At 48.1% G+C, this 66,404-nt stretch overlaps 1 protein-coding gene and 1 long non-coding RNA gene across 3 annotated transcripts; one reads left to right on the top strand and one right to left on the bottom strand.

Moving 5' to 3' along the window:
* Positions 1–6,369: 6,369 nt before the first annotated feature.
* LOC119273497 lies at positions 6,370–47,303 on the bottom strand. Its single transcript, XR_005134876.1, has 2 exons — positions 47,158–47,303; positions 6,370–6,743 (listed from the first exon to the last, which is right to left on the bottom strand). It is a non-coding gene; the product is annotated as an uncharacterized LOC119273497 (long non-coding RNA).
* LOC119273496 lies at positions 41,627–44,679 on the top strand. 2 transcript variants are annotated; one of them, XM_037554641.1, is made up of 4 exons: positions 41,627–41,819; positions 41,895–42,055; positions 43,168–43,265; positions 44,077–44,679. In XM_037554641.1, the coding sequence occupies exons 1-4, from the start codon at positions 41,794–41,796 to the stop codon at positions 44,107–44,109; spliced, it is 318 nt and encodes a 105-aa protein (XP_037410538.1). In that variant the 5' UTR covers positions 41,627–41,793; the 3' UTR covers positions 44,110–44,679. The 2 variants fall into 2 exon arrangements, with proteins under 2 accessions (XP_037410538.1, XP_037410539.1); XM_037554642.1 differs by having other exon boundaries at positions 44,059–44,679.
* Positions 47,304–66,404: the final 19,101 nt, after the last annotated feature.

Here is a 66,404-nt window from a genome sequence, read left to right as displayed (position 1 = left end):
CACAAGCCTAAGTTTGAAAAAATCCTACCGAGTGGAGAGCGATCCTCCCACTCGGGGGCTTAGCTGCAGTCCAGCACTCGCCTAAGTTGTCTCACTTAGAGACTTAGCTGCGGTCCGGCACTCGCCTAAGTTTGAAAAAATCCTACCGAGTGAAGAGCAAACCTCCCACTCGGGGGCTTAGCTGCAGCCCAGTGCTCGCCTAAGTGTTTAAAAATCCTACCGAGTGGAGAGCAAACCTCCCACTCGGGGGCTTAGCTGCAGTCCAGCACTCGCCTAAGTGTTCAAAAATCCTACCAAGTGGAGAGCAAACCTCCCACTCGGGGGCTTAGCTGCAGCCCAGTGCTCGCCTAAGGTCATTCCGAGTGAAGATCAAGTTTCACTCGACGAATCAAATCATGAAGATGCCCAACGAGAAATCGATTTCGGATAAAGCCTAAAAGGTCCCAGACCTCAAAGTACTCGAGCCCGTGGCTCAGCAAAGTTCAACTGTTACAAGTCCACTCGGCATCCCGAGGCAAATTTAAGGCAGAGTTTAACGGATTACAAAATACACTCGGCATTCCGAGGCAAGTTTTTTCATTCCTCAGGAGGAGGAGGACTGGCAGGGGCGACAAACTCATCCAAGTCGATCCCGTCTGCGATACGGGTAGCAGCAGCAATAAATGTCTCCATGAAATCCTGGAAGTTGTGCTTCCTTGTGTTGGCGACTTGGACGGCGGCCAGCTTCTCATCCCGCACCTCCTTGCAATGGACGCGGACCAGAGACAGAGCCACGTCAGCGCCACACCGAGCTGAAGACTTCTTCCACTCCTGCACTCGGTCAGGGATTCCGTTGAGTCGAGTCATCAGAGACTCGAGGTCATTCTGGAGCGTAGACTCTGGCCAAAGCGTCGGGTTGATCCGCGTCATGGCAACCTTCAGTCGAGCCAAGTAATCCACGACACCGTCAACACGAGATTCCAGTCGGAGCAGGTTCATGGCAGCTTCATCTTTCACCGAAGAGTTGATTGGATCCAAACCTGTTTCGATCCGCCCAGTCTCCTCTTCAAAGTTCTGGCAAAGTTCTACACGACCCAAGGATAAGTCAAATTTCGTAAAACTGAGTCGACACAAAAAAAAAACAGTCGGAACTGAATGTGCACCTTCGAGCTTGATGTACAACTTCTTGGGAAAACTCCTCAAGTAGCCCTCCAGGTCGTCCCTCCTACGAGCGATGCCTTCCATCTTCTCGCCCAAGAGGAGGTTCTCCTTCTTCCAATTTGCAGTCAACCTGTTGGCTTCATTCAGAGCGGTCTGCAACCTGGTATTCTCTTTTTCCAATTGGTCGACCGAAGCCAGCTTCTGTGTGGCCAGAGCAGTCTTGTCATCAGCCTCCTTACGGGCGGCAGCCAAGTCCTGATCCTTCTTCGCCAGAGCTTCTTTCAGTTTTTCTGCAAAAAAAAAATGATGATTGAGTCGGAGAAAGCGAAAAGATACTCAAGCCTAAAAACTAACCAGTCGACAAAGGTGTCTTACCTGCGGCGCCGTCTCTGACCTTCTGCAGCTCTGTCCTGGCCAGCTCCAGATCAAGGTTCATTTGATTTTGCTGCTTCTCCAAGTCAGCCAAGCGGGTTCCAAGATCACAAGATCTCTGAAGTCAAAGGGGAGGAGTTACAATTTCAGTAAAAAAAAGCAACAAAGGCAATAAATACTAAGACTACGGTCGACTTCCAGCAGTCCACCATAGTCTCGGGGACTACACCCAGTGGGTGCACTTAGCGTGCCCCCACCGGTTCCTATCCCACCCGACCGACCCCTGAAGTCGAGTCCAAGACAAGTTGCTTCCGAGCAGCTAAGAGACAATAATGGAGTTTCTAAGACTACAGTCGAAGCAAAACATTCGACAGTAGCCTCGGGGACTACACCCAGTGGGTGCACTCAGCGTGCCCCCACAGTAAAAAAAAAGAGAAAGACGTCGACTGCCCGCAGTCGACAGGATACCATTCCATTCGGCATGACCCGATCAGACAGAGCGAAGAAACTCAACTACAATGACTCAATTCAAAGACTACAGTCGACTGCCAGCAGTCCACCGTAGTCTCGGGGACTACACTCAGTGGGTGCACTTAGCGTGCCCCCACTCGTCCAAGAATTGGCAAACACACCCAGTGGGTGTACAAACTTAAAGATCTTCGGAAAAGAGATTCTTCAAAGGACATATCGAAACAGACCAAGTGTTGAAGTCGACTGACCTGGACATTGCTCTGAAGAGCCGAGCTTGCGTCATAAGCCGCCTGGCAAGCCTCCTGAGCCACTTTCACCTGTTCCATCATGATTCCAGCCTGGCGTACAACCTCCTTCGTAGCAGCCGCTTGGTCCTCAGGGACGGGGTACGCAGCAAAAAGCGAAGACGGATCCGCAGTCGACGCTGAAGGCCGCACACTCGTCAGAGGAACAGCGAAAGTCACGGAAGCCCGAGTGGGTTCGCCATCGTCCTGAACTACGGCCTCAGGCGCCGGAGTGGATTGCGGAGTCTTGCCAGCCAACGCCTTCTTCTTCCTCTTCACCCTCAGTGGTTCGTTGTCATCATCGTCCGGGAGGTCAATAACATGAGGAGGAGCTGCAAGGAAAACATTCAATCGACCAGAGTTGCAATAAAGTTTCAGTCAACTCGAAAGCAGGACGTCAGTGATCGTACCAGGGTTGGAGGTGACAGCGTCCTCCATCTCTTGGTCGTCGTTCCTGGCGGAGACCTCAGAAGTTGCACCACTGCAAATCTCGAAATTTAGTCAGTTGGCCCAGTGAATCGACCAAGGATCCGTCCACAGTTGACAAAGGAAAGCAAGTGTTATTGTTACCCGGAAATGGTGGGAACAGCTATCTTCATCTTGGTCAAGGCCTTGGGCGGCTTGGATGGCGTCGCTCGTGGGTGCTTGGGAGCCTTCCCGGTCGGCGGAGGAGAAGAAGTCCGAGGGCGTTTCGACGACTGCCCAACAGGAGCAGTCGCCTTGCCACGTTCCTGCGCTGGATCGTGGGTGAGCTTGGATCGCCCCTCCGGGCGGGAGGGTTCAGCCTCCTCCTCCTCTTCGCTGGAGAAGATGTCGTCGCCTTCCTCTCCCTCACCGTCGGTCTCCCACTCGCCCTGGTCGTCCCCGCTCTCGCCTCCGCTCCCCTCACCTTCCTCAGTCGACCCTTGTGCCCCGTTGGGCGTCGAGTACATCTCAGTGGTCGCCTGGAAGGCAACAGACAGGACGAAAGTCAATCGACTTACCCAAAGAAGACCAATACAGAAGGCCGGATATCCGACACAAAGACATACCTGATCCACTTCATATGAGTTGTCGAGTGGAATTACCCTTCTGGCTCCTCGGGGGTTGTCTTTGTTCCCCGTGATGCTTAACAGCCACCCCTCCAGCATCTCGTCGGTGACCTCCTCCGGGTGGATCCGGGTGGTGTCGTCAAGGCCAGAATACAGCCACATCGGGTGGTCTCGCGCCTGGAGCGGTTGGATGCGCCTCTGGAGAAAGACCTCTAACAGGTCCATCCCAGTCACCCCCTCACGGACAAGCTCAACCACTCGACCCGCCAATACCTTGACTTGGGCCCTTTCCTCCGGCATGACTTTCAGAGAGACAGGCTTCTCGGCTCGGTCGAGGGAAAAAGGAGGAAGACCAGTCGACTGTCCGGGGGTCGCCTGGTCCTGGCAGTAGAACCAGGTCGACTGCCAGCTGCGGACCGACTCCGGGAAGGTGATAGAGGGGAAACAGCTCTCCCCCCTCGTCTGGATCGCCAGGCCCCCGCACAGCTGGATCACTTGCGTCTTCTCATCACTCGACTTGGCCTTTTTTACCGACTGAGAGCGGCAAGTAAAAATATGCTTGAAAAGCCCCCAATGTGGACGGCAACCCAGGAAGGCCTCACACATGGAAACGAACGCGGAAAGATAGACTATGGAGTTGGGGGTAAAGTGATGGAGCTGCGCTCCGAAGAAATTCAAGAAGCTCCGGAAGAATGGATGGGGAGGCAGAGAAAACCCTCGGTCGATGTGGGTGGCGAGGAGCACGCACTCACCGTCACGTGGTTGAGGTTCGATCTCCCCCCCGGGAGATGCGCAGCCTCGTGGGGAATGGCTCCTCCCTCAACCATGTCGTCGAGATCTTCCTGCCGGAGCACCGATGGCATCCAGTCGCCCTGAATCCAACCCTTGGGCAGGGCGGTCCGGGAGGAAGATCCGCCTCGTGTAGACCTCTATCCTTTCCCCGCCGCCGCCACCTTCTTCGCGCGCTCCAAAGCAGTGGTCTTGCCCTTCACCATCGTCGCCGGCGAGGTCTCACACGGGCTAACGGCGCTAGGGTACGACCGAAGGTCACAGGAGGGCTGGCGAAGGGAGAGAGGAAGAAGGAAGAAGAAGAGAAGCGCACGGCTTGGAAACCCCGAGCCGGCAACTTATAAGGGGCCGCTCCCGAGTGGCTGACTGGTAGGCCCAGGCAGTCCAGTCAAATCCCGCAGCAGACGCGCGCGCAACACATGGCGAAAAAGGTGACGCGAGGATCGAGGAGTTTCCGCTTTATCACTTTCAATTACTGCGGCTGCTCCCGTCTCGCGCGCTTCCCAAAATCCGAGTCCCGTGAGATCCGCGGGCCGCAGAACCACTTGCCAAAAACAGTGTATCCCGCTCGCACCAACACTCGGCATGTCGCAAGCAAAGATATTCACTCGACGAAAGGCCTGGAATGGATCAAGGCGACTAAAAGAGGTTGATGACGTCATCTGTGACAACTGACCCTAAACGAGGCACTCATATAGCCCCAAAGAACCAGTCGGAAAAGATCCCCAACTCTTTCCCCACTCTAACCTCGATCCATTCGGGGGCTAATGATGAAGCTACGTACCTAGGGTAGGGGCACGGACCCATCCAAAGAGCCCTACCCAAGGACATCCCTAGAAGAAATCACCTATCAATCGAATTGAAGGTACCCCACTCGACAGGTTCAAGACACTCGACCAAGAAGCTACCACTCGACCATGAAGCTAATCACTCGACTGCCAGGAGACCTACGGTCACTCCGTAGGCAAACGGTCAGCTGTTAAGTAGTCTTCATGGTCATTATAGCACTTTATTAGAGGCGTTACCAGTAACGCCCAATCTTAAATGTACCTTAAACCCTGCATTACTGAGGGCAGGAGGGGGCCGGCGAACTCTATATAAGCCACCCCCCTCCTCAGTATGAAGGGTTCGCACCCCTGTAATCCATACACGCATAATCCAGTCGACCGCCTCCGGGCTCCAAGACGTAGGGCTATTACTTCCTCCGAGAAGGGCCTGAACTCGTAAATCTCGCGTGTAACAACTTCCCAATAGCTAGGATCTAGCCTCTCCATACTCACCCCCCTACATCACTGTCAGAGTCGGAACCACGACAGCTTCCACTGATCCCTCACCACTCTCCTCAGCTATAGGTTGGGCACTCCTGCGTCCACGGCCTCGGGGTTTAGCACCATCAGCTTTTTTTCCCTGAGTGGGTGGAACTTGCTTTCTACCTGCTTTACCCCTAGGCATCTAAGGAACACAAGAATATTACCCAGACAACCAAAGAAATAAAAAGGTAGAATATGGACGGGTAAAAATTCAAGCTCATACTAGACACTGGATCCATTGAAATATAAACCCAGGAGACCCAGAAGCGAGTACTACTCGAACACCAGACTGCTTAATATGCATTAGAAACACAACAAGCAATCTATGCACATAGAACAAGGCTTGCAAGTATGTAACTAAAAAGATCGTTCCTATTGTGCACCAGTGTGTCATGTTTTTTAACCATCTAATCAAGGTTTTTATTTAAAAAGAACCTAACAAAATACTAGTAAGAGAATTGGGGTATTTCACCCAATCTCAACAGAATTGACGCCCTCGTCAACTTTGTTATACACTAACAAGCAAACAATTATATCTAGCAAGCAAGCATTTGAAAGGTCATAGGATCTTTCTTTGGTATACATGCTTACACATGTATAGCAAAGATAGAGCTTAACTGAAACCAACTATAAGACCCCTCCTTGTAGGAAGGAATGCTACCACCAAGAACGTAAACAAACCAAACATGCTCGTGAGAAAATCCGGCAACACCTCCTTTGTACCGTCGGACATCCACGACGGGAAAATGAATAAACAGAGCATATATTCATAATATCACAAGAAGAAGCATCCAACAAGCTCCTACAACCCATGTAGAGCAAAGTGGTGAAGCCACCAACCGTTATGAACTATAACACCCCTCCTTGTAGGAAGGAATGTAACCACCAAAAACGTAAACAAACCAAACATGCTCATGAGAAAATCCGGCAGCACCACCTTTGTACCGTCGGACATCCACGACAGGCAAATGAATAAACAAAGCATATATTCATAATATCACAAGCAGAAGCATCCAACAACCTCCTACAACCCATGTAGAGCAAAGTGGTGAAGCCACCAACCGTTATGCTACACATAGCAAAGAAAACATACGTTCCAACACACCATGGTGCAAGGTGGGGACTAGTCAACTCCAACCCACCTTGACAGGTAAACATAGTGATCATGGAAACAAACCAAGGCAAAGTTTATACAACACAAGTAGATCCTAGCTACCAAGAATCATGAACTAAGTATGAGAGTTACCATGATCAGCTAGGTGGATGGAAGGGGTGTGAAATGTGTGAGTGAACACCCATGGGAGCTACGCCCTTCCTAATACTTGCAAAGCCTCACGGTGATGTACCTGAAACAAAGTCCACGAGAGGCACTACTGGAATAACTTTATATGCCTACGGCCATATCTATGCCGACGGCTGCCGTAGGCATAGATGGCGCTATGCCGATGGCCTGGCGAATACCGTCGGCATAGAAAAGTTGTCGGCATAGCTTTATCTATGCCTACGGCAGCCGTAGGCATAGTAAGGCCGTAGGCATAGTAAGGCCGTCGGCATACATCGATCTATGCCGACGGTAGCCGTAGGCATAGTTAGGTCATCGGCATAGAGGTGGCTGTCGGTGTCAAAACCGGCGGATCTCGGGTAGGGGGCCCCGAACTGTGCGTCTAGGCGGATGGTAACAGGAGACGAGTGTAACACCCTCGATGCGACTATAGCTCCCACGTGTCGAGGCACGACTTAGAGACATAATCGCATTGAAGGCATATGTCGCAAGTAAGGTAATCTTTACACATCCCATGTAATATAATAATAAAGGGGAGATAACATAGTTGGCTTACACTCGCCACGTCAAACAAGGTACATAAATAACATTACATCATCCAATCACTCATGTCCCGACTACGGCGCCAAAATAAAAGATAACCCAACATGCGACACGGTCCCGATCACCCCCAACTGGGCACCACTACTGATCATCAGGAAAAGAAACATAGTAACATTGAGAGTCCTCGTCGAACTCCCACTTGAGCTCGAGCGCGTCACCTGGAGCGGAATCATCAGGCCCTGCATCTGGTGTAATAGTAATCTGTGAGCCACAAGGACTCAGCAATCTCGCACCCTCGCGATCAAGACTATTTAAGCTTATAGGTAAGGCAAGGTAAATATAAGTGGAGCAGCCGCAAGCGACTAGCAAATATGGTGGCTATCCTGTTCGCAAAAGAGAGCGAGAAGAGGAGGCAAAGCGCGAGCGAGAAACTAGAGAGCAACCTGCGCAAGCATTACTCCAACACCGTGTCCACTTCCCGGACTCCGCCGAGAAGAGGCCATCACGGTAACACACTCAGTTGATTCATTTTAATTAAATTAAGGTTCAAGTTATCTACAACCGGACATTAACAAATTCCCATCTGCCCATAACCACGGGCACGGCTTTCGAAAGTTCAAATCCCTGCAGGGGAGTCCCAACTTAGCCCATGACAAGCTCTCACGGTCAACGAAGGAATAGTCCTCCTCCCAAGATGTTCCGATCAGACTCGGTATCTTGGTTCTTCAAGACAACTCCGACAATGGTAAAACAAGTCCAGCAACACCACCCGCTGTGCCGACAAATCCCGATAGGAGCTGCACATATCTCGTTCTCAGGGCACACCGGATAAGCTAAGCGTACGGGAGCCAACATAACCCAAGTTGCCAAGGGACGGCCGCGCACGGTGCTCTAGGTTGGACCAACACTCAGAGGAGCACTGGCCCCGGGGGGGGGGGGTTAAAATAAGATGACCCTTGAGTCCGCGAAACCCAAGGGAAAAGGCTAGGTGGCAAATGGTAAGACCAAGGTTGGGCATTGCTGGAGGAGTTTTATTCAAGGCGGACTGTCAAGGGGTTCCCATTATAACCCAACCCCGTAAGGAACGCAAAAATCCGGGAACATAACACCAATATGACGGAAACTAGGGCGGCAAGAGTGGAACAAAACACTAGGCGAGAGGCCGAGCCTTCCACCCTTTACCAAGTATATAGATGCATTAAGATAACAAGATAATATAATGATATCCCAACAAGTAAATAAATGTCCCAACAAGGAACGGCCTCCAATCTTCACCTGCAACTAGCAACGCTATAAGAGGGGCTGAGCAAAGCGGTAACATAACCAATCAACGGTTTGCTAGGACAAGGTGGGTTAGAGGTTTGACATGGCAATTTGGGAGGCTTGAAAGCAAGGGGTAGGCATCGTAGCATTGGCATAGCAAAAGAGCGAGCAATCTAGCATAACAAAGAGAGTAGTGATTTCGAGGGTATGATCATCTTGCCTGCACAGTTGTCAGAGTTAACTGGATCCTCGAAAGCAAACTCAACGGGGTCCTCGTTAGCGAACTCGTCTCCCGGATCTACCCAAACAAGACAAACAAGCAACAAGGACACAATCAACCACGTGCAAGGATTAAACAATATGATGCAAGGATGGTATGCTATGTGGGATGCGATGCGGGATGCATATGCAAAATGTGACAAGGAATACATGAACCTAGCCTCAACTTGGAAATCCAAGTGTGCCACTGGAATGATGAGATGAAATCGCTTGAAAACGATATAAAGATCACCGGAATCGGAGTTACGGTTTGGAAATGGCAAGCAAAACAAATATGACACCGGTCTGCGATTTACAGCAAGTAGCCATCTAAATGCAATGAGATGAACATGCTACAGCACCCAAACATGACAACAAAATAAATGGCAGGGATGCATTCAAGATGCTTAACAAAAGTCTAGCACTGAGCTACGGCCAATTCATCCATTAACAGGTTCAAACAAGCATGGCAAAAATGCATATGGCAAACAGATCTCAGACTTAGTGAAATTAACACTTGTGTGGAATTTCAGATCAGGTAGCACTCTCTTCGGAGTAACAAAACTACATGCTACAGGGCCTGAACATGGCAAAGTAAAGCATGGCATGGAGCTACTCAAAGAGCTTAACAAAAGTCCCTTAGTGACCTTGAGCCAAAAGGGATCAGAAAATACAATTGCAAGCATGTGAACATGGCAAAAACATAATCAGTTTTCAGACTTAGTGAAAACTGGCACATGCTGAAAACAGATATCAAGTAGGCATGTTTACGAGCTCGATGCACTCACTAAGGAGCAAGTCATGACAATCTAAGCATTCACCCATCAAGAACACACAAAATGCAAGCTAGACATGGCAAGATCAATAGCATAGCATGCACGGATCAACTACAACATTGTCGGCAAAATTGCAAACTAGTTGACAATCTGCCCAGATTCACAAAGTAGCAAAAGTAGAGCTCGATTGACTCAAGCTAGGGTGCTCCATAATTGCAAACAAAGACATGGATGGATCGAGCACTACAATATTAACAAAACATCCTTACTAATCATCCTCAAAAGAGGCACGGATCACTAGGAAACAACATGAACATATGACAACATGAGATAAACAGCTCAAGGACTTAGTGGAAATGCTAAGTCCCTGAAATCAGAATTACCAAGTGCACCACTTCGCAAGCTTGTGCTAGACACCACACACATTACAAAAATACATGGGTTGCACCTCTGGAAAGATGGCAAAACCCTTAACAAAACATATGTAGAGCATCAGGGCATATCATGCACACAATAATCATGGCAAAAATGACAAAAAGCTAAATGGAGCAGCAGATCTGACAAATAACTTAAGTAGCCCTCTTCTAACAGCATTTCGGGAATCAAGATGAACTCAACTGAAAATGATGCAATGGAATGAAATGATGTACTCTCTGAGATGAACATTTTTATATGCTATATGCATGAATCGGAGCTACGGATGCAAAGTTACGAGGCTATGAACATGAGCATATGGACTAGAAAATTCCGGGGACTTAGAGAGAAAAAAAGGAACCACCAGATCTAGGATTTCGGTGGCACGCAATGTGAGGTCGACCGGATCCCTCGCCGGAGTCGTTGGCCGAGGCGGCGGCCGGAGCGGGAGGAAGAGGCCGGGGCGGCGGAGAGGAGGCGAGGCCGAGGCGAGGGGCGGCGGAGCCGCGGCGGCCGGCGACGAGGCGAGGTGGCGGCGCACGGTGGCGGCGGCTCGCGGCGGAGGCGGCGGGGCCGGCAAACGGGGCGAGGAGGCAGGCGGCGCGGGGGAGATGGGCCGCGGGGGCCGGCTCCAGGCTCCCTGGGCTGCGCGGCGGCGGGCGGCGGTACAGGGACACGTGGCGCGACGGGAGAGGCTGGGAGCGGCGGCGGGATTTGTCCGGCGTCGCCCGGACGTGTCCGGCGGCGCGGAGGGAAAAATTAGGGTTTTTGGGGAGAGGAAGATCCAGATTCGAAGGGGTTCTTTAAATAGGCATATAGGGAGCTAGGAGAGTCCAAATGAGGTGCGGTTTTCGGCCATGCGATCGTGATCGAACGCTCTAGATGATGGAGCAGGTTTAGGTGGGTTTTGGGCCAAATTGGAGGGGTGTTTGGCTGCAACACACACGAGGCCTTTTTGGTCCCTCGGTTAACCGTTGGAGTATCAAACGAAGTCCAAATGATACGAAACTTGACAGGCGGTCTACCGGTAGTAAACCAAGGCCGCTTGGCAAGTCTCAGTCCAATCCGGAAATGTTTAATCCCCACACATGAAAGAAAGGTAGAAATGACCACCGGAGGAGAACGAAGCGCCGGAATGCAAAACGGACAACGGGGAAAATGCTCGAATGCATGAGATGAACACGTATGCAAATGCAATGCACATGATGACATGATATGAGATGCATGACAACGATAACAACACACGGAGACAAAAACCCGAACCCGAGAAAATAAAATAACTTAACGCCGGAAACGGCAAGAGTTGGAGTACAAATTGGGAAAGTTACATCCGGGGTGTTACAACACTCCACCACTACGAAAGGATCTCATCCCGAGATCTAGGACTGAAAGAACACCGGGTATTCAGAACGGAGGTGATCCTCGCGTTCCCAGGTAGCTTCATGGTCGGAATGGTGTGACCACTTGACTTTGAGGAATTTGATTGACTGATTGCGAGTCTTGCGTTCAGTCTCTTCAAGAATAGCAACTGGGTGCTCACCATAGGAAAGATCTTCTTGGAGCTCAATGTCCTCGAAGTTGACGGTGCGCTCAGGAGTCTTGAAGCACTTTCGGAGCTGAGAGACATGGAACACATCATGAACATTTGCAAAGTTTGAAGGAAGCTTGATTTGATAGGCGAGGTCGCCTCTCTTGCTGACAATTTTGAAAGGTCCCACATATCTAGAGGCAAGCTTCCCTTTGATACCGAAGCGACGAGTACCTTTCATAGGAGAGACGCGGAGGTAAACATGATCTCCGATCTCGAAAGCCAAATCACGGTGCTTACTATCATAGTAGCTCTTCTGGCGGGATTGGGCTGCTTTGAGGTTATCTCGAATGACTTTGCACATTTCCTCTGCCTTTGTGATTAAGTCATTACCCAAAAGCTGACGTTCACCGGTTTCAGACCAGTTGAGAGGGGTACGGCACTTCCTGCCATACAGAATTTCAAATGGAGCCTTGCCCGAACTTGCTTGAAAACTGTTGTTGTAGGAGAATTCAGCATAAGGAAGACAATCCTCCCACTTCATGCCGAAGGAGATCACACAAGCCCTGAGCATATCTTCAAGAATCTGGTTGACACGCTCGACTTAACCACTAGTTTGAGGATGGAAAGCTGTGGTGAAGCGGATGTTGGTGCCCATGGCCTTCTGAAAAGAATCCCAAAACTTGGAGGTAAAGATGCTGCCACGGTCTGAAGAGATCACTTTAGGAATACCGTGCAGAGAGACAATTCGAGAGGTATAGAGTTCCGCCAATTGAGCTGCAGTGATTGACTCTTTGATAGGCAGAAAGTGAGCCACTTTGGTGAGTTTGTCGATGACAACGAATATAGCATCATTGCCACTCTTGGACTTTGGAAACCCAGTCACGAAGTCCATTTCAATGTGGTCAAACTTCCATTCTGGAATGGCAAGAAGTTGGAGGAGACCAGCTGGCCTTTGGTGTTCTGCCTTCACTCTTCTGCAGACATCACATTCATTCACGAATTGAGAAATCTCGCGCTTCATTCGAGTCCACCAATAAGCCTGCTTGAGGTCCTGATACATCTTCGTACTCCCAGGGTGGATGGAGAGGAGAGAATTGTGAGCCTCGTTCATGATCACTTTACGAAGGTCACCTTTGGGCACAACAATACGATCCTCGAAGAAGAGAGTGTCCTTGTCATCAAAGCGGTAGCACTTGTACTTGGGTTAACTCTTGGCAATTCCAATCTTCACCTTTTTCACCATAGCATCAAGAAGCTGGGCTTGGCGAATCTGGTCTTCTAAGGTAGGAGAGACTTGAAGGTTGGCAAGGAAACCTTGAGGAACAACTTGCAGATTAAGTTTGCGGAAAGCTTCACAAAGCTCGGGTTGACAAGGCTTGAGAATAAGACTGTTGCAGTAAGCCTTTCTGCTCAATGCGTCAGCAATCACATTGGCCTTGCCTGGAGTATACTCGATACTCGGATTATACTCTTGAATCATTTCGACCCATCGAGTTTGCCTGAGGTTGAGATTAGGCTGAGTGAAGATGTACTTGAGACTCTTGTGATCAGTGAAAATGTCCACTTTTCTTCCCAATAAGAGATGTCTCCAAGTCAAAAGAGCATGCACAACTGCCGCCAACTCGAGATCATGAGTGGGGTAGTTTTTCTCATTGGGCTTCAACTGGCGAGAGGTATAAGCAACAACTTTCTTCTCTTGCATCAAAACTGCGCCAAGACCTTGGAGAGAGGCATCACAAAAGACCTCGTACGGCTTGGATTCATCAGGCGGAGTTAGAACTGGAGAAATGATCAATTTCTCTTTCAAAGTGTTGAAAGCAATGTCACACTCCGGAGACCAAACGTACTTGACGTGCTTCTGGAGAAGATTAGAGAGAGGCTTTGCGATCTTAGAAAAGTTTTCAACGAATCTTCGTCAATAGCTTGCGAGACCGAGGAAGCTACGGAGTTGCTTCATGTTCTGAGGAGGTTCCCAATTCATAATTGTAGACACCTTCTCAGGATTCACGGCAATGCCCTTGGCAGAGATGATATGACCAAGATAAAGAACCTCATCGAGCCAAAATTCACACTTGGAGAACTTAGCATAGAACTGATGTTCCCTGAGCTTATCAAGCACCAAATGCAAGTGATTGGCATGATCTTCCTTGTTCTTCGAGAAAACTAGAATGTCGTCGAGATAGACCAAAACAAAGTCATTGGTGTAGGCGTTGAAGATGAAGTTCATCATGCGAGAGAAAGTTGGAGGAGCGTTGACGAGGCTAAAAGACATGACAGTGTATTCATATGAACCATAGCTTGTCCTGAAAGCCGTCTTGGGAATATCTTGCTCACGGATTCGAATCTGATGATAACCCATACGGAGATCAAGCTTGGAGAATACTTGGGCACCTTTGAGTTTTTCGAATAGCTCATTGATGTTGGGAAGTGGGTATTTGTTCTTGATGGTCTTCTTGTTCAAGGGACGGTAATCAACACAAAGTCGGTCCGTTCCATCCTTCTTCTTCACAAAAAGAACACCACAACCCCACGGAGAAGAACTAGGCCAGATGAGACCCATTTTCTCTTGAATATCGAGTTGCTTCTTCAGCTCCTTCAACTCTTCAGGTCCGAGCTTGTAAGGACGCTTGCACACAGGTTCCGTACCAGGCTCAAGATCAATAACGAATTCAACTGGCCGGTGCGGAGGCATTCCTGGAAGCTCTTCTAGAAAGACGTCTTGACATTCGCAAATGACTGGAATCTGCGAGATAGCATCCAGTTCACCCTTCTCATTGAGAGAAAACAGACGGATGGTATCATCATTCGCGGCAAAGACAATTACATCCTCAGACGAATGAGTCAATTGAATCTGCCTGGCTGCACAATCGAGATGAGCCTTGTGCTTAGAAAGCCAATCCATCCTAAGAATAAGATCAATATCCGAGTTACCAAGAACCATTGGAGAAGCCAGAAACTTGAAGTCACCCAACATGATAGAAACATCCGGGACTATTGAAGTAGCCCTCATAGACTTAGCCGAAGAAACCACTCCCATAGGTTTACCCAACATTTGTGAAACGAAGTCATTCTTGGAAACAAATGATCTTGACATGAAACAATGTGATGCACCCGTGTCAAAAAGAACTTTTGCGGGAATAGAGTTAACTGGAAAGTTACCCATGATCACATCTGACGAGTCCTCTGCCTGAGCTGCATTCAGCAAGTTGACCTTAGCATGCTTGGGGTTATGCTTGACCACAGCTGTACTTGCCGATCTTACAGGAGGAGGAGGAAGACGCCTCTGGTTGAAACACTTGTTGGCATAGTGACCCTTCTGTTGGCACTTGTTGCACGTGACCTCTGAAAGCGGACGGTGATACGGAGCACTCGATCTTGGAGCTTGAGACGAAGTCTTGTTCTAAAAGCCAGGGTTGGGTGGGTGGGAAGAACCACTGCCACCTTTGCTCTTCTGCTGATACGGCTAACGGAACGGAGGAGGAGGAAGCCAATACTTGTGCTGCTTGGCCACTTGAGTAGAGGAAGAAGGAGTAACATCTCTGACTCGCTTCTTGGAAGCATCACACCTCAACTGAGCGGCCTCTAGCTTCAGTGCCATGTTGTAGAACTCATCGTACCTCAAGGGCTCAAAGAGGACAAGAGCGAGCTGGATTTCTTCTCTGAGACCACCTCTGAACTGGTATATCATGCTCTTCTCATCAGGGACGTCCTGCTTAGCAAAGCGGCGAGCTTCTGGAACAACTTGTTGCAGTCATAGACAGACAAAGAGCCTTGCTTCAGGTTGCGGAATTCCTCACGCTTGCTTTCAACCACGCTCTGAGGGATATGGTGAGCTATGAAATCTTAACGGAATTCATCCCAAGTGATAACACGTCCACCTCTGGAATCCTTGTACTGCTGGAACCATTCTGCAGCTTGATCTTTGAGTTGGAAGGAAGCGAACTTGACAAAGTCCTCAGGCCTGACGTTACTGCATTCGAAATGCTTGCACAGATCCACAAGCCAATCGTCAGCATCGGTTGCCTCAACACAATTGCTGAAAGTCTTTGGCCCGTTAGAAAGGAACTGGTTGAGTGTAGCAGAGTGATTCTGATTGTTGCCTTGGTTCCCTTGGTTGCACTCTTGAAGAATTTGCATGATCAACTGTGTGTTTGCATTGGTTGCGGCCATCACAGCTTGCCATGCCTCCGGAGGAGGGGGAGGTGGTGGAGGATCAGGATTCGGATTCGTGCGCGTTGGAGGAGCCATCCTGAAGAGGTTGACATCCATTAGCACATCGATAGACAAATATTGAAGCTGAATCCAACGGAATGAAAATTGCAACATATAGTCTTCGCATCCGAACAAAATGAACGAATGCATTCCTCTTGAAATGGTCACATATCCATAAATTGAGAAGCCACTTAGAATTTAGGTAGAGAAATAAATCAACAAGGTACGGATCAAGAATGAATAATCGGTAAGAAATCCCAATCTCAAACCAATATTCATGGAAGAAGAACTAGAGCTACGAGAATTCCCACCTATGAAACTCTCGAACCTTTCCGGTTATGCAATCAGGTGTTGCGGATACAGGGGAAGCATAATATCTCACCCAATTCTAGCAAATCCTACATCCAGCTGTATCCATCCTTCAACACATAACCGAGAAAAACTTCGGAAACCATCTACCTCAACCTTCGAAAAGCATCCGTTATACAAGTTATGGCGATACTCCCGAACTCCCGCCCCAGTACTGGGTGGCGTCAAGGTTATCTCACCAACGAACTGCATAAAAGAGATTTTCGATGTCGGCGTACTAAACTCAGGTATTCTAGAACTTTAAACGATAAAATTATGACGACAACACTTCAGAGCTCAACTCCCCGGGACACTTCCACAAAACCCCTGACAGGAGGCACCAAGACAATGTTCTCATCATAAAACCATCGGAACGATTCCAAGATACCCGCGTGATCCTAAAAAAAATTTAGTGAAATTTGAGAAGAGAAGAGTCAAAACTCTACGTCAAGATGCCTTACCAGAGCGATGAGGAGACTGGGAAGTAAAAAGAATTCCTAAACTCTCCGATATATAATTCCTAAATGACTCATAAAATTTTTCTAGACACAACTCGGTTGCTAAAACGATCAATCAGTGGGGGCTCCTAAGGTCGGGGAAGGCTCTGATACCAACTTGTAACACCCTCGATGCGACTATAGCTCCCACGTGTCGAGGCACGACTTAGAGACATAATCGCATTGAAGGCATATGTCGCAAGTAAGGTAATGTTTACACATCCCATGTAATATAATAATAAAGGGGAGATAACATAGTTGGCTTACACTTGCCACGTCAAACAAGGTACATAAATAACATTACATCATCCAATCACTCATGGCCTGACTACGACGCCACAATAAAAGATAACCCAACATGCGACATGGTCCCGATCACCCCCAACTGGGCACCACTACTGATCATCAGGAAAAGAAACATAGTAACGTTGAGAGTCCTCGTCGAACTCCCACTTGAGCTCGAGCGCGTCACCTGGAGCGGAATCATCAGGCCCTGCATCTGGTGTAATAGTAATCTGTGAGCCACAGGGACTCAGCAATCTCGCACCCTCACGATCAAGACTATTTAAGCTTATAGGTAAGGCAAGGTAAATATAAGTGGAGCAGCCGCAAGCGACTAGCAAATATGGTGGCTATCCTGTTCGCAAAAGAGAGCGAGAAGAGGAGGCAAAGCGCGAGCGAGAAACTAGAGAGCAACCTGCGCAAGCATTACTCCAACACCGTGTCCACTTCCCAGACCCCGCCGAGAAGAGGCCATCACGGTAACACACTCAGTTGATTCATTTTAATTAAATTAAGGTTCAAGTTATCTACAACCGGACATTAACAAATTCCCATCTGCCCATAACCGCGGGCACGGCTTTCGAAAGTTCAAATCCCTGCAGGGGAGTCCCAACTTATCCCATGACAAGCTCTCACGGTCAATGAAGGAATAGACCTCCTCCCAAGACGTTCCGATCAGACTCGGTATCTCGGTTCTTCAAGACAACTCCGACAATGGTAAAACAAGTCCAGCAACACCACCCGCTGTGCCGACAAATCCCGATAGGAGCTGCACATATCTCGTTCTCAGGGCACACCGGATAAGCTAAGCGTGCGGGAGCCAACGTAACCCAAGTTGCCAAGGGACGGCCCCGCATGGTGCTCTAGGTTGGACCAACACTCAGAGGAGCACTGGCCCGGGGGTTTTTAAAATAAGATGACCCTTGAGTCCGCGAAACCCAAGGGAAAAGTCTAGGTGGCAAATGGTAAGACCAAGGTTGGGCATTGCTAGAGGAGTTTTATTCAAGGCGGACTGTCAAGGGGTTCCCATTATAACCCAACCGCGTAAGGAACGCAAAAATCCGGGAACATAACACCAATATGACGGGAACTAGGGCGGCAAGAGTGGAACAAAACACTAGGCGAGAGGCCGAGCCTTCCACCCTTTACCAAGTATATAGATGCATTAAGATAACAAGATAATATAATGATATCCCAACAAGTAAATAAATGTCCCAACAAGGAACGGCCTCCAATCTTCACCTGCAACTAGCAACGCTATAAGAGGGGCTGAGCAAAGCGGTAACATAACCAATCAACGGTTTGCTAGGACAAGGTGGGTTAGAGGTTTGACATGGCAATTTGGGAGGCTTGAAAGCAAGGGGTAGGCATCGTAGCATTGGCATAGCAAAAGAGCGAGCAATCTAGCATAGCAAAGATAGTAGTGATTTCGAGGGTATGATCATCTTGCCTGCACAGTTGTCAGAGTTGACTGGATCCTCGAAAGCAAACTCAACGGGGTCCTCATTAGCGAACTCATCTCCCGGCTCTACCCAAACAAGACAAACAAGCAACAAGGACACAATCAACCACGTGCAAGGATTAAACAATATGATGCAAGGATGGTATGCTATGCGGGAAGCGATGCGGGATGCATATGCAAAATGTGACAAGGAATACATGAACCTAGCCTCAACTTGGAAATCCAAGTGTGCCACTGGAAAGATGAGATGAAATCGCTTGAAAACGATATAAAGATCACCGGAATCGGAGTTACGGTTTGGAAATGGCAAGCAAAACAAATATGACACCGGTCTGCGATTTATAGCAAGTAGCCATCTAAATGCAATGAGATGAACATGCTACAGCATCCAAACATGACAACAAAATATATGGCAGGGATGCATTCAAGATGCTTAACAAAAGTCTAGCACTGAGCTACGGCCAATTCATCCATTAACAGGTTCAAACAAGCATGGCAAAAATGCATATGTCAAACAGATCTCAGACTTAGTGAAATTAACACTTGTCTGGAATTTCAGATCAGGTAGCACTCTCTTCGGAGCAACAAAACTACATGCTACAGGGCCTGAACGTGGCAAAGTAAATCATGGCATGGAGCTACTCAAAGAGCTTAACAAAAGTCCCTTAGTGACCTTGAGCCAAAAGGGATCAGAAAATACAATTGCAAGCATGTGAACATGGCAAAAACATAATCAGTTTTCAGACTTAGTGAAAACTGGCAGATGCAGAAAACAGATATCAAGTAGGCATGTTTACGAGCTCGATGCACTCACTACGGAGCAAGTCATGACAATCTAAGAATACACCCATCAAGAACACACAAAATGCAAGCTAGACATGGCAAGATCAATTGCATAGCATGCATGGATCAACTACAACATCGTCGGCAAAATTGCAAACAAGTTGACAATCTGCCCAGATTCACAAAGTAGCAAAAGTAGAGCTCGATTGACTCAAGCTAGGGTGCTCCATAATTGCAAACAAAGACATGGATGGATCGAGCACTACAATATTAACAAAACATCCTTACTGATCATCCTCAAAAGAGGCACGGATCACTAGGAAACAACATGAACATATGACAACATGAGATAAACAGCTCAAGGACTTAGTGGAAATGCTAAGTCCCTGAAATCAGAATTACTAAGTGCACCACTTCGCAAGCTTGTGCTATACACCACACACATTACAAAATACATGGGTTGCACCTCTGGAAAGATTGTAAAACCCTTAACAAAACATATGTAGAGCATCAGGGCATATCATGCACACAATAATCATGGCAAAAATGACAAAAAGCTAAATGGAGCAGCAGATCTGATAAATAACTTAAGTAGCCCTCTTCTAACAGCATTTCGGGCATCAAGATGAACTCAACTGAAAATGATGCAATGGAATGAAATGATTTACTCTCTGAGATGAACATTTTGATATGCTATATGCATGAATCCGAGCTACGGATGCAAAGTTACGAGGCTATGAACATGAGCATATGGACTAGAAAATTCCGGGGACTTGGAGAAAAAAAGGAACCACCAGATCTAGGGTTTCGATGGCACGCAATCCGAGGTCGACCGGATCCCTGGCCGGAGTCGTTGGCCGGGGCGGCGGCCGGAGCGGGAGGAAGAGGCCGGGGCGGCGGAGAGGAGGCGGGGCCGAGGCGAGGGGCGGCGGAGCCGCGGCGGCCGGCGACGAGGCGAGGTGGCGGCGGAGCGGCGCCGGGCGGCGGCGGCTCGCGGCGGAGGCGGCGGGGCCGGCGAACGGGGCGAGGAGGCAGGCGGCTTCGGGCAGCGGCGCGGGGGAGATGGGCCGCGGGGGCCGGCTCCGGATTCAAAGGGGTTCTTTAAATAGGCATATAGGGAGCTAGGAGAGTCCAAATGAGGTGCGGTTTTCGGCCACGCGATCGTGATCGAACGCTCTAGATGATGGAGCAGGTTTAGGTGGGTTTTGGGCCAAATTGGAGGGGTGTTGGGCTGCAACACACACGAGGCCTTTTCGGTCCCTCGGTTAACCGTTGGAGTATCAAACGAAGTCCAGACGATACGAAACTTGACAGACGGTCTACCGGTAGTAAACCAAGGCCGCTTGGCAAGTCTTGGTCCAATCCGGAAATGTTTAATCCCCACACATGAAAGAAAGGTAGAAATGACTACCGGAGGAGAACGAAGCACCGGAATGCAAAACGGACAACGGGGAAAATGCTCAAATGCATGAGATGAACAAGTATGCAAATGCAATGCACATGATGACATGATATGAGATGCATGACAACGATAACAACACATGGAGACAAAAACCCGAACCCGAGAAAATAAAATAACTTAACGCCGGAAACGACAAGAGTTGGAGTACAAATTGGGAAAGTTACATCCGGGGTGTTACAACGAGGGACACGATGTTTTTACCTAGGTTCGGGCCCTCTTGATGGAGGTAAAACCCTACGTCCTGCTCGATTAATATTGATGATATGGGTAGTACAAGAGTAGATCTACCACGAGATCAGAGAGGTTAAACCCTAGAAGCTAGCCTATGGTATGATTGTTGTTCGTCCTACGGACTAAAACCCTCCGGTTTATATAGACACCGGAGAGGGCTAGGGTTACACAGAGTCGGTTACAAGGGTAGGAGATCTACATATCCTTTTCACCAAGCTTGCCTTCCACGCCAAGGAAAGTCCCTTCCAGACACGGGACGAAGTCTTCAATCTTGTATCTTCATAGTGCAGGAGTCTGGCCGAAGGTATAGTCCGGCTATCCGGGCACCCCCTAATCCAGGACTCCCTCAGTAGCCCCTGAACCAGGCTTCAATGACAACGAGTCCGGCGCGCGGATTGTCTTCGGCGTTGCAAGGCGGGTTCCTCCTGCAAGTACTTCATAGAAGATTTTGAACACAAAGGTAGTGTCCGGCTCTGCAAAATAAGTTTCCACATATTGCCATAGAGAGAATAATATTTACACAAATCTAATCCGCTGACGTATTCCATAGCATGACATCACACCACGGCCAAGCCTTTATTCGAATCGTTTTACTGTCCCACCTCAGCGCGTTTAGCGAGGCAGTTTCCTTGGCACGTCTTGTCAAAGCAGAGATCGTGTCCCCTTATTCCGGGATTCTCATCAATACAGGCGTGGGTAATGCAACCGCGCCATTGATTATGGCGCTTGGGAGATAAGCGAGTTTTACCAGGCTGGTGGGGACGCATAGTCGCATCCGCCCATATAAGGGGATAAGGATCCACCTTTTCATCCACGCCTTCTTCCTCCTTTGCCTATCCATTTCCGCGCAGTCGAGCTCCAGCGCCCAAGTCCACACACCCCACCTCAACCTCCTTCATCCATGTCCGGAGCGGGAGGCAAGTGGATGGTCTCCTCCATCACGGAAGGACTCATCAAAAAACTGAGGAAGGCCAGATACTTGTCTAGCGACATTGCGCACCGGCTTCCCGAAGAGGGGTAGCTCATCCCCACCCCTGGGCCCCATGAAAGGGTGGTGTTCCTTCCCCATTTCCTCCGCAGACTGGGCTTCCCTCTCCACCCGTTTGTACGGGGGATCATGTTCTACTATGGCCTGGATTTCCACGATCTGGCCCCGAACTTTGTCCTCAACATCTCGGCGTTTATCATCGTATGCGAGGCTTTCCTCCACATCTGCCCCCATTTTGGCCTATGGCTCAAGACTTTCAATGTCAAGCCGAAGGTGGTGCGCGGCACCCAGGCGGAGTGCGGAGGCGCCATGGTGGGAAAGATGCCCAACGTCTTATGGCTCGAGGGCTCCTTCGTGGAGACCCTAAAGGGGTGGCAATCGGGGTGGTTTTACATCATCGAGCCACGCGGCCCTGAATGGGTCGTAGCCCCCGAGTTCCGATCCAGACCCCCTACGCGGCTCACCTCCTGGAAAGAGACGGACTTATCATGGGGTAAAAAAGGAGAGCTGACCGGACTCCAAACATGCGTCCAAACCCTGGTGGACAAGAAGCTCAAACTTGTCAATATAGTCCAGGTTATGCTCATCCGTCGGATCCTCCCGTGTCAACAACGGGCTTTCAACCTGTGGCAGTTTGACCCGGCGCAGCACCGAACTCTAAGCAGGCTCTTCGACATGATGTACAAAGATGCCTGGAAGGTGCTTTTCAAGGGCGCCGAGGCCCTCGCATCCGCTACCGAGGATCGCGGATTCATCACGCAGCGTCACGCTCATGCAGTAAGCTGTTTTTACCTTTTACAGGGCATTAGTTTTTCATAGTTTGAGTCCATGCGGGATCTAAGCTCCCTTACCTTTGACAGGATTGGCAGGAGACGTCCGAACAGATCATCTGTCCAGCTCCTTTGCCCGAAGGCCCAGCGGACGCTCGCTTGGCGAAGCTGCTGGTTCTGGCACCTTATGTGGTGCCGGAGAAGAAGGCCAAGAAAAAGGCCACAGGGACTCGAAAGAGTGCCCGATGCCAGGAGGCGTCGGATTCATCATCCGACGACCCCAAGACGCACTCCTCCCATGAGGACGAGGATGAGGAAGAAGAGACCTCTCCCCCTCCAGTGGGGGAGGAAAGAAAAGGAAGGCCGCCCCAACTGGGGAGGCCGAAGGGTCCAAGAAGGGGAAGACCCTTTCTCTGGACTACTCTGCCAACGCCGACGACGGCGAAGAGGAGTGGCCGCACAGGGCCAAGCCCCTGGCGAGATCATAAGTATTCGGACACCAGAGCAATTCATAGTGTTCCTTTCTTGCACAGCTCCTCCTTACGCCGAATATGACTATGCAGTTCGCCCAAGGCCGGGCTCGACGAGTCGTCGAGCGGCTCCCTGGATTCGTCGGACATGAATTCACTTCCGCCCGCTACCTCCCCCACCCTACGGACGACGCCGAGGTGCTGTCCCAACAGGTTCCAAGCCAGGAGGAGGTGGTTCTGGAGGCGCCGCAAGGCGACCTCCCGGACTCCAGGCGTAAAGGGGATAGAACCCCCAAGGGCTCCAAGTCCGGCCTTGAGCCGGACACTGCGCCAGAACCTTCAACGGTTCCGAACTCCGGCAGGCGGCCTCCTTCCAAGAGGGGCAAACCTACCGAGCCGGTGACCTCCGTCCAACCGGAGGCACCGGACAATTTGCTGGAGGTGCTTGACGGCGCCTCCATCGACGAGGAGCATCACACTATTATGAGTGCGGTGATCCAGAAGGTTCAGTCCGCCAAGAGCGGACTGACTGAAGCCTGTGCCAACCTTCTAACAAGCTTTGAGGTAAGTAAAAGATATGTAAAAATATTACCGCATAGACAGTAGCCCCTGATGCTCTGTTTGGCATTCGGAAAGAAAAGCCGAATAGAGGATCTAATACCGTTCGCAGGAGTCTAACAAAAGTAAGTCAATATGCGTATGCAGGCTTCGCTGCTAGCATCCGCCGCACTGACTGCGGAGGTGGGCACGCTGAAGCAGAACCACGAGCGGTCCGAGCAAGAGCTTGGCCTAGCCAAGCGGCAGCTCGAGGAGAAGGAAGGTAAGAAATACCTTATTTAAATATGTGAAAGGTGCAATTGCAAAAAGTGACAGGATTAACGTGGCTATTGTAGGGGCCACAACTGAGGTGGCGACCCTTAAGCAAGCGCTGGCCGAGGCCGAGAAGAGGGCGGCCACGGAGCGCACCGAGCGGGAGAAGCATGAGATGCAGGTTGGCGAGGTGCGGCAAGAGCTCCAGGCTCTCATGAAAAAACATGAGAGTTTGGAGCTTGACTCGAAGACACGAGAATCTGAGCTCGCGGCGGCCATTGAAGATGCCAAGTCTGCCAAGGCCGAAGCCTAGAAGGCCCTCCAGGAGGTTGAGGCAATAAAAAAGATAGCGGCGGGTAAGGCATTCTTTATGCAAAGCAAGCACGTAAAAGTGAATTACTTGTTATTTACCCGAATCCGGAGCTCTCCAGGAGCATTCACAGACTTGCCCCATAGCGTGTCGGATGCTGCCGCCTTCTACCGAGTGTTGGGGAACGTAGCAGAAATTCAAAATTTTCCTACGTGTCACCAAGATCTATCTATGGAGAGACCAGCAACGAGGGGAAGGAGAGTGCATCTACATACCCTTGTAGATCGCTAAGCGGAAGCGTTCAAGAGAACGGGGTTGATGGAGTCATACTCGTCGTGATCCAAATCACCGGAGATCCTAGTGTCGAACGGACGGCACCTCCGCGTTCAACACACGTACAGCCCGACGATGTCTCCCATGCCTTGATCCAGCAAGGAGAGAGGGAGAGGTTGAGGAAGACTCCGTCCAGCAGCAGCACAACAGCGTGGTGGTGATGGAGGAGCGTGGCAATCCTGCAGGGCTTCGCCAAGCACCACGGGAGAGGAGATATAGAGGGAGGGTTGCACCAATGAGAGAGATCAAATCGCGTGTTATGAGCAGCCCCTATGCCTCACTATATATAGGGGAGAGGGAGGAGGGTGCGCCCCCTCTAGGGTTCCCACCCCTAGGGGGGCGGCAGCCCTAGATGGGAAAGGGGAGGCGGCCAAGAGGAGGTTTCCCTCCCCCCAAGGCACCTAGGAGGTGCCTTCCCCTTGTGGGACTCATCCCTCCTTAAAACCCTAGGCACATGGGCCTCTTGGGGCTGGTGCCCTTGGCCCATGTAGGCCAAGGCGCACCTCCCACAGCCCATGTGCCCCCTCGGGGCAGGTGGCCCCACCCGGTGGACCCCAGGGACCCTTCCGGTGGTCCCGGTACAATGCCGATGACCCCGAAACTTGTCCCGATGGCCGAAATGGGATTTCCTATATATAAATCTTTACCTCCGGACCATTCCGGAACTCCTCGTGACGTCCGGGATCTCATCCGGGACTCCGAACAACATTCGGTAACCACATACAAACTTCCTTTATAACCCTAGCGTCATCGAACCTTAAGTGTGTAGACCCTGCGGGTTCGGGAGACATGCAGACATGACCGAGACGTTCTCCGGTCAATAACCAACAGCGGGATCTGGACACCCATGTTGGCTCCCACATGTTCCACGATGATCTCATCGGATGAACCACGATGTCAAGGACTTAAACAATCCCGTATGCAATTCCCTTTGTCTAGCGGTATTGTACTTGCCCGAGATTCGATCGTCGGTATCCCGATACCTTGTTCAATCTCGTTACCGGCAAGTCTCTTTTACTCGTTCCGTAACGCATCATCCCGTGATCAACTCCTTGATCACATTGTGCACATTATGATGATGTCCTACCGAGTGGGCCCGGAGATACCTCTCTGCTTACACGGAGTGACAAATCCCAGTCTCGATTCGTGCCAACCCAACAGACACTTTCGGAGATACCCGTAGTGTACCTTTATAGCCACCCAGTTACGTTGTGACATTTGGCACACCCAAAGTATTCCTACGGTATCCGGGAGTTGCACAATCTCATGGTCTAAGGAAATGATACTTGACATTAGAAAAGCTTTAGCATACGAACTACACGATCTTTGTGCTAGGCTTAGGATTGGGTCTTGTCCATCACATCATTCTCCTAATGATGTGATCCCGTTATCAATGACATCCAATGTCCATGGTCAGGAAACCGTAACCATCTACTGATCAACGAGCTAGTCAACTAGAGGCTTACTAGGGACAGGGTGTTGTCTATGTATCCACACATGTATCTGAGTTTCCTATCAATACAATTATAGCATGGATAATAAACGATTATCATGAACAAGGAAATATAATAATAACTAATTTATTATTGCCTCTAGGGCATATTTCCAACAGTCTCCCACTTGCACTAGAGTCAATAATCTAGTTCACATCGCCATGTGATTAACACTCACAGGTCACATCGCCATGTGACCAACATCCAAAGAGTTTACTAGAGTCAATAATCTAGTTCACATCACTATGTGATTAACACTCAATGAGTTCTGGGTTTGATCATGTTGCTTGTGAGAGAGGTTTTAGTCAACGGGTTTGAACCTTTCAGATCCGTGTGTGCTTTACAAATCTCTATGTCATCTCCTAGATGCAGCTACCACGCTCTATTTGGAGCTATTCCAAATAACTGTTCTACTATATGAATCCAGTTTACTACTCAGAATAATCTGGATTAGTGTCAAAGTTCGCATCGGCGTAACCCTTTACGACGAACTCTTTTACCACCTCCATAATCGAGAAAATTCCTTAGTCCACTAGTTACTAAGGATAACTTTGACCGCTGCCCTGCGATCCATTCTTGGATCACTCTTGTACCCCTTGACTAACTCATGGCAAGGCACATTTCAATTGCGGTACATAGCATAGCATACTGTAGAGCCTATGTCTTAAGCATAGGGGACGACCTTCGTCCTTTCTCTCTATTCTGCCGTGGTCGAGCTTTAAGTCTTAACTTCATACCTTACAACTCAGGCAAGAACTCCTTCTTTGACCGATCCATCTTGAACACCTTCAAGATCATGTCAAGGTATGTGCTCATTTGAAACTACCATTAAGCGTTTTGATCTATCCTTATAGATCTTGATGCTCAATGTTCAAGTAGCTTAATTCAGGCTTTCCATTGAAAAACACTTTCCAAATAACCCTATATGCTTTCCAGAAATTCTACATCATTTCTGATCCATAACATATACTCATCAGAAAATCTATAGTGCTCCCACTCACTTCTTTGGAAATACAAGTTTCTCATAAACTTTGTATAAACCCAAAATCTTTGATCATCTCATCAAAGCATACATTCCAACTCCGAGATGCTTACTCCAGTCCTTAGAAGGATTGCTGGAGCTTTGCATACTTATTAGCATCTTTCAGGATTGACAAAACCTTCCGGTTGTATCACATACAACCTTTCCTCAAGAAAAGCGTCGAGGAAACAATGTTTTGACATCCTATCTGCAAGATTTCATAAATAATGCAGTAATCACTAATATAATTCCAACAGACTCTTAACATCGCTATGGGTGAGAAAGTCTCATCATAGTCAACTCCTTGAACTTGTCAGAAAACATCTTAACGACAAGTCGAGCTTTCTTAATGATGTAACCTACCATCATTGTCCGTCTTCCTTTTAAAATCCATATGTACCTAACAGCCTTACGACCATCAAGTAGTTCTCCCAAACTCTACACTTTGTTTTCATACATGGATCCTCTCTCGGATTTTATGGCCTCGAGCCATTTATCGGAATCCGGGCCCACCATCGTTTCTCCATAACTCGTAGGTTCATTGTTGTCTAGCAACATGACTTCCAAGACAGGATCACGTACCACTCTGAAGTAGTACGCATCCTTGTCATCCCACGAGGTTTGGTAGTGACTTGATCTGAAGTTTCATGATCACTATCATAAGCTTCCACTTCAATTGGTGTAGGTGCCACAGGAACAACTTCTTGTGCCCTGCTACACACCAGTTGTAGTGACGGTTCAATAACCTCATCAAGTCTCCACTATCCTCCCACTCAATTCTTTCGAGAGAAACTTTTCCTCGAGAAAGGACCTGATTCTAGAAACAATCCCTATTGCTTTCGGATCAAAGATAGGAGGTATACCCAATTGTTTTGGGTGTCCTATGAAGATGCATTTATCCGCTTTGGGTTTGAGCTTATCAGCCTGAAACTTTTCCACATAAGCATCATAGCCCCAAACTTTTAAGAAATGACAGCTTATGTTTCTCTAAACCATAGTTCATACGGTGTCATCTCATCGGAATTACGTGGTGCCCTATTTAAAGTGAATGTGGTTGTCTCTAATGCCTAACCCATAAACTATCGTGGTAATTCGATAAGAGACATCATGGTATGCATCATATCCAATAGGGTGCAGTTATGATGTTCGGACACACCATCACACTATGGTGTTCCAGGCTGTATCAGTTGTGAAACAATTTCCACAATGTCTTAATTCTGTGCCAAACTCGTAATTCAGATATTCTTCTCTATGATCATATCATAGATACTTTATCCTCTTGTCACGACGATCTTTCAACTTCACCCCGAAATTACTTGAACCTTTCAATCATTCAGACTCGTGATTCATCAAGTAAATATACTCAACATCTACTCAAATCATTTGTGAAGTAAGAACATAACAATATCCACTACATGCCTCAGCACTCATTGGACTGCAATATCAAAATGTATTACTTCCAACAAGTTGCTTTCTAGTTCCATTTTACTGAAAAACGAGGCTTTCAGTCATCGTGCCCATGTGGTAAGATTTGCATATCTCAAGTGATTCAAAATCAAGTGAGTCCAAATGATCCATTTGCATGGAGTTTCTTCATGCATATACACCAATAGACATGGTCCGCATGTCTCAAACTTTTCAAAAATGAGTGAGTCCAAAGATCCATCAACATGGAGCTTCTTCATGCGTTTTATACCAATATGACTTACGTGGCAGTGCCACAAGTAGGTGGTACTATTATTATCTTATATCTTTTGGCATGAACATATGTATCACTACGATCGAGATTCAATAAACTATTCATTTTAGGTGCAAGACCATTGAAGGTATTATTCAAATAAACAGAGTAACCATTATTCTCTTTAAATGAATAACCGTATTGCGATAGACATAATCCAATCACGTCTATGCTCAACGCAAACACCAAATAACAATTATTTAGGTTTAACACCAATCTCGATGGTAGAGGGAGTGTGCGATGCTTGATCATATCAACATTGGAAACACTTCCAACACATATCGTTAGCTCACCTTTAGCTAGTCTCCGTTTATTCCGTAGCTTTTATTTCGAGTCACTAACACTTAGCAACCGAACCAGTATCTAATACCCTGGTGCTACTAGGAGTACTAGTAAAGTACACATCAGCACAACGTATATCCAATATACTTCTATCGACCTTGCCAGCCTTCTCATCTACCAAGTATCTAGGGTAATTCTGCTCCAGTGGCTGTTCCCCTTATTACAAAAGCACTTAGTCTCGGGTTTGGGTTCAACCTTGGGTTTCTTCACTAGAGCAGCAGCTGAATTGCCGTTTCATGAAGTATCCCTTCGTGCCCTTGCCCTTCTTGAAACTAGTGGTTTCACCAACCATCAACAATTGATGCTCCTTCTTGATTTCTACTTTTGTGGTGTCAAACATCGCGAATAACTCAAGGATCATCATATATGTCCCTGATATATTATAGTTCATCACGAAGCTCTAGCAGCTTGGTGGTAATGACTTCGGAGAACTATCACTATTTCATCTGGAAGATCAACTCTCACTTGATTCAAGCGATTGTTGTACTCAGACAATCTGAGCACAAGCTCAACAATTGAGCTTTTCTCCCTTAGTCTGCAGGCTAAGAAAATCGTCGGAGGTCTTATACCTCTTGACGTGGGCACGAGCCTGAAATTCCAATTTCAGCCCTCGAAACATCTCATATGTTTCGTGACGTTTCAAAACCGTCTTTGGTGCCTCAACTATAAACCGTTTAACCGAACTATCATGTAGTTATCAAAATGTGTATGTCAGATGTTCGCAACATCCACAGACGACGTTCGAGGTTCAGCACACTGAGCGGTGCATTAAGGACATAAGCCTTCTATTGAGTAATGAGGACAATCCTCAGTTTACGGACCTAGTCCGCATAATTGCTACTATCAACTTTCAACTAAATTTTCTCTAGGAACATATCTAAATAGTAGAACTGAAGCGCGAGCTACGACATAATTTGCGAAGACCTTTTGACTATGTTCAGGATAATTAAGTTCATCTTATGAACTCCCACTCAGATAGACATCCCTCTAGTCATCTAAGTGATTACATGATCCGAGTCAACTAGGCCGTGTCCGATCATCACGTGAGACGGACTAGTCATCATCGGTGAACATCTTCATGTTGATCGTATCTACCATATGACTCATGCTCGACCTTTCGGTCTCTTGTGTTCCGAGGCCATGTCTGTACATACTAGGCTCGTCAAGTTAACCCTAAGTGTTTTGCATGTGTAAAACTGTCTTACACCCGTTGTATGTGAACGTAAGGATCTATCACACCCGATCATCACGTGGTGCTTCGAAACGACGAACTTTAGCAACGGTGCACAGTTAGGGGAGAACACTTTCTTGAAATTTTAATGAGGGATCATCTTATTTACTACTGTCGTTCTAAGCAAATAAGATGTATAAACATGATAAACATCACATGCAATCAAATAATAGTGACATGATATGGCCAATATCATATAGCTCCTTTGATCTCCATCTTGGGGCTCCATGATCATCTTGTCACCGGCACGACACCATGATCTCCATCATCATGATCTCCATCATCGTGTCTTCTTGAAGTTGTCTCGTCATCTATTACTTCTACTACTATGGCTAACGCTTTAGCAATAAAGTAAAGTAATCACATGACGTTTATGTTGACACGCAGGTCATAAATAAATAAAGACAACTCCTATGGCTCCTGCCGGTTGTCATACTCATCGACATGCAAGTCGTGATTCCTATTACAAGAACATGATCATCTCATACATCACATATATTATTCATCACATCCTTTGGCCATATCACATCACATAGCATACCCTGCAAAAACAAGTTAGACGTCCTCTAATTGTTGTTTGCATGTTTTACGTGGCTGCTATAGGTTTCTAGCAAGAACGTTTCTTACCTACGCAAAGACCACAACGTGATATGCCAATTGCTATTTACCCTTCATAAGGACCCAGTTCATCGAATCCGATCCGACTAAAGTGGGAGAGACAGACACCCGCCAGCCACCTTATGCAACTAGTGCATGTTTGTCGGTGGAACCGGTCTCATGTAAGAGTACGTGTAAGGTTGGTCCGGGCCGCTTCATCCCACGATGCCGCCGAATCAAGATAAGACTAGTAACGGCAAGTAAATTGACAAAATCAACGCCCACAACTACTTTGTGTTCTACTCGTGCATAGAATCTATGCAATAGACCTAGCTCATGATGCCACTGTTGGGGAACGTAGCAGAAATTCAAAATTTTCCTACGTGTCACCAAGATCTATCTATGGAGAGACCAGCAACGAGGGGAAGGAGAGTGCATCTACATACCCTTGTAGATTGCTAAGCGGAAGCGTTCAAGAGAACGGGGTTGATGGAGTCGTACTCGTCGTGATCCAAATCACCGGAGATCCTAGTGTCGAACGGACGGCACCTCCGCGTTCAACACACGTACAGCCCGACGATGTCTCCCATGCCTTGATCCAGCAAGGAGAGAGGGAGAGGTTGAGGAAGACTCCATCCAGCAGCAGCACAACGGCGTGGTGGTGATGGAGGAGCGTGGCAATCCTGGAGGGCTTCGCCAAGCACCACGGGAGAGGAGATAGAGAGGGAGGGCTGCACTAATGAGAGAGATCAAATCGCGTGTTATGAGCAGCCCCTATGCCTCACTATATATAGGGGAGAGGGAGGAGGGTGCGCCCCCTCTAGGGTTCCCACCCCTAGGGGGGCGGCAGCCCTAGATGGGAAAGGGGAGGCGGCCAAGAGGAGGTTTCCCTCCCCCCCAAGGCACCTAGGAGGTGCCTTCCCCTTGTGGGACTCTTCCCTCCTTAAAACCCTAGGCGCATGGGCCTCTTGGGGCTGGTGCCCTTGGCCCATGTAGGCCAAGGCGCACCTCCCACAGCCCATGTGGCCCCTCGGGGCAGGTGGCCCCACCCGGTGGACCCCCGGGACCCTTCCGGTGGTCCCGGTACAATACCGATGACCCCGAAACTTGTCCCGATGGCCGAAACAGGATTTCCTATATATAAATCTTTACCTCCGGACCATTCGGGAACTCCTCGTGACGTCCGGGATCTCATCAGGGACTCCGAACAACATTCGGTAACCACATACAAACTTCCTTTATAACCCTAGCGTCATCGAACCTTAAGTGTGTAGACCCTACGGGTTCGGGAGACATGCAGACATGACCGAGACGTTCTCCGGTCAATAACCAACAGCGGGATCTGGATACCCATGTTGGCTCCCACATGTTCCACGATGATCTCATCGGATGAACCACGATGTCAAGGACTTAATCAATCCCGTATGCAATTCCCTTTGTCTAGCGGTATTGTACTTGCCCGAGATTCGATCGTCGGTATCCCGATACCTTGTTCAATCTCGTTACCGGCAAGTCTCTTTTACTCGTTCCGTAACACATCATCCCGTGATCAACTCCTTGATCACATTGTGCACATTATGATGATGTCCTACCGAGTGGGCCCAGAGATACCTCTCCGCTTACACGGAGTGACAAATCCCAGTCTCGATTCGTGCCAACCCAACAAACACTTTCGGAGATACCCGTAGTGTACCTTTATAGCCACCCAGTTACGTTGTGACGTTTGGCACACCCAAAGTATTCCTACGGTATCCGGGAGTTGCACAATCTCATGGTCTAAGGAAATGATACTTGACATTAGAAAAGCTTTAGCATACGAACTACACGATCTTTGTGCTAGGCTTAGGATTGGGTCTTGTCCATCACATCATTCTCCTAATGATGTGATCCCGTTATCAATGACATCCAATGTCCATGGTCAGGAAACCGTAACCATCTATTGATCAACGAGCTAGTCAACTAGAGGCTTACTAGGGACATGGTGTTGTCTATGTATCCACACATGTATCTGAGTTTCCTATCAATACAATTATAGCATGGATAATAAACAATTATCATGAACAAGGAAATATAATAATAACTAATTTATTATTGCCTCTAGGGCATATTTCCAACACCGAGCCAGGGAGGGAAGTTCGACGGAGAAGGTGTTCTGGTCTCAGTATGCTGAGGCCGAACACTCGGTGCCCTTAAGCGACTAGCTGAAGTAGCTGGTCGAGCTCCATAAGGTGGCCGAACAGGCCATGAAGGGGCTCATAGTCTGGCTGTGGCCTGGAGAGGCCATGCCTGGGAGCTACTTCGGGCTGGTGAGGCGGCTGGTGGAGGCCTGTCCAAGGCTCGAAGTCATCAAGCGCTTCGTATGCATCGAGGGTGCCCGTAGGGCGCTTGCCCGTGCGAAGGTGCACTGGGGCAAGCTGGATGCTGAGAAGCTTGTGAAGGACGGGCCATCGCCGGGCAAGGAGCATCGCAAGCCCGAGATGTATTATGAGGGTGTTCTGAAGGGTGCCCGCCTTATGGCAGATGAATGTTCCAGGGATGTAATTTTTGAGTAAACTCGCTCGTTTTGTCCTGTGCGTTGAAAACTTGTTCATGTGCGCTAAGCAATGCTTTTTGAATTTAAAATATTACCTTCTGTGCGACCGTTTATCAAATTTGAGAGATGGCGAGTCGTCGGCTTCTGCCCCCATGCCACGAGTGCTGGGGTGTTTGGGATAAACATGAGCGCTCTTTTTCCCATTTTTGGGTCCTTCGAGGGAGGCACTCAACACAATGAACAAGGCAATCGGACTATAATGCTTGAACACTCTCACTTAGCCATAGATTTCTATAATTTTAAATTTTGGCGAAGCCCCTAGTGTTCGGAAGACCGAGTTCGGGGCGCTATCCACGCCTAGGCCGGACAAAGCCGACTCCTCGCTCTAAGCGGCATAAGTCTTTAGGGACTCGAAAACCTCTCGAACAGCGACCAGCTCTCTCCTCATCATGACGGTCAGTTTTACCTTTTTCTACTGAGGTGCTTAGCCCAGCTCAACTGGGGCACAATCGCAGTAGTTCTCCTAGTGCTACCTTAGCCGATATAACGGAACGTAAGGTACCAAAACATAGGAGCCGGGCAAACCCAACTATTGACCCAAGACATGATTCGGAGCCGATGCATATAATGCTATAAGTTCGGGGTGCCGCACTTGTGAAAGGGTTCGGACTTCTCACACCGTATTGTGGGGTACTTAAGCCCCTGGCGTATTGGCCGTACCAAAGTGTACGGGTGCAACATGACATTAATGAACATATATTCGTAAAAAAGAGTAATGCAATAATAGACGGAAGCTATGCATTGTTTATTTAAAAAGGCTGCAATCGAAGCAGAACGATACAAATAGTGCAATAAGCAAAATATGGGACTATTTAACATGTCCTTTCCAGGGCGAGCTGCGGAATGGTATGTGAAACAAGTATACTGCTCGTTATAGAGACCACCTTAGAGTTCTGTAGTGCGGTGTAGCTTTCTGCTTCCCTGGTTGTATCGTTTGTGCGGTAATTGTACTGCCGGACAAGCCTTCCGAAGAATGGAGTCCTGAAAATGAGAGAAATTTAAGAAATCGGAAGCCCCTAGTGCGGTTTAAGCCGCGTTTTGGGCATGCCGTGATGGTGCCCCTCCCCCTGTGCCCATGGTATTTCCAGAGCGTAGTTATGTACGCGCAACACTGGTTTCGCAAGTTCGCGAGGGCTGGGTTGGGGCCGCATTGCTACGCTTGCTCGGAACGTGCCAGGCGGTCTTGTTGTAGGTTACTCCGGGCGCGCTTGACGGTGTCCAGACGTTTAATGGCCGGACTGGAGAATTGCCTTGAGAGGCTGCTTTGTACTTCTGCTACGATAGCCGCCGTATGCTCCTCCGTTCGAAGAGAGCGTTCGGTGTTTCCATTTGACTGTGATGACTCCTCGAGGGCCTGGCATCTTGAGCTTGAGGTATGCGTAGTGCGGCACCACATTGAACTTGGCAAATGCGGTTCGCCCGAGCAGTGCGTGATAGCCACTGCAGAACGGGACTATGTCGAAGATTAACTCCTCGCTTCGGAAATTATCCGGAGATCTGAAGACCACTTCAAGTGTAACTGAGCCTGTACAGTTGGCCTCTACACCTGGTATGACGCCTTTAAAGGTCATTTTTAGTGGGTTTAATCCTCGAGGGATCGATGCCCATTTTCCGCATTGTATCCTGGTAAAGCAGGTTCAGGCTGCTGCCGCCGTCCATAAGGACTCTAGTGAGGTGAAATCCGTCAATAATTGGGTCTAGAACCAATGCGGCGAACCCGCCATGACGGGTGCTAGTGGGGTGGTCCCTTCGATCAAAAGTGATCGGGCGGGAAGACCATGGGTTGAACTTTGGGGCGACTGGCTCCATTGCGTATACGTCCCTTAGCGCACGCTTCCGCTCCCTCTTGGGGACGTGGATTGCGTATATCATGTTCACCATCCGCACTTGTGGGGGAAAACCTTTCTGTCCATTGTTGTTCGGCGGCCGGGGCTCCTCCTCGTCATCGCTATGCAGCCCCTTGTCTCTGCTTTCGGCATTTAACTTGCCTGCCTGCTTGAACACCCAACAATCCCTGTTGGTGTGATTGGCTAGTTTTTCGGGGGTGCCATGTATCTGGCATGAGCGGTCTAGTATTAGGTCCAAACTGGACGGGCCCGGAGTATTTCTTTTGAATGGCTTTTTCCGCTGACCGGGTTTAGAGCCTTTCAATTCGGCATTAACTGTCGTATCCTCAGCATTGTCGTTGTTAATGCGGCGCTTTTGCTTGTTGCGACACGACCTGCCACTGCTGTCCTTGGTATCCGAATTACCAGGGCTTTTGGTCATGTTATTGCTGTGAGCTAGCCAGCTGTCTTCTCCTGCGCAAAAGCGGGTCATAAGTGTCGTGAGGGCTGCCATGGATTTCGGCTTTTCCTGTCCTAGGTGCCGTGCAAGCCACTCGTCGCGGATGTTATGCTTGAAGGCTGCTAGGGCCTCTGCGTCCGGACAGCCAACAATTTGATTTTTCTTGTTAGGAACCGTGTCCAGAATTGTCTGGCCGATTCCTCTGGCTGCTGAATTATGTGGCTTAGGACATCGGCGTCTGGTGGTCGCACATAAGTGCCCTGGAAATTGTCGAGGAATGCGGCTTCCAGGTCCTCCCAACAACCAATTGATTCTGCTGGCAAGCTGTTAAGTCAATGCCGAGCTGGTCCTTTAAGCTTGAGTGGGAGGTATTTGATGGCGTGTAGGTCATCACCTCGGGCCATGTGGATATGAAGGAGATAGTCCTCGATCCATACCACAGGATCTGTTGTGCCATCGGATGATTCGATGTTCATGGGTTTGAAACCCTCCGGGATTTGATGATCCATTACTTCATCTGTGAAGCATAGTGGGTGTGTGGCGCCTCTGTATTGGGCTACATCACGACGCAGCTCAAGCGAGCTTTGTCTACTGTGTTCGGCCCGGCCGGATTTACTATATCCAAAGGGACGGTTACCGTCTCGTGCCGTGGGGCGCCCATGCGATCCGTAGATCGATCTTGTTTGCCTTGCCTTGTCCTCCAATATATCTCGTAGGTCTGGCGTGTTTTCCCGTGCCTTGGTATTTTTTGAGCGGCGCCAGGGTGCGGCTTGAGTGGAGGGCCGAGAGGCCTCTCTGTCGTAGCCACAGGGTGGCCGGTCGGCCGCATCATGCGCTGGTGATGTAGGTTTAGGTGCTTCCTCCTCTAATTGGGGTAGCAACCCGCGCTTTGGGTAGCTTTTGGAGGGGCGTTCGAGTTCATACTCTTCGGCCGCGAGGACTTCAGTCCATCTGTCGGCTAGCAAATCTTGATCAGCTCTAAGCTGTTGCTGTTTTTTCTTGAGGCTGTTCGCCGTGGCCATAAGCCTGCGTTTGAAACGCTCTTGTTCGACGGGATCCTCCAGCATGACAAATTCGTCGTCGTCGAGGCTTGCCTCGTCTTCGGAGGGAGGCATATAATTATCGTCCTCGACCTCTCTGTCTGCCGCTCTCTCATGAGGGCTGGCTTCTCCATCCTCCTGTGCTGAATCTTGCTGGAGGTGGTTGTCTTTGGCACTGTCCGGGGTGTTATTATCTCCCGTGCCGGAATCACCGTTTTTGCTTTGGCGGGATTTAGAGCGGCGCCGCTGACGCCGGCGCTTAGGCTGCTTCTTGGAGGGGTCATCCTCCGCTGTTCCATCGCCATTGCCTTCTTTTGGGGTGTCCACCATGTATATATCATACGACGAGGTGGCTTTCCAGTGCCCTATAGGCGCTGGTTCTTGATCGTCTCCTGCATCGGCGTCCATGTCGTCGATGTCTTCGGAGTCGAAGTCGAGCATGTCCGTTAAATCATCGACAGTGGCCACGAAGTGGGTGGTGGGTGGGCTTTGAATTTCTTCATCATCCGCATCCCAACCTTGCTGACCATAGTCCGGCCAGGGCTCTCCTGATAAAGAGAGAGACTTTAGTGAATTCAGAATATCGCCGAAGGGCGAGTGCTGAAAGATGTCCGTGGCAGTGAACTCCATGATCGGCGCCCAATCGGGTTCGATCGGTAGGGGCGCGGAGGGCTCGGAGTCTGGAGAGGAGTCCGGTTCCTTGGAGTCACGGGCTTCGCAGAGAATAGGGCTGGTGTTCGGTTTGATCGCCGTAGAGATTGCAGCCCCCGAGGCGGTGTCCAACCACCCATCCTTGGTTGGCGCAGTTGGCTCCGAATTAAGGGTCGGAGCTGATGCGGGTGCGGCCTCTAGTGCACTGTTCGGCAGCAGAGCTAGATCGTGCCCATCGTGACAGTGCGGCGCACTCGGCTGTGGCTCGAATCCGTCGAAGATCAAGTCTCCACGGATGTCGGCCGTGTAGTTCAAACTTCCAAATCTGACCTGATGGCTAGGGGCGTAGTTTTCGATCTGCTCCAGATGACCAAGCGAATTGGCTCGCAGTGCAAAGCTGCCGAATACGAAGATCTGTCCGGGGAGAAAGGTCTCACCCTGGATCACATCGCTGTTGATGATTGGAGAAGCCATCGGGCCTAAAAGTGACGACACAGAGGAACTCTCAATGAAAGCACCAATGTCGGTGTCAAAACCGGCGGATCTCAAGTAGGGGGTCCCGAACTGTGCGTCTAGGCGGATGGTAACAGGAGACGAGGGACACGATGTTTTTACCCAGGTTCGGGCCCTCTTGATGGAGGTAAAACCCTACATCCTGCTCGATTAATATTGATGATATGGGTAGTACAAGAGTAGATCTACCACGAGATCAGAGAGGCTAAACCATAGAAGCTAGCCTATGGTATGATTGTTGTTCATCCTACGGACTAAAACCCTCCGGTTTATATAGACACCGGAGAGGGCTAGGGTTACACAGAGTCGGTTACAAGGGTAGGAGATCTACATATCCGTATCGCCAAGCTTGCCTTCCACGCCAAGGAAAGTCCCTTCCGGACACGGGACGAAGTCTTCAATCTTGTATCTTCATAGTCCAGGAGTCTGGCCGAAGGTATAGTCCGGCTATCCGGACACCCCCTAATCCAGGACTCCCTCAGTGGCCCTGGTGGCTCGGGGACAGGCGGCGGGCTGACGCCGTAAAATCTATGCCGACGGCCCTGATGGCGGCCGTCGGCATAAATATCATCGGGTTTTTTACTAGGAGCTGCCACGTGGCAGAGCTATGCCGACGGCAAAGCCGTAGGCATAGTTATCCATCAATGCCTACGGCAAGGCCGTAGGCATAGCCCCACCACGTGGCGCCTCCTGGTAGCCCCGAGAACTATGCCTACGGCATGGCCGTAGGCATAGATATCATCTGTTTTTTATTTTAAATTATTTTTATTTTTTAAAAGTTAAAATTTGAATAATTTAAATCTAACTTATCTAAACTTAAACATACACAAATTATACATCGACTTGGGGTAGAATTTTCCATAGATTATGAATATCCAGTTTGTTTTTATTTTTGAGTATGTTAGAAATGTGACCTTGTGTACTTTTGCATATATGTCCTTATACTTTGTTAAAAGCATAAGTAATTGATACTTGGATCAATTTTGACAAATTTTATATGTTTTTTTATCAGAATCTTGAAAGGATTATGTTGCTATACTATGTTTCAAATTTGAACTAACTTAAATCATGTTTGCTTCAAATTTACAGAAAACACCATTTTGTTTTGATTTTTTTGTATATTTTGAGAAAAAACCCTTCCGGGGGTAGCAATGCCACCAGAGCATCACGTCGGGTCCTCATACATGTCTTAAGGTGTGGTGGCACGTATAAAGAGGCAATACGCGGCTCCGGTGTGAGGTCCTCCCCCCTCACCGACGGCAATGAAATCGAAGTAATCTCTCTGCCGTTCTGGCGTTGCATGAAATAGTTATGAAGACTCGGAGTGTGACCAATTCATGAGATTTTTACACAGTGCAGACACATGTGATATAATAGGTGTGGCAATTTCTTATATTTTTTAAAGATGCAAGAGTATGTGAAAACCCCCCTACTACGGATTGTTCTTCACGTGTCTACGAGTGTGGCCAGGGGACTTCGGGGGCTAGCCATGCCACCAAATCTTCCGTTGGCTCCTCTTACATGTCTGGAAGTGTGCTGTCAGGTGCAAACACCCGTCATGCGGCTCCGGAGTGTGACCCCCTTCACGGAAGGCGCTGCCGCCAGCACTTGGACGGGGGAAACAGCCGCGCCGGGTCGACACGAGGGGGATCCGATGGTGGGTTGGGCCCAGACCTTGTTCTGAAATGTTCCTATGGGCTGACCTATCACAATCAGGTGGAAAAGTCCGTTGGTCAAAGGCCGTCCGGTGTAAGTCAAAGGCCTAGATCTCCGGGTCAAGGTGCTAGGGTAAGGCCGGTCGGGGGCCTTCGGGGGTAGCAATGCCACCGAAATTTGCATTGTGTCTTAACATATATATACAAGTGTGATGGAGGGTTGAAATAGCCAACAGAGCAACAGGCAACACACTTCCTTCACAAAACCGAACACGTTCTTTCTCGATAACCAGATACTACCTTGGAGATGGTGTAGTTTACAAGCGGCCTCCTGTCAGGCTTCTATGAAATATGCTCAAACTTTTACAAGGGCCATATGACTACACCGTGCCAGGTCACGACGATTTCCGGCATCGCATGATTTCCCGTGGATTTTAACGGCTAGATCCGGCATGCTGCCGAGGTACATTCACCCTATGGTGGTGGGCATGCCCCTCTTTTGGTTGCACTAGGCCTACACATACCGCAAAGATATCATATGTGATTTAACAAAACACTTCTGGACATCATTTCAGGTGATCGCCGTGTAGATCTGTAATTTCCCGTGTTGAAACCCTATGGATGCAGTAAATGTCTCAAATATTGCAGGCGGGCCCAAAAATGCCATGTACTTGCACATGTCATGCAATGGCCCCCTTTAAGAGCACGAGAAGTTTCGAGGTCAACGGAGCAACATGCAACGCACTTCCTTCACAAAACCGGACACGTTCTCTCTCGATAGCCAGATACTATCTCGGAGATAGTGCAGTTTACATGCAACCTCCAGTCAAGCTTCTACGAAACACGCTAAAACTTTCACCGCACCCTACAAGGGACATATGATGACACCATGCCAGGTCCTGAGGATTTCTGGCACCGTATGATTTTTGGTCGATTTTAACGGCTGGATCCGGCATGCCGCTGAGGTACATTCGCCTCTCGGTGGTGGGGCATGCCCCCTCTTGGGTTGCACTAGGCCTACACATACCGCAAAGACACCATATATGATTTGAAAAACCACTTCTGGACATCATTTCAGGTGGCCGCCGTGCAGATCTGCCATTCCCGAATTGAAACCCTACGGATGCATTAAATGTCTCAAATATTGCAGGCGGGCCCGAAAAATGCCATGTACTGACACGTGTCATGCAGTTGCCCCCTTTGAGAGCACGAGAAGTTTTGAGGTCACCGGAGCAACGGGCAACACACTTCCTTCACAAACTGGACACGTTCTCTCTCGATAGCCAGATAGTACCTCGGAGATGGTGCAGTTTACAAGCGACTTCCGGTCAGGCTTCTACAAAACACGCTAAAACTTTCAGCACACCCTACAAGGGCCATATGACGACACCGTGCCAGGTCCCGAGGATTTCCGACATCGTATGATTTTTGGTCGATTTTAACCGCTGGATCCGGCATGCCGTCGAGGTACATTCGCCCCCGATGGTGGCGCCTACCCCTCCTTTGGTGCCGTCGCTCGATGCTGAGGGACGTCGCACGTGTCTTCGTCGACGGTGACGGGGAAAGCCGAAGAGATGTTCCGTGCGACTGTCCGTAGGTCCCTATCCGGACTCATTGTCGTCATACCGGATGCACCATTCCCCGATCCATTCCCTCCCCACCTCACCTCACCATCTCCTCCTCGCCGCCCTCCTCTCCCGTCACGGATCGTCGACGGTCGTTCCAAGAGGTTAGAAAAAAATAGAAGAAAAACAAAAGGGAGAACACAATTGTATGAGCTTGGTTTCTATTGGTGGAAACGTTTGTGCCACGGATCGATGACGTGGCGCATATCCATCCATCTGTCCATCTAGCTGTCCACCCCACAACCATCCATCCATCCATCTAGAGAAAAGGAGAAAAAAAAGAAAAAGAAAAAAGAGCCCACCCAACCCCTACCTCGCTCTCTCCGCACAAACCTCTCTGTCTCTCGCGACTCCTCTCTCCCCCACGAACCCCTCTCCTTCGCCGCCGCCACCACCCACGCGGGTTCCGGCGAGCTCCGGCGGCACGCAGCACGCCCCCGAGCTCCCCTAGGTCCGCTCCACCTTCCCCTCCGTCCAGAATCGGCGCTCCCGTCCTCCACCGACCCCGTGGCTAGCTAGGGTTTCGACCGCCACCCCTAACATCGCCGGGATCAGCCAAATCCGGCGACGGCGAGGCCAGAGTTCGATGGATCCGTTACGGGCGTGGCGCAGGTACGTCCTTCCCCTCTTTCCTCGCCCGGATCCACCCTCCCCACCTCACCTTCTCCTTTCATTCCCTTGCTGCAGGTCACCTTGGTGCGGTCTGGACGGCGACTACGGCACGAGGGATCGTCCTTCCTACTCAAGGAGGCGGAGGACGAGGGGCGCACCTAGCTGGTGGCCCTGTCCTGCTCGAGGAGGCGGGGGCTGCCGAGCTCAAGCACGGCCACGACGACCCACCTCGGCAGGTAACACCTCCATCTCCTCCGCCTCCTTCCTCTGCTCACTACTTCTGCTGCTAAGTAGAGGAATATGTGATGCACTACACCACACGAAGCTGGCTATATCCTTCAACGGTAGCTAGTTTGATCTATCATGATAGACAAGCTACATACATAGCAGTAGTTGCTCTTTTATCATTCCCCCACCGGCCAGAGCACAACGTACTCACACACAGAGAGGAAATCTCTAGTTAGCTTTTTTAGTTTGTCCTCTAATTTGTTATTGGCCATAGGCTCGTGACAACCTCTTTTTTTCTTTGTTGATGCTTACGATCAATTCCATAATTTACCAGTGTATAAGTATATAGCCCCTAGCCATGTCTACTTCCAGTCCTACTCGGACACACATATTCACATGTATTCTGCACGTACGCGTGGAATCACATTCAAGGGAACTTTAGCACTACTTTACAATGTACATGAAGAATCGGTTTACTCCAATTGACAAGTAAAGTACAATGGCCTAGTTGGATCCTGTGACAAATCCTGTGACAAATTCACATCCTAGGCTTGATTCCTGGCCGAGCCAGCTTTTACTTCAATTGACTGCATGATCAAAGTATAGATATAGATAGTATATTTGTACTGGTATGATGAACAAGAGCTTCCAGTTAATTACATAATATTGGTGATGTAGTTTTACTTGCTGTGTATGCTTGCTTAGTTGTCCATCGGGCCGCTCTCTTGTATCGTTTGAGTGCGCCAATTAGTTCGGCCAGCCTCTATGATTTATTATGTAGCTTCTGGAGTGCTTCTATCTATATTTGTGAAAAATTCGACCCAACAAAACAAAATGTTAATCAGTCCGCTCTCTCAAAGTTGAGTATAGGCTGCTGCATATGAATGATTTTTTTCTTAGTTTGGGTGCCAGGTACTGATAGAGTTGGTGTATCCATAGATAGCATACACTTGCACATTTTGTTGAGTTCTTCTGTTGCGAATGAGAACAACCAGCATGGACCTCCTCTGTTTTCAAGGAGCTTGCTTCTCTATGTATGATTTATGCAGCATATACATCTTGCTCCTCTTTTATCAGTAGCAATGGAAGTTGATGAAATTTAAGTGTCGTGTTGTTCTAGAGATGCAGGGAGGGAGGGACGTCCATGGATTGGACTGCAAGGATTGGATGCAAACCAATGCACATGAGGAGAGATGCAAGCCAGGCCATGACCTAAAGGTCCCTGCCGTGAACCCCTTCCCCTTCCCGTGTATAATCATGCTCAACAAATACTTGATATGATTTTGGTTAATCTTCAATTCAGCCCAGCTAGCTGTTGTAGTACTTGCTTGTCTCCTTCCAAATGTTGCCCTAGTCCGTTGAGTGTCTTATTGCTCCACGTAGTACTGTTATTTTTATGCTCTGCGATTTGGTTTGCATGGTTCCAGGCTCCCAGTCTACCGCTTTTGTTGCTGTGATGTCGAGCTTTGTTTTCTTTATTATGACAAGTTGCAAAATTAGTAGTGGGAAGTAAACTTTTGATAACTTGTTGGCTGAACGAATGGAACTACTGTTATATTTGATTTGTTGCTCAACTAGTGCTGCAATGATGGAACCGATGATTGTGCATGATGCATCCATCCATTCTATCGGAGTGGCTGTGTTTTTTTCTTCTTGTGCTAAGATTGCTAGCATCACATATCCTATGCTTTTGTTTCTCCAGTAGAGCCATGTAAGATTGATGTGTCTGCCACCGTCCTCGAATGGTTGTTCAATAATAATGGTCCTAGCTAATTACTAGTATGCGCTGCTGCTAAAACAACTTGCTCCTCGTTTGATTTCAAGGATGTTGTTGCTGCTAAAGTAGCAACAACAACGACAACAACCATCCTTTGGTTCCCCAAAATTCAGATTGCACGTGCATCTCTACATACACACACATATGAATATGCACCTCGGTTTGGTTCAGTTTGCATATTTACATTTGCTTTAACTTTGACTGAAACTATCTTGGTGACACTTGCGTCAATAGCGTGTTCTTCCCTTGTAGATGTCCTTGGAGAAGATGGCCATTGGAGTGTAGGGGAGAAACAACCTTGTCCTGCTCGAGGAGGAGGAGGAGGAGGACCACCCGAGCTCGAGGACGACACGGCAACAGGTAGCACTCGCCTCTCTCCCAAGGTGAAGGTCTGATCCGCCTGTTTAGACGGTCTTCTCTCGTCTTATGCATGCGAGGGGAGAAGAAAGCCATTGGACTGAATTATATTTGCATGTGAGGGGAGTGATCCTTTTGGTTGATGCAGAGTATAGATTCACAAAATTCATCACATGAGCGTACTACCTATATCCAAATTCTGGATACCACTTGCATCTTTTGTATGTACACACGAAAAAGCATGACGGTTTGCTTCAGTTTGTATGTGTCCAATTGTTTTTTACTTTTGACTGAAACTATCTATCTTGGTGGCACTTGCATCTCCTGTACATACATACATATGAATCAGCACCACACATTTCTTCAGTTTGTATGTGTCAATTTTTTTTGGTTGAACTTTGACTGAAACCAACTGGATGGCACCTCAATCTGTACATACACATGAATCAGCATCACCCTTGGTTCAGTTTTGTATGTGTCCATTTGTTTTTACTTTGACTAAAGCCAACTTGATGACACTTGCATCTTCTGTATATACATATATACATATGAATCAGCACCACTCTTTTTCTCTTTGAAGCTTGCCTTGAACAACTGATGCTTGATAGATACAACCGAAACTGGAGCATCTCTGTACTGTATGTATTAGTACTATTGTTCGGTTCAAGCACCAACATGACAAGTTATCTTGAGCAAAAGCAATAATTTTCTACCTTTTTAGATTGATGCCCCTGTTCTAGGCGATTTTCTTTTGGTAAATTCAATGTATAGATTACATATTCATCCTCATGTGTAGGATCTTCGGTTTGTTATACTGACTGTATGCCACCTCCATCGTTGCAGCCTTGTCTCCCCCACCACCGTCCCTCGGCCTCCTATAATGTTGTTGTGGATTCTTAGAACGGAAATGTTATGTACATAAAAAATATACTATGGTCTGTGTTTGCAAATCCATGGCTGTTGAATCATGTCTGTATAAGCATTTGTAAATAGCTAGCCTTGTTGGCTAATCTTTTTTTTGGTTCTGGTCAGCAAGTATGCCGACGGCAATGCTGTAGGCATAGATGGCTGTCGTGACACCAGAGGCGCGCCACGTGGAAGGGCTATGCCTACGGCAAAGCCGTCGGCATAAATCTATGCCGATATGCCGACGGCTTTGCCGTAGGCATAGCTGTGCCATGTGTCGTCCCTCGGTTCCTCTTGGCGGCAGGGCTATGACTACGGCAAAGCCGTCGGCATAGAGGCATAGCCCTACCACCAGGAGGCACCAGGGAATGCCACATGCCAGAGGTATGCCGACGGCTTAGCCGTCGGCATAGATTTCCACCAAGCCGTCGGCATAGATTTCCACCAAGCCGTCGGCATAGATTTCCACCAAGCCGTCGGCTTACCTCTTCCACGTGGCTTCTCATGAATCGTCGGCGCTTTTGACGGCGACGTCCGTTGCCGTCAGGCGAAAAACACTGTCGACGGCTAAACTATGCGGACGACTGACGCCCGGCCGGCTATACTACGCCGACGGTCTGACAACACTGACGTGATCTACGCCGACGAGCCTATGCTGACGGCAGCCGTAGGCATAGATCTATGCCGACGGTAGAGGACCTATGCCGACGGCCCTGGGCCGTAGGCATAGGCCGCGAGTCCGGTAGTGGGGTGAGTCCAAAGACTCGGCGAGTACACAACAAAGCATGTAATAAAATGGCAACTAATACCATGAATATGAACCATGCTTGATCAAGTAAATACTATACTCGAATCTTCCATGCTTGGAATGGCATGAGAAAACATGAAGAAATGATGCAGCCAAATAAGACCGAGGACTAGGCTCTGAGCTTTTGCTGGCAAGTTGAGGAGGGGCGATGTCTCACCTCACTCCTTTTCAACCCTCACCAAGTGAGAGGACCATAACATGAGGACGGACCCGAAGGACCATACACTCGCGAAGCGAGGATCACTCCTTGAACTTGGAAGATTCACTCATGATGGATTTGTTATCAAGAACCAAGAAAAAACAATCCCTATCACATACCAGTGGTATGGTGTATTGAAATGTACACTAGGGAGTTGTATGTTCACCATTGCATGAATGTAAAGGAATAACGTGAACATGAACATAATATTAAGGGAGCAATCTAGGTCTTGTTGCCCGGTGTACTCGCCTCAACCGTTGCGAGGGAGGTGGTGCGAGGCTATATCCGGTGGATTGGTGCTGCAACCTGCTGTAGAGACATACATACAAGTTTTAAAGATTGCATCAAAGCAAGCTATGTAAAGCACACACAAAAACGCGCCTAATCGCATTCCTGGGAAGCAACCCTTTGCTGTCCCTTCGCGAAAAAAATCATAGTTCAAGCTAGGAAGCTCTAAAACATGCAAACGAGATGGATATGGATTCATGGGGAACTCATCTACAAATAACTCCAACTATTCAACCTCAGATTATGAGGTTATGGGGGTCAAAACCAGCAAAAACATCTCTACTGTTTTCAGATTCAGGAATAATGAGTAGCCGCCTTTGAAAATCCATAGCAAGACCAATACTCATGGGGAGTAAGTAAATAAAATTGATATATGAACTAAAAGGTATCAGGTAGCTATACAATTGTATAGCATCAATTTATCAGCCCTCGAAGATCCTGAAAAGCTATGGGCAAAAACCATAGAAATGCTGTTTTGCAGAAACAGAGCAGCAACTTGTTTTTATCGCCCTGGCTAAACGGCTGAACCAAATTGAGTGAATGACCACTCAAAACGATCGTGGGAACAATACCTACAAAACATTCCAGATGACCCCCACCTAATTGAGCCATATAGGAACTCGAAATTGCTGGTTTCCAGATCTGAACGCCCAGAAACAGCAGCAAGAACAACTTTCCCCCCCAATTCCTTCACATAGGTTTCTAGTCATAACCCTATACTCCAAGAATCATCACTAATAGAGGGTGAGAGATCATAAATGATGGGAAACCTCACCTCTATGGTCAAATCACAAAGATTTGGTGAAGGGAAAAGTTGGGGAAGCTTTCTTGTTCTCCCTCTTCTTGTCTCCTTTCCTTCTTCCTCAAAGCCCTAAATCAAAGGGCAGCCATGAAGGTGGTGAAGGGCGTGGTGCGGTAAGGAGGCCTGGGGAGGAGTGGGGAAGGAAGGGAGGAGGGAGTAGGCTGGCTGGAGAAGAGAGGAGAAAGGGATTCTTCCCTTTGGCTTGGGGAAGAGAAGAAAGATGTGGAGCACGCCTCCTTTTGTCGATAAAGGGCGCTTTTATTATCTCAATATGTAGCATCAAAGTGATACAAAGCATTAGGAGTATCATCCGGCCTCTGCATAACTAGGATGCACACAGTCAAACACTAGTAGTCTGATTAACAGAAAGATAAAAGACCGACAATTCGGCAACAGTAGAGTCCATAGACCGACACTATGCCTATGTCGAAAGAGATGGTGGACCGAGCCAGAGATTATGCTGCCATCCATGTTGGGTAAACACCTCCGTAGCCACCTGCTCCAACAGCGTACACACCGACTTGAATACGGTTGGTACTCCGCTCGTTGTAGCGTACACCACGTACGAAGCGAGTGCGTACAACGAAAATAACCTGCAAAGGAGAAACAATTTTGTCATTAAAAACAACATCATTTCTACATAGCCAAAGCGACCATAGTAAGGCATATATTCCCACCCTTATTAGCGTTTTGTATGCATTTGAAATACCGTCCAGCCAATGACCAAAAATATTGGCAACACTTGTGGGCGGATACAAATTTGACGCTATTTGGATGGCTGACCACGTAGAACGCGCAAACTTACAGTGAAAAAAGAGGTGTTTAATTGTCTTGTCATGAGTACAAAACAACACTTCTTACTTCCCGACCAGTTGCGCCGTGCGAGGTTTTCTTTTGTTAGCACAACTCCCCTACGAAGATACCACATGAATATTTTGACTTTAAGTGGTACCTTCGCTTTTCAAATTTTTTTGTTATTACTCACCGGTACCTTAGAATGCGTGAGTGCACGATACATAGAGTCTACTGTGAAAGACCCTGATGTAGTAAGGTTCCAGCGAAACACATCACGACCTTGTATCAGCATAATCGAATCCAGACGGGACAATAGATTATTCCATGACATAAGTTAGGTGCCAATCAAATCCCGCCTGAACGAAATATTTGGCGGGGATGAGCTGAGCACTTGCGCAATAGTATTATTCTTATCGCGTGCAATGTTGTATAAGGCTGGGTATTATTCTCGGAGACTAGCATTGCCTAGCCAGATGTCTTCCCAAAAACAAATCTCTGACCCGTCCTTTATCGCGAAAGACCCAAAGCGAAAGAGATGTTTCTTTTCCGCCATTAGGCCAGCCCAAAAGTGTGACTCTCCAGGTTTCCAATATACCTGAGACACTGCCTTTTGGCCTATATACTTATTGCGCAGCATGGTTTGCCAAACACCATCCTCAATAAGAAGTTTGAACAACCATTTACTAAGTAGGGCCTCATTCTTGACCTATAGGTCATGAATACCGAGGCCGCCCTGGTCTTTCGGCCTACAAACCACACTCCATTTGGCCAGTCTATATTTTTTCTTTTCACCATCTCCTTGCCAAAAGAACCTGGACCTAAAATAATCCAATCTTTGAAAGACCCCCTTTGGGAGCTGGAAGAACGAAAGCATATAGAGGACCATATTTGTGAGGACAGAGTTTATTAAAACCAATCGTCCTCCAACTGAGAGCAACTTGCCTTTCCAGCTGCTCAAGCGTTTCTCTAGTCGCTCCTCTACATGCTTCCACTCCGCAATGGTGAGACGCCGATAATGAATTGGTATTCCCAAATATTTAATTGGGAGTTGTCCATGTGCACAACCAAAAAGGTCAGCATAATCGGCCGCTGCATCAACGACTTCTCCAAAGCAGAACAATTCACTTTTATGGAAGTTAATCTTAAGACCCGACATTTGCTCAAACGCTGACATTAAAAGTCTCAGGTTTCTAGCCTTGTCTAGGTCATGTTCCATAAAGAGAATTGGTCATCGGCATATTGCAGAATAGAGAGACCACCATCCACTAGATGTGGCACTACTCCTGCAATCTGTCCGTCCTGCTTGGCGCGCTCAATCAGAATAGCCAACATGTCAGCCACAATGTTAAATAACATTGAGGATATGGCATCACCCTGTCGTAGTCCTTTTTTTGTCTGAAAGTAATGGCCGACATCATCATTGACTTTGATGGCCACACTACCGCCGGATACAAAATTTTAGATCCACTTGCACCATTTATCGGAGAAGCCTTTCGTCCTTAGGGCCTGTTGGAGGAAAGACCATTTGACCTTGTCATAGGCTTTTTCGAAGTCTATTTTGAATACTACTCCACTCATGTTTGTCCGATGCATCTCATGGACGGTCTCATGCAGGATTACTACACCATCGAGTATGTTCCTTCCTTGCATGAAAGCTGTTTGAGATGGCCGGGCAACATGGTCAGCTACCGAGTTTAATCTATTTGTCGCCACTTTGGTGAAAATCTTGAAGCTGACATTAAGGAGGCATTGTTGGAAATATGCCCTAGAGGCAATAATAAAAGTATTATTATTATATTTCCTTGTTCATGATAATTGTCTTTTATTCATGCTATAACTGTATTATCCGGAAATCGTAATACACGTGTGAATACATAGACCACAATATGTCCCTAGTGAGCCTCTAGTTGACTAGCTCGTTGTGATCAACAGATAGTCATGGTTTCCTGGCTATGGACATTGGATGTCGTTGATAACGGGATCACATCATTAGGAGAATGATGTGATGGACAAGACCCAATCCTAAGCATAGCACAAAGATCGTGTAGTTCGTTTGCTAGAGCTTTGCCAATGTCAAGTATCTCTTCCTTTGACCATGAGATCGTGTAACTCCTGGATACCGTAGGAGTGCTTTGGGTGTATCAAACGTCACAACGTAACTGGGTGACTATAAAGGTGCACTACAGGTTTCTCCGAAAGTATCTATTGTTTTATGCGGATCGAGACTGGGATTTGTCACTCCGTGTAAACGGAGAGGTATATCTGGGCCCACTCGGTAGGACATCATCATATGCGCAATGTGACCAAGGAGTTGATCACGGGATGATGTGTTACGGAACGAGTAAAGTGACTTGCCGGTAACGAGATTGAACAAGGTATCGGTATACCGACGATCGAATCTCGGGCAAGTAAAATACCGCTAGACAATGGGAATTGTATACGGGATCGATTGAGTCCTTGACATCGTGGTTCATCCGATGAGATCATCGTGGAACATGTGGGAGCCATCATGGGTATCCATATCCCGCTGTTGGTTATTGACCGGAGAACGTCTCGGTCATGTCTGCATGTCTCCCGAACCCGTAGGGTCTACACACTTAAGGTTCGATGACGCTAGGGTTATAAAGGAAGCTTGTATGTGGTTACTGAATGTTGTTCGGAGTCCCGGATGAGATCCCGGACGTCACGAGGAGTTCCGGAATGGTCCGGAGGTAAAGATTTATATATAGGAAGTCCTGTTTCGGGCATCGGGACAAGTTTCGGGGTCATCGGTATTGTACCGGGACCACCGGAAGGGTCCCGGGGGCCCACCGGGTGGGGCCACCTGCCCCGGGGGGCCACATGGGCTGTAGGGGGTGCGCTTTGGCCTACATGGGCCAAGGGCACCAGCCCCAAGAGGCCCATGCGCCTAGGGAACCCTAGAGGGAAGAGTCCTCAAGGGGGAAGGCACCTCCGAGGTGCCTTGGGGAGGATGGACTCCTCCCCCCCTCTTAGCCGCACCCCTTTCTGGGAGTAAGGGGCAAGGCTGCACCTCCCCCCTCTCCCCTGCCCCTATATATAGTGGAGGGGAGGGAGGGCATCCATACCTGAGCCCTTGGCGCCTCCCTCCCTCCCGTGACACCTCCTCCTCTCCCGTAGGTGCTTGGCGAAGCCCTGCAGGATTGCCACGCTCCTCCATCACCACCACGCTGTTGTGCTGCTGTTGGATGGAGTCTTCCTCAACCTCTCCCTCTCTCCTTGCTGGATCAAGGCATGGGAGACGTCATCGGGCTGTACGTGTGTTGAACGCGGAGGTGCCGTCCGTTCGGCACTTGGTCATCGGTGATTTGAATCACGACGAGTACGACTCCATCAACCCCGTTCACTTGAACGCTTCCGCTTAGCGATCTACAAGGGTATGTAGATGCACTCTCTTTCTACTCGTTGCTGGTCTCTCCATAGATAGATCTTGGTGATACGTAGGAAAATTTTGAATTTCTGCTACGTTCCCCAACAGTGGCATCATGAGCTAGGTCTATTGCGTAGATTCTTTGCACGAGTAGAACACAAAGTAGTTGTGGGCGTTGATGTTGTTCAATATGCTTACCGTTACTAGTCCAATCTTGTTTCGACGGTATTGTGGGATGAAGCGGCCCGGACCGACCTTACACGTACTCTTACGTGAGACAGGTTCCACCGATTGACATGCACTTGGTGCATAAGGTGGCTAGCGGGTGCCAGTCTCTCCCACTTTAGTCGGAACGGATTCGATGAAAAGGGTCCTTATGAAGGGTAAATAGCAATTGGCATATCACGTTGTGGTCTTGCGTAGGTAAGAAACGTTCTTGCTAGAAACCCATAGCAGCCACGTAAAAACATGCAAACAACAATTAGAGGACGTCTAACTTGTTTTTGCAGGGTATGCTATGTGATGTGATATGGCCAAGAAGAATGTGATGAATGATATGTGATGTATGAGATTGATCATGTTCTTGTAATAGGATTCACGACTTGCATGTCGATGAGTATGACAACCGGCAGGAGCCATAGGAGTTGTCTTTATTTTTTGTATGACCTGCGTGTCATTGAAGAACGCCATGTAAATTACTTTACTTTATTGCTAAACGCGTTAGCCATAGAAGTAGAAGTAGTCGTTGGCGTGACAACTTCATGAAGACACGATGATGGAGATCATGATGATGGAGATCATGGTGTCATGCCGGTGACGATGATGATCATGGAGCCCCGAAGATGGAGATCAAAAGGAGCAAAATGATATTGGCCATATCATGTCACTATTTGATTGCATGTGATGTTTATCATGTTTATGCATCTTGTTTACTTAGGACGACGGTAGTAAATAAGATGATCCCTTACAAAAATTTCAAGAAGTGTTCTCCCCTAACTGTGCACCGTTGCTACAGTTCGTCGCTTCTAAGCACCACGTGATGATCGGGTGTGATGGATTCTTACGTTCACATACAACGGGTGTAAGACAGTTTTACACAGCGAAAACACTTAGGGTTAACTTGACGAGCCTAGCATGTACAGACATGGCCTCGGAACACGGAGACCGAAAGGTCGAGCATGAGTCGTATAGTAGATACGATCAACATGAAGATGTTCACCGATGATGACTAGTCCGTCTCACGTGATGATCGGACACGGCCTAGTTGACTCGGATCATGTGATCACTTAGATGACCAGAGGGATGTCTATCTGAGTGGGAGTTCATAAGATGAACTTAATTATCTTGAACATAGTCAAAAGACCTTTTGCAAATTATGTCGTAGCTCGCGCTTTAGTTCTACTGTTTTAGATATGTTCCTAGAGAAAATATAGTTGAAAGTTGATAGTAGCGATTATGCGAACAGTAGAAAGCTTATGTCCTTAATGCACTGCTCAGTGTGTTGAACCCCAAACGTCGTTTGTGGATGTTTCGAACATCGAACATACACGTTTTGATAACTACGTGATAGTTCAGTTAAATGGTTTAAGTAGAGGCACCAAAGACGTTTTCGAAACATCGCGGAACATATGAGATGTTTCGAGGGCTGAAATTGGGATTTCAGGCTCGTGCTCACGTCAAGAGGTATAAGACCTCCGACAATTTTCTTAGCCTGCAAACTAAGGGAGAAAAGCTCAATCGTTGAGCTTGTGCTCAGATTGTCTGAGTGCAACAATCACTTGAATCGAGTGGGAGTTGATCTTCCAGATGAGATAGTGATGTTTCCCCAAAGTCATTGCCACCAAGCTGCTAGAGCTTCGTGATGAACTATAACATATGAGGGATAGATATGATGATCCTTGAAATATTCGCGTTGTTTGACACCGCGAAAGTAGAAATCAAGAAGGAGCATCAATTGTTGATGGTTGATGAAACCACTAGTTTCAAGAAGGGCAAGGGAAAGAAGGGATACTTCATGAAACGGCAAATCAGCTGCTGCACCAATGAAGAAACCCGAGGTTGAACCCAAACCCGAGACTAAGTGCTTCTGTAATAAGGGGAACAACCACTAGAGCAGAATTACCCTAGATACTTGGTAGATGAGAAGGCTGGCAAGGTCGATAGAAGTATATTGGATATACATTGTGTTAATGTGTACTTTACTAGTACTCCTAGTAGCACCAGGGTATTGGATACCGGTTCGGTTGCTAAGTGTTAGTAACTCGAAATAAAAGCTACGGAATAAACGAAGACTAGCTAAAGGTGAGCTGACGATATATGTTGGAAGTGTTTCCAAGTTTGATGTGATCAAACATCGCACGCTCCCTCTACCATCAAGATTAGTATTAAACCTGAATGGTTTATTGAATCTCGATCGTAGTGATACACATTTTCATGCCAAAAGATATAAGATAGTAATGATAGTACCACTTACTTGTGGCACTGCCATGTAAGTCATAATGGTATAAAACGCATGAAGAAGCTCCATGTTGATGGATCTTTGGACTCACTCATTTTTGAAAAGTTTGAGACATGCGAACCATGTCTATTGGTATATATGCATGAAGAAGCTCCATGCAAATGGACCGTTCGGACTCACTTGATTTTGAATCACTTGAGATATGCAAATCATACCACATAGGCAAGATGACTGAAAAGCCTCGGTTTCAATTAGATGGAACAAGATAGCAACTTGTTGGAAGTAACACATTTTGATGTGTGCAGTCCAATGAGTGCTGAGGCATGCAGTGAATATCGTTATGTTCTTACTTCACAGATGATTCGAGTAGATGTTGAGAATATTTACTTGATGAAACACAAGTCTGAATTATTGAATGGTTCAAGTAATTTCAGAGTGAAGTAGCAGATCATTGTGACAAGAGGATAAAATGTCTATGATATGATCATAGAGATGAATATCTGAGTTACGAGTTTTGGCACACAATTAAGACATTGTGGAAATTGTTTCATAATTAATACCGCCTGGAACACCATAGTGTGATGGTGTGTCCGAACATCATAGTTGCACCCTATTGGATATGGTGCGTACCATGATGTCTCTTATCGAATTACCACTATCGTTCATGGGTTAGGCATTAGAGACAACCACATTCACTTTAAGTAGGGCACCACGTAATTCCGTTGAGATGACACCGTATGAATTATGGTTTAGAGAAACCTAAGTTGTCGTTTCTTAAAGGTTTGGGGCTGTGACGCTTATGTGAAAAAGTTTCAGGATTAAGCTCGAACCCAAAGCGGATAAAATACATCTTCATAGGACACCCAAAACAGTTGGGTATACCTCCTAATTCAGATCCAAAAGCAATATGAATTGTTTCTAGAATCGGGTCCTTTCTCGAGGAAAGGTTTCTCTCGAAAGAATTGAGTGGGAGGATGGTGGAGACTTGATGAGGTTATTGAACCGTCTCTTCAACTAGTGTGTGGCAGGGCACAGGAAGTTGTTCCTCTGGCACCTACACCAATTGAAGTGGAAGCTTATGATATTGATCATGAAACTTCGGATCAAGTCACTACCAAACCTCGTGGGATGACAAGGATGCGTACTACTTCAGAGTGGTACGTAATCATGTCTTGGAAGTCATGTTGCTGGACAACAATGAACCTACGAGCTATGGAGAAGCGATGGTGGGCCCGGATTCCGATAAATGGCTCGAGGCCATAAAATCCGAGAACGGATCCATGGACTTTGGTGGACTTGCCCGATGATCGGCAAGCCATTAAGATAAATGGATCTTTAAGAAGAAGATGGACGTGGATGGTAATGTCACCGTCTATGAGGCTCGACTTGTGGCGAAGAGTTTTTCACAAGTTCAAGGAGTTGACTATGATGAGATTTTCTCATCCGTAGCGATGCTTAAGTCCGTCGGAATCATGTTAGCATTAGCTGCATTTATGAAATCTGGCAGACGGATGTCAAAACGAGTTTCCTTACCAGTTTTCGTAAGGAAAGGTTGTATGTAATACAATCAGAAAGTTTTTGTCGATCCTAAGGATGCTAAAAGGTATGCTAGCTCCAGCGATCCTTCTAAGGACTGGAGTGAGCATCTCGGAGTTGGAATGTACGCTTTGATGAGATGATCAAAGATTTTGGATTTATACAAAGTTTATGAGAAACTTGTATTTCCAAAGAAGTGAGTGGGAGCACTATAGAATTTCTGATGAGTATATGTTGTTGACATATTGTTGATCAGAAATGACGTAGAATTTCTGGAAAGCATATAGGGTTATTTTGAAAGTGTTTTTCAATGGAAAGCCTGGATTAAGCTACTTGAACATTGAGCATCAAGATCTATAAGGATAGATCAAAATGCTTAATAATACTTCCAAATGAGCACATACCTTGACATGATCTTGAAGGTATTCAAGATGGATCAGTCAAAGAAGAAGTTCTTGCCTGAATTATAAGGTACGAAGTTAAGACTTAAAGCTCGACCACGGCAGAATAGAGAGAAAGGACGAAGGTCGTCCCCTATGCTTAAGACGTAGGCTCTTCAGTATGCTATGCTGTGTACCGCACCTGAAGTGTGCCTTGCCATGAGTCAGTCAAGGGGTACAAGAGTGATCCATGAATGGATCACAGGACAGCGGTCAAAGTTATCCTTAGTAACTAGTGGACTAAGGAATTTTCTCGATTATGGAGGTGGTAAAAGAGTTCGTCGTAAAGGTTATGATGATGCAAGCTTGACACCTATCCGGATAGCTCTGAGTAGAGAGACCGGATACATATAATGGAGCAATAATTTAGAATAGCTCCAAGTAGAACAGTTGTTTGGAATAGCTCCAAATAGAGCGTGGTAGCTGCATCTAGGAGATGACATAGAGATTTGTAAAGCACACACGGATCTGAAAGGTTCAGACCCGTTGACTAAAACCTCTCTCACAAGCAACATGATCAAACATAAAACTCATTGAGTGTCAATCACATAGTGATGTGAACTAGACTACTGACTCTAGTAAACTCTTGGGTATTAGTCACATGGCGATGTGACCTGTGAGTGTTAATCACATGGCGATGTGAACTAGATTATTGACTCTAGTGCAAGTGGGAGACTGTTGGAAATATGCCCTAGAGGCAATAATAAAAGTATTATTATTATATTTCCTTGTTCATGATAATTGTCTTTTATTCATGCTATAAATGTATTATCCGGAAATCGTAATACACGTGTGAATACATAGACCACAATATGTCCCTAGTGAGCCTCTAGTTGACTAGCTCGTTGTGATCAACAGATAGTCATGGTTTCCTGGCTATGGACATTGGATGTCGTTGATAACGGGATCACATCATTAGGAGAATGATGTGATGGACAAGACCCAATCCTAAGCATAGCACAAAGATCGTGTAGTTCGTTTGCTAGAGCTTTGCCAATGTCAAGTATCTCTTCCTTTGACCATGAGATCGTGTAACTCCTGGATACCGTAGGAGTGCTTTGGGTGTATCAAACGTCACAACGTAACTGGGTGACTATAAAGGTGCACTACAGGTTTCTCCGAAAGTATCTATTGTTTTATGCGGATCGAGACTGGGATTTGTCACTTCGTGTAAACGGAGAGGTATATCTGGGCCCACTCGGTAGGACATCATCATATGCGCAATGTGACCAAGGAGTTGATCACGGGATGATGTGTTACGGAACGAGTAAAGTGACTTGCCGGTAACGAGATTGAACAAGGTATCGGTATACCGACGATCGAATCTCAGGCAAGTAAAATACCGCTAGACAAAGGGAATTGTATACGGGATCGATTGAGTCCTTGACATCGTGGTTCATCCGATGAGATCATCGTGGAACATGTGGGAGCCATCATGGGTATCCAGATCCCGCTGTTGGTTATTGACCGGAGAACGTCTCGGTCATGTCTGCATGTCTCCCGAACCCGTAGGGTCTACACACTTAAGGTTCGATGACGCTAGGGTTATAAAGGAAGCTTGTATGTGGTTACCGAATGTTGTTCGGAGTCCCGGATGAGATCCCGGACGTCACGAGGAGTTCCGGAATGGTCCGGGGGTAAAGATTTATATATAGGAAGTCCTGTTTCGGGCATCGGGACAAGTTTCGGGGTCATCGGTATTGTACCGGGACCACCGGAAGGGTCCCGGGGGCCCACCGGGTGGGGCCACCTGCCCCGGGGGGCCACATGGGCTGTAGGGGGTGCGCTTTGGCCTACATGGGCCAAGGGCACCAGCCCCAAGAGGCCCATGCGCCTAGGGAACCCTAGAGGGAAGAGTCCTCAAGGGGGAAGGCACCTCCGAGGTGCCTTGGGGAGGATGGACTCCTCCCCCCCCTCTTAGCCGCACCCCTTTCTTGGAGTAAGGGGCAAGGCTGCGCCTCCCCCCTCTCCCCTGCCCCTATATATAGTGGAGGGGAGGGAGGGCATCCATACCTGAGCCCTTGGCGCCTCCCTCCCTCCCGTGACACCTCCTCCTCTCCCGTAGGTGCTTGGCGAAGCCCTGCAGGATTGCCACGCTCCTCCATCACCACCACGCCGTTGTGCTGCTGTTGGATGGAGTCTTCCTCAACCTCTCCCTCTCTCCTTGCTGGATCAAGGCATGGGAGACGTCATCGGGCTGTACGTGTGTTGAACGCGGAGGTGCCGTCCGTTCGGCACTTGGTCATCGGTGATTTGAATCACGACGAGTACGACTCCATCAACCCCGTTCACTTGAACGCTTCCGCTTAGCGATCTACAAGGGTATGTAGATGCACTTTCTTTCTACTCGTTGCTGGTCTCTCCATAGATAGATCTTGGTGATACGTAGGAAAATTTTGAATTTCTGCTACGTTCCCCAACAGGCATATGGGTCTGAACTATGAGCACACCTCCTATGGACAAGGAGAGCTCACATTGTGAGGGAGAGGTAAGAGATAAGGTTCAGTTTTTTTTTCTATTTCCTGAATTAGAGAATATTTTGAAATTCCCTATAATATAAGCCATGGCATTGAGATAAATCATAGGAGACGAACCCGGAGTCCGATTCGAGGAAATAGGTAGTGCATTTCGACTATCTTGGCGAGCCCGACACAACTAAAGAGTCGGATTTATGAATTGATGGACTGGTTAAACATGGATAAAGAGAGTCCGAAAGCACGATTTATGAAAATCGATTATTGGAAACCGGGGGTGTTACACGTACCCGTGCAATTTTTTTCACATTTTTTTAGAATTTATTTATAAATGTGTTTTTCAAAGTGGGTTCATATGTACCCGGGTTCATCCATGCACTTCTCCAACAGAGATATGCTTCCTCGCATGTATTGCTACTGTCCCTTCTTCCAGAGATTGCTGCTATTTCTTGTTGCAGTGTCGTTGTTTCTTCTACTACAGATGTACTGCATCTGTAAACTAATATAAGACGTTTTAAATCACAGAGGGAGCACAAAAGAAACCACCTTTGCGTAGCTTCAAAGCAAGCACATTTGCATACTATTTACCACTCTGTTTATTTGTATGTACTGTATATCCATAATGATCATACCATATATCGTTACTGATATATTTCTGCCTTCATCACCTCCTACGTGACATGAGAGGATTCATGACAGCATCACTTGCAACAGTTTATCTTCATTTACATTGCGTACTGCCATCCTAGCTTATTTTGTAGTATCATTTTTTTTGTAGGGTGAACATGAAGATAGGCTTAGGATGATTGCTAGAGGTAACTACGAATTTCATTTGGACCACCTTGAACGTGTGCGGAAGAACCTGGATTATGTGAGGTATGGAGCTGGTCTGATGGCGGTAAAGAAACATCTTTTTCGTTTCGGATCCTTCGCGATAAAGGACGGCTCGGAGATACGCTTCTGGGAGGACAAGTGGCTAGGAAATACCACTCTCCGAGAACAGTACCCAGCCTTGTACCGCATTGTACGTGATAAGAACGATACTCTTGCGCATGTGATGACCACTTCTCCACCAGATATATCATTTTGAAGGGATTTGGTTGGAACCCGTCTTGTGTCATGGCAACATCTTCTATCCCGTTTGGATTCGATTAACTTGACACAAGGCCGGGATGTCTTTCGCTGGAATCTTACTACATCTGGGTCCTTCACAGTTGACTCTATGTATCGTGCACTATCGCACACAGAGATTCCAGTGGCCAATAATAAACAAATCTGGAAATCGAAGATGCCACTAAAAGTTAAGATTTTCATGTGGTATCTTCGGAGAGGAGTTGTGCTAACTAAAGACAACCTCGCTCGACGCAACTGGAAAGGAAGCAAGAAATGTAGTTTTTGTACTCATGATGAGACAATCAAACATCTCTTCTTTCAATGCAAGTTTGCGCGTTCTACATGGTCAGTTATCCAAATAGCGTCAAATTTGTATCCACCAACAAGTGTTACCAATATATATGGTCAGTGGCTTGATGGAATACCAAATACTTTTAGTACGCTAATACGGGTGGGAGCGTCTGCCTTACTATGGTCGCTTTGGCTATGTAAAAATGATTGTGTATTTAATGACAAAATCTCTTCTCCTATGCAGGTTATTTACCGTTGTATGCACTGGCTTCGTATGTGGTCTACTCTGCACCGAATGGAGTACCAATCGCTTTTCAAGGCGGTGTGTATGCGGTTGGAGCGGGTGGCCAGAGAGGTTTTTACCCAACATGGGTGGCAGCATAATCTTCGAATCGATCCACCTTCTCTGTCGGCCGCATATGGCTTTACTGTTGCCACTTTGTCGTTTTTATATTTTTTTGTCAGACTGTTTGTTTGATGTCTGTGTGCATCTTAGCTATGCAGAGGCCGGGTGTCGTTCTTTATGTTTTGTATCCGCTCGATGCTACATTTTGAGTTAATAAAAGCGCCCTTTATCGAAAAAAGAAAAAAAAATGTGAGGTATGGAGCATCACACGATTTTAACTGCGACTTTTTTGTGCATGGTTTCAGCCCAGCTGATCCTTCTTCTGCTTTCTCCGCCTTTTTAAGGGGGTTTACCGAGAGGTGTGAAAGGGCAATGAAGTACATGATTCGGTCTTACATGGTTGTTATGCCTGCTTATTCTGTGTTTATTATTTGGAAAGCTTCAAGGAAACCAGAGTTATCGTCCAATAGTGACTCTACATCAACTTAGCCGAATGGGATTTTTCCATTTTTGCCATCAGCGAAGTCCCAGTTGTACTTTCTAACCGTACTGTTTCACTTCGCTAATTATTCTTGCGCCACTGGTCTGATGGGCGCATTCATGTTTCCAAAATGCTCGCAAGTTGTAACAGATAAGTTGTGTGAGGATGTTGGTTGGATGGTTCCTTGCACCTCAGTCTTCTGTTGTTTGTACATACTGTATTGGTTGGATTGGCCGATGTTGAGATAGTTGTTGGTTGAGACCGTTGTTCAGGTAAATGGTGGACTTAATAATTAATCGTTTGTTGATTAAGCGTAATCTCTATATCCCCAACTGGCATGCCCTTATGTGATCTTTCTTTTTTTAGAACGAAGGCTCCAGATGAGCCCGGCTTTAAACTAACAAAGCCATCAACCGGCCAGGATAACAATGTAAGATTACAACCACACACCACACAAAGAAAAAGAACAGAAAAACGGCGAAAGGTACAGAGGCGCCGGGGGACAGCTCACAATGCTCACATACAACAAGCTAGAGATAAGACAAAGAGCAAATGCTTGGAGATGCCAGCGACCTCTTGCACGCACAGAGCCAAGGAGGAGGCGACAGCCGGCTCAGGAGAGGGAAACGACGACAAAACAAGGCATGCCGTTGCCAATAACTCCAGGACTTGGAGAAGACGTAGCCTACCAGATCCATCATCAAAGAAGGCCCCTGCCTCCTCGCCCGGCTCGAGGGCGCCGCACCATTGAATGATGGACATGTTCACCCTAGAACCTGGATGGCTGGGATCGGAGGAAGCCACAGGAGCGGAACCAGGCAATCCCCGCTTGCCGTCGTCGACTCACCTAGAGCAACCAAACGCCAAAGGCCAGAGCTCTGGCACGAAAGAGGGTGAGTGTAAGACAATAAGTTTTGGGAACCAGCACAACCCTCTAGGGGTGGCTTATCTCATTATATATAATGGTTCTGTTACAATACGTACATAGGTACAGAAGCTATACATAGTCTAACACCCTCCCTCAATCTTAGCCACTTTCTAAAGAACTGAGAAGGGTAAGATTGCGCCTACCAGCCTCAAACTGTGGCAGTGGTAAAGGCTTAGTGAAGATGTCTGCAAGTTGATCCTTAGATGAGATAAACTTGATCTGGAGTTGCTTCTGTGATACACGTTCCCGTACAAAGTGATAGTCAACTTCAATGTGTTTCGTTCGGGCATGAAATACTGGATTTGCAGAAAGGTATGTAGCACCGATGTTATCACACCAAAGAATAGGAGGCTGTGGTTGAGACAAACCCAACTCCTGAAGCAAAGACTGCACCCAAATAATCTCTGCAGTAGCATTAGCCACAACCTTGTACTCAGCTTCAGTACTGCTACGTGACACAGTAGCCTGTTTCCGAGCACTCCAGGCGATCAAATTAGGGCCAAAGAATACTGCATAACCCCCCGTGGATCGCCTGTCATCTGGGCTACCAGCCCAATCTGCATCAGAGAAGGCCGAAAGGACCCGAGAGGAAGTCGGCCGAATATGCATACCAAATGTCAGGGTGAACTGAACATAACGAAGAATGCGTTTAACAGCAGCCCAATGAGTATCTCTGGGAGCCTGAAGATACTGACAAACCCTGTTAACAGCATAAGAGATATCTGGTCTCGTGATCGTCAAGTACTGAAGTCCACCAACAATGCTCCTGTACTCTGTGGCATCCGCAGGAGACAAAAGCTCACCATCAACAGTTGTTATCTTGTCAGTAGACGACATGGGTGTGGTGGTCGGTTTGCACTTCAGCATGCCCGCTCTTTGTAACAACTCCAAGGAGTACTTCTTCTGCGTAAGAACAAGACCAGTAGCACGAGAAGTGACCTCAACTCCAAGAAAGTAGTGAAGCTTCCCAAGATCTTTGACCGCAAAATCAGCACCAAGAGAGCAGACAAGAGCATCAGCAGCATACTGAGAAGAGCTGACAAGGATAATATCATCGACATATACCAAAAGATACATAGTGACTTCTGGCTTCTGTAGAAGAAATAATGAAGTGTCAGCAGTGGACGGCACAAACCCATGAGCACGAAGGGCAGAGGCAAGGCGGGCATGCCAGGCACGAGGAGCTTGCTTCAAACCATATAGTGCTTTGGAGAGACGACAGATATAGTCAGGACGATCAGGATCAGAGAAACCAGGCGGCTGTTTCATATAAACCTCTTCCTCCAAAAAACCATGTAGAAAAGCATTCTGCACATCAAGTTGACGAAGTGACCAACCACGAGAAACTGCAATGGAGAGAAGAAGCCGAATAGTGGTAGGCTTGACGACAGGACTGAAGGTGTCCTCATAGTCAAGACCATGGCGCTGCCGAAAACCGCGAGCAACAAGTCGCGCTTTGTAACGCTCAATAGATCCATCCGAATGCTTCTTCACTTTGAATACCCATTTTGAGTCAATAATATTTACCCGTGGTGGTGGAGGAACGAGAGTCCATGTCTTGTTACGAAGGAGAGCATGAAACTCCTGCTCCATAGCCTCTCGCCAATGTGGAATGCGCAGGGCAGCCTGATATGAGCGAGGCTCAGAAGATGGATCCGCAACAGCAGCAGCCAAACAAGCAGCCAACCAAGCAACCGTACCATCCTTACGTTCCTTAGGTTTGAAAATGCCACTGCGACTGCGTGTATGTGGTCGGGACACAGGAACCACCGAGGTCGACGGAGCAGCCTGCAACGGGCTGGAGGACGGCGATGTTGACGAGTCAGCCGGTGACGAGGAGCCAGACACAGTAGCCTCGGGCTCGGTCGGCGAAGAAGGTCGGCTCACCGGCGAAACCGGCAGAGCAGACGAAGCAGCTGGCGACGCCGGCGTCACAGACCGGGCCGATGGCGAGCCCGACATAGTGGGCCGTGGCGCGGCCGATGTCGCGGGCCGATCCGCGGATGAAGGCGACGTGAGGACAGCGTCGCGGACCCGAGCTGCAGGCGAAGACGGCGTGACGGGCCGAGCCGCGGGCGAAGACGGCGTGACAGGCCGAGCCGCTGAAGACTCGGCGGCCGCTGGCGAAGAGGGCCGAGCCGCTGGAGACTCGGTGGTCGCTGGCGTAACGGACTGAGCAGTGGAGATGCTCGGCGCGACGGGCTCTTCGGGTGACCATGCATGGGCACACAAATCGATGCCATGCAACATAGGGCGATCAACGTGCCCATCAGAAGGCGGTGATGATGATGGTGAATCCTCCAAAAGCTCCAAACGAGCCCCACGTCCGGTTCCTGCACCATGGTTAGGTAACAGCAAAGGAGAGTATGCAACATCATCAAATTTGTCAGAAGCAACAGAGGATGAATGCAGAGATGGTGGTTCGACAGTGGACACAGGAAGTTTGGCAAAGGGAAAAACATGCTCATCAAACACGACGTCCCGAGATATATAGACACGATTAGTGGGAACATGAAGACATTTGTAACCTTTATGAAGAGAGCTATAGCCAAGAAAAACACACTTCTTAGAACGAAACTCAAGCTTGCGCTTATTATATGGACGAAGATGCGGCCAGCAAGCACATCCAAATACCTTGAAAAAGGTATAACCAGGTTGTTCATTAAGGAGAACCTCAATGGGAGTCTTCATGTTTAAAACACGAGTGGGAGTACGGTTGATGAGAAAGCATGCAGTGGTGAAAGCATCACTCCAAAACCGAAACGGAACAGATGCATGGGCCAAAAGAGTAAGACCAGCTTCAACAATATGACGATGCTTACGTTCGACTGAACCATTCTGCTGATGTGTATGTGGACATGCTAAACGATGAGCTATCCCAAGCGACTGAAAGAAGGAGTTGAGGTTGCGATACTCGCCCCCCCCCAGTCCGACTGGACATGAACAATTTTGTGCTTGAGAAGACGTTCAACATGTTTTTGAAACTGAACAAAAATATCAAACACATCAGATTTGCGTTTAATAAGGTAAAGCCAGGTAAAGCGACTATAAGCATCAACGAAACTGATATAGTAATTATGACCACTGACAGAAGTCTGAGTAGGACCCCATACATCTGAAAACACAAGTTCTAAAGGATGTTTCACCTCACGACTGGACTCCGAAAAAGGAAGTTGATGACTCTTCCCCTGCTGACAAGCATCACACACTGCTACATCTTTATTACTAGACAAACTAGGAAGCTCATGACGACGCAAAATATGACGGACAATAGGTGTGGCCGGGTGACCAAGACGAGCATGCCACTGTGACGGAGAGACCCGAACTCCACTGAAAACACGGGCGACGCCAGGATGCTCCAGACGGTAGAGGCCCTGGCACAACCGCCCACTAAGAAGAATGTCCCTCGTGCCCCGATCCTTAATAAAAAGATCAAAAGGGTGAAATTCACAAAGTACATTATTATCACGTGTGAGTTTAGGAACTGAAAGAAAATTACGGGTCACAGATGGAACTCGAAGAACATTGCGAAGCTGAAGACTCCTATTGGCATGTCTAGTGAGAAGAGATGCTTGACCAATATGAGATATGTGCATACCTGCTCCATTGGCGGTGTGGATCTTGTCGGAGCCATGATAGGGTTCACGAGTGTGAAGCTTTCCCATCTCGCTGGTCAGATGCTCTGTCGCCCCAGAGTCCATGTACCAGTGTGGATCGATGGAGTAGGACTGAGTGTGTCCCTGTTGCTTCTGCGGCGAGGGACGATCAGCCATGGCGACCTGACGGGCATTGTTGCGTGTATCTTTGCCGTCATTGCCAAGACCAAGGAAGCTTCGCTGGAAGCGCTTATGACACTTGGAGGCCCAGTGCCCATCGCGGCCACAAAGCTGGCACACACGTGGACCACCAGCACCCGGTAAGGTCGCAGTAGGTGGGGGGGCCGAGGCGGGCGACGGTGGCAGCCCCAAGGGAGACCGGGGTGATGAAGAAGAGCGGCCACCCTTGGTGGCAGCGTTGGCCGAGAGGGAGCCAGTGCCCCTGGTGCGGCGAGTCTCGACCCGTTGCTCAGTGAGAAGGAGCCGAGAGAAAACCTCGTGTGCCAGCATGGGTGTCGAGTTGCCCCGCTCGTTGATGATCTCGACTAAGGCATCATACTCCTCATCAAGACCATTGACAATAAACGAGTTGAACTCGGAGTCGGTTAGGGGCTGTCCAATGGAGGCCAATGTGTCGGCGAGGCCCTTGACCTTGTTGTAGAACTCAGTGGCAGTGGAGTCAAGCTTCTGACACTCTCCAAGCTGACGACGGAGTGCAGAGACACGAGCCTGGGACTGCGCTGAAAAGGTGCGCTCAAGGATGGTCCAGGCCTCATGAGACGTCTTCGCGAAGACAACAAGGCCGACAACTGCCGGCGAGAGCGACCCCTGGATGGAGGAGAGGTTCGCCTGGTCCTGCCCCGTCCAGACGCGATGGGCCGGATTGTAGACCGGACCGTGCACGCTGTCTACCAGCGCTGGTGGGCAGGGAAGCAATCCGTCGACGTAGCCTAGCAGGTAGTGACTCCCCAAGAGCGGGAGAACCTGCGCACGCCAGAAGATGTAGTTGTCGACGGAGAGCTTGATGGTGATGAGATGACCGACGTGAAACGGCGGCGGCGAAGACGATCCCATCGAGGAGGCTGCCTGGGGTGCAAACACCATGGAGGCAGCCGGAGGCACCGAAGCCGATGCGGCAGGAGGCGGGACCGCAGCCAGGGCGGGCGCCGCAAAGCTCACGGCCGGTGCGGACGCCGCAAGGCCCGCAGCCGGGGCGGACGCCGCCAACCCCGCCAGCGGGGCGGTGTGATCCGCTTGCGGCAGGAGCGGCGGGACGACGCCTGCGGAGTCCGCAGCGGACGGCGGCGCCGCGGTGTGGACCACGAGATCACGCCCGAGCGAGGGCGCCGGCGGCGTGGAGAAGACGGAGCCGAT

Source organism: Triticum dicoccoides, chromosome 3A (assembly GCF_002162155.2).
Source record: "Triticum dicoccoides isolate Atlit2015 ecotype Zavitan chromosome 3A, WEW_v2.0, whole genome shotgun sequence".
In the NCBI taxonomy this organism is placed as follows: Eukaryota; Viridiplantae; Streptophyta; class Magnoliopsida; order Poales; family Poaceae; genus Triticum; species Triticum dicoccoides.
Note: the sequence above shows the minus strand (reverse complement) of the source record. Positions and strands in the feature narration are given on the sequence as shown.

Excerpts from the sequence above, each read along its gene's own strand:
- LOC119273496 (XM_037554641.1), top strand. The coding sequence starts at position 41,794 with ATGGATCCGTTACGGGCGTGGCGCAG. Across the intron at positions 41,820-41,894 it reads CCGTTACGGGCGTGGCGCAG|GTCACCTTGGTGCGGTCTGG; the intron begins GTACGTCCTTCC and ends CCCTTGCTGCAG. Across the intron at positions 43,266-44,076 it reads AGCCAGGCCATGACCTAAAG|ATGTCCTTGGAGAAGATGGC; the intron begins GTCCCTGCCGTG and ends CTTCCCTTGTAG.